Raw genomic sequence first — 64,016 nt, 5'->3', positions numbered from 1 at the left:
GAGCTTTTGCAGTTTGCTGCCACAATTTCTGTAAGTTCATATGCACAACTGTCCTAATGTATCTGGAAGACATTGTTTTCCTGTAGTCATCTACCACCTCCAGTTCTTATATTCTTTTCATAATGATCCCTGGGCCTTGGAAGGGGGGTTATAATATAGATACATCCATTTGGACTGTGCATTCTGCAGTTTCTTGGGTGCATCATTGTGTTATTAGTTTTAGATATCTCTGTTTTTTAAATATAGGCATTGAATGCTATAAATTATTTTTTGAGGACTGTCCACATTGTATTCCATACATTTTGACATATTGTGTTTACATTTTTATTCAATTCTAGGAGTTTGAAATTTATTTCTTGATTTACTTATTGACCCAATTATCGTTCAGTGGTGTATTGTTTAGTTTCCATGAGTGTGAGTACTTTCTTTAGTTGCTATCACTGTTGATATCCAACTTTCTTCCATGGTGGTCAAACAGAATGATGGATATTATTTCAATATTTCTATATTTCTTGAAGCTTGCTCTGTGTCCTAATAAGTTGTCAGTTTCGGAAAAAGTCTCTTGTGGTGCTGAGAGAATGTGTATTCTTTAGTGTTAGGATGGAATGTCCTGCATATGTCCATTAGACCCATTTGAAAATGATGCCATTTGACTACAGTGTTTCTTTACTTTTTTTCAAATGATCTGTCTATTCGTAAGAATAGGGTACTGAAATCACACACTATCAATGTGTTGTGTTTAAATTGTTTTTAGATCCAATATTACTTCTTTTATAGAATTAGGATCCCCTGTATTTTGTGTGTACATGTTTAAGACTATTCTTTCCTAGAAAGAAGTCAAAGTATCATTATTAATATATGATATGGCAGTAAACATAAGAGACCCCAAAAATTCTACCTGGGAACTCCCATAGATGTTAAACACCTTTAGTCAAGTGGTTGTATACAATATTAATTAAAAAAATCAGTAGCTCTTCTATATACAAATGATAAATGGTCTGAGAAAGAAATCAGGCAAACAACACTCTATACAATAGCTTCAAATAACATAAAATATATTGTTGTAACTATAACCAAGAAAGTGAAAGACCTGTATGACAAGAACTTCGAGTCTTTGAAGAAAGAAATTGCAGATAATATCATAATATGGAAAGATCTCCTATGCCCATGGATCAGTAGGATTAACATAGTAAAAATGGCCATCTTAACAAAAGCAATCTACCTATTCAATACAATCCTCATTAAAATCCACACATCATTCTTTACAGACCTTGAAAGAACAGTACTCTACTTTGTATGGAAAAAAATCCTGTGAAGCTAAAACATTCCTGTATAATAAAAGAATGTCTGAAGATATCACCATCCCTGATTTCAAACTGTACTATAAAGCAAGAGTAGTAAATACTGCTAATAATAACAACAAACAGGTGGATCAATGGAACTGAGTCAAAGACTCAGACATAAATCCATATACATAAGAACACCTGATTTTTGATAAAAGTAGTCAGAAATATACAAAAAAATATAGAAAAAAGCATCTTCAACAAAATGATGCTGGTTCTAGCTGGATGTCAGCACATAAAAGAATGCACATAGATCCATATCTGTGCCTCTGCACAAAACTCAAGTCCAACTAGATAAAAGACCTCAGCATAAATCCGGATACACTGAACCTGATAGAAGAGAAGGTGGGAAATAGCCATGAATGTACTGGCACAGGAGATTACTTCCTGAACAGGACACCAATGGCACAGACATTAAGATCATTGTTTAATTAATGAGACCTCATGAAACTGAAAATTTTCTGTAAGACAAAGGACACCATGAATAGGACAAAGCAGCAGCCTACAGAATGGGAAAAGATCTTCACCAAACCCACATCTGACAGAGGGATCATCTCCAAAATAAAAAAAACCCTAGACATCAAAAAAAAAAACAAATTATCCAATTAAAAATAGGGTACAGACCTAAACCTAAACCTAACAGAATTTTCAACAGAAGAATCATTGATCTCAAATGGTCAAAATATACTTAAAGAAATGTTCAAGTGAAATGCAAATCAAAATGACTCTGAGATTTTATCTTACACCTGTCAGAACATCTAAGATCAAAAACACAAATGACAGCTTATGCTGGAGAGGATGTGGAGCAAGGGGAACACTCCTCCATTATTGGTGGGAGTGAAAATTTATACAGCCACTTTGGAAGTCAGTATGGTGGTTTCTCAGAAAATTGGAAATCAATCTACCTCACAACCCAGCATTACCACTCTTGGGCATATACCTAAAGGATGCTCAAACATACCACAAGGACACTTGTTCAACTATGTTCATAGCAGCATTATTCATAATAACCAGAACCTGGAAACAACCTAGATATCCCTCATCCAAAGAATGGATAAAGAAAATGTGGTACATATACACAATGGAGTACTACTCAGTACTAAACAATGACTTCATGAAATTTGTAGACAAATGCCTAGAACTAGAAAAAAATAATCCTGAGTGAGGTAACCCAGACCCAGAAAGACAAACATGTTATGTACTCACTCGTAAGTGGATATTAGATGTAAAGCAAAGGATAACCAGGCTACAATTCACAGTCCCAGAGAAGCTAGGTAACAAACAGAACCCTAAAAGGAATGCATGCATTTTCCTGGGAATGGGAAATAGATGAGATCTCCTAGGTAAACTTGAGGCTGAGGGTGGTGGAGGGAAAGAAATGGTTGGGTGAAACATGAGAGATTGGGTTGGTTGAGTTGGGGGCAGGACTGAGAAAGAGAGTAAAGAAAGGGTACCTTGATAGAGAGGGCCATTTGGGGGTTAGGAAGAAACCTGGTGCCAGGGACACTCCCAGGAATCCACAAGGATGACCCAAGCTAAGATTAGCAATAGTGGAGAGGGTTTGTAAACTAATCTTCTCCTGTAATCATCTTGGTGACTTTCCTAATTGTCAGCAAAGAGCTGTCATCTAGTAACCGATGGAAGCAGATGCAGAGATCCTCAGTCAAGCACTGGGCAGAGTTTCAGGGAGTACAGTTGACCAGAGGGAGGAGGGCTTGTGTGAGCAAGGGGGATCATGCTGGGGAAACACACAAAGACAGCTGACCTGAGTTAATAGGAGCTCATGGACTCTGAACATCCTACCAGTGGCCATATGCTCCAAGAATAATACTTCTCTCTCCTCCATTAACCATAAATGCTAATAGCTCCTTGGTAAGGTGTGAGGCCTAGTGACTAATTACTTCACCAGTGTTAGAATTTCAGCTGGCTTGACCTTGTACAGGTAACTCCAGATGCTATGATTTCATAAGTGAAATAATATCATTTGCAGAAGAATATTTCACATAACTCAACCCATTCTATATCTTTTACATTCTTTCCACATCATCTTCCCCCATGCTTCCTGTGCCTTAGTGTAGCAGGTTGAGATACTTACTAGTTATAGAATTGAGCACTCACTTTCTTATTCTCCTCATTGTCTGTTTATGCATCTGACAACTGACTATTTTCCCTGGAAAAAAAAGATTCTCTGAGAAAAACTGAGAGAAGCCCAGGTCTATGGATGAAAACATAAGTACTTAGAGGACAATTTGACAACATGAAGGCTTACCAAAACAACAGTAGCATATTCTACTCTAGGGCCTATGATGCTGCCAGATATGGGATTTTGAATAGTATTAGTAATAGGTATAATATTCCCTCCTATGGAGGAGGCATTAAACCAGTCAAATGCAGTTAATTACCCTGTAATAGGCAGTAGGTGTGCCACTATGCATCTTTGAGTACATCTTGCCTTGCATGCCAGAATTTCAACACACTGAGTCAAAATATATATGTTGTGCAATTAATCAGATTTGCTCCTATCTTTACACTTATTTCATCATTAGGTTTTGCAAACATGTGGTTAGGTCTGATACCAAAATAAGGCAACAGCATGTAAGGTTTGAGGTAGGCTGCTTCCTTGTGGTTTGCATTTCTCAAGTCGTCCAGTAGACACATGTACAGGTCCATCCCTTTACTTTCCTCTCCCTTTACCAAATGAAAATTATTTAAAGATTTTTCCCTCTCTGTGATTACTCTAATCCCTCATAGTGGGTTTCCAATGGGTTTGCCATGAAAATTAATACATTCATTTAAATGTTTCATCTCTTCTTAATTTTTGCAAATCATTTTAAGGCTAGAAAAATTAAGAGAGGGTGATGTGTAACAGATGACTAGGATACAATTTTGCTGTGGTTAGTGAAGTTGGTTAGTAGGCTCAAGTAGTTAGTTAGTTGGCTCAAAATAATTAAACATAATTTTTTATAACTCTGTAAGTCACTCTGCACCCATTTCCTTACTACTTCTGCTCCTAGAGAAAAACATTGCTTCAACTTCTTTTAACAGACATCAACTTTGTGTGGATCTTCTCCACATATTTAGAGACATAACATATGCAGTTTTGAATCCTAGCATCCAGTGCTCAGCCCCCTTTTGAGTTCATCCATTTCATTTTGTTCCTTTTATCAGCATTTTAAAGCTCTATAACTCTTATGATGGTTAGCTACTTCATACTGACTGACAAATGTTTTTATTGAAGAAATTTTGTAGACATATGCTTTCATTTCCTTGGTATATTAGATTACAAGACATGACATTATATAATTCTTTCACTGTGTGGTTATATTTACTCCAAACAAAGCATGAGAGCGCCAGTCATTGTACATGCTCCTGACACTTGTGATATGCTGAGTCTTTTCAATTTTAAACACTCTGGTGTGTAATACTCTTTTGCTTCACATTTCCCTAGTGACTTGTGTTTGTGATTGCAAAAGACACACAGATTGTCTGAAATAGTTGTCTCATTTAGGGCTGAACATATTAAAGTCATTTATTCCCAGCATTTTGAACATCAGTGAGTATCTTCTTTTAACTATTGCCCTCTGCAAAAAGAAAATTCTATGACCAAGGCTGAGAGAAGAACTATTCTATGATTATAAACATACATCTTTCAGAGGTAGTTAGGCTACATGTCTATTAAGCAAACATCCATAGGATATTCTCCCTCAAAACCTGTCACTTCTCTAAACATAAGTTTTTTGTTTTTGTTTTTGGTTTTGGTTTTTCGAGACAGAGTTTCTCTGTGTAGCTTTGCACCTTTCCTGGATCTCGCTTTGTAGACCAGGCTGGCCTCGAACTCATAAAGATCTGCCTGCCTCTGCCTCCCGAGTGCTGGGATTAAAGGCGTGCGCCACCACCGCCTGGCTTAAACATAAGTTTTTTGATCAAGTTTACAATATCAAGTGTGTGCCTTTCTGTGGAGTGAGTCTGAAATTCCATCAGAAGGTGGTTGTTTACTCCACAGCAGTTTTAGCACTACTGTATATCTTTCATGACATGTTAGAATTGTGCCATTCAGGTTATACAGCTGGAAAAGAGACTGATGACTTTCATTATCCATGACCTGCATTGTACCTCCCCAAACTGTGAACAGTAGTCAATAGGGAAGAAGCTTCTAGATCATTTCCAGCTAGATATGACTGAGTCATGTATTCAAAATATATGGTGTCTTTAGCAATGGAACCTCACCATCTAGTTCTGGCAGGTGAACAATAGCAGTGCCATAACCTGTATTGTTTTGGAAGTTTTCAAGGGCTGCCTGGCCATCATCTCATAAATATGTATATCCTTGTCTCCACCTTCAGCATGTATGCATAATTTCTCCTGTTATTGACATCTTTATGGCTTAATGTATATATTAAAATTAATGCCCCAATACTTATATAATTAAAAAACAGAAGATCAATGAGCATTGTATTTCATCTTGTGCTGTACAACTCAATGGGTTTTGACAAATGTAAGATGATATTATGTACCATTACAGGAATGAGTGGAATATTTCTAACTATCTAATGATGCCTAGTCCTGCATCCATTCTTCACTCTCATCACAGAGCCTCAGCAAATCACTGATCTTTCAGCTACATAGTTTTGGTTTTCCCAGATTTCATTTAATATTGAAATCATGCAGTATGTAGCTTTTCTTAGACTGCCCCCTTTTATCTTAGTATTATGCATTTCAGGTCACTCTATATATTTTCATAGCTTGATGGCTCACTTATTTAAACTTATAGGTAATATTTGCATTATGGATGTTCAACAGCTTATCCATTCACTTACAAAGAACATTTTGGTTGCTTTTATGTTTGGGCAACTATGATGGAAACTGCCATTAACTCTTGTATTTTCAAATAGACTTAAATTTTCAACTCAATGTACATGTAATTAACACATGCTTGTTGGATGCTGTGATAGGACCATGTTCAGCACTTTAAGAAACATTGGGGTAGCCTTCTAAAGTAGTGTACCATTCTGCATTTGCCTGCACTGGGTGAGTGCTCCTGTGCTCCACATCCTCTCCAGAGCTGGTGTCTGCAGTGTTTGGGGTGTTAGCCTGTCTGATGGAGGATGGCAGTATCTCCTGTTTTATGATATATGTTTTCCTCTGTGTATCATAATAGCTACAGTCACAAGTATCTACAAGTGCTCTGCCAAAAAGCAACATCTGTCTGGAGATTTATTGACTTTGCTGATCTCAAAGAGTAAGACTTAGTTTCCAAGTTTTTCTCTACTGATTTCCTTATTATTGTTGTAAGGTTTTAATTAATCTTTTCTTCTGTTCAGTTTGTATTCAAGGTTCATTGATTATTTGTGAGTGTGTGTCATGTCTTATCTATTCTGTTCATCTTTTCTTTTTTTCTTGGCTTCCTGATTTTATATACTAATTTCCTATTATCAGTTTTATTGCTACTTATCTTCAGCATGTTTTACCTATTTATTTTGACCCCAACTTATCTTTTTATTTCCTGTTAGAAATTTTGTTGATTTTAGGTCTTCTTTCCTATCCCCTATGCTATAAATTTATCTAATATTTATTTTGTTACAATTCACCAAATTTAACACACTAACACACTCCTCTCCGTCTCTCTGTCTCTCTGTCTCTCTCTCTCTCTCTCTCTCTCTCTGTGTCTCTCTTTCTTCTTTCCTTCCTTCTATTGTTAAGTGAATAGATTTACTATAGTAAATTCTTTAAGGGAAGCGATTTACTATAGTGCCATGGTTAATTTTGATATTTAAAGTATTTCTCTTCGCATTTCTCCTTTAACCCTTGTCATCTTTAGTAGTTTGTACTTCAGTATCTAAGCATTTTGAGTTTTTCCTCTTCTGTTAGTAATATATTTGGTTTCTCGTAATAATTTTGCAAAATTCTCAACCATTTTTACTTCAGCGTGTCTCTTTTGTTCCTTTCTCTTTACCTCCAGTTTTTGCTCTGATTGTGTATGTTTATGGCTCTTGTAATTGAATAACATTACATATATTCTTATTTCTACATAGGTTTGTCTTTGTTTTCCATTTGGAAGTTTTCCATTGTATTCTGTTAATGAGCTTGTAGCTTCAAGTGTGTATTTTGCTTTTTCTAAATGTGTACTCAGTTTTACAGTCTTCAGTGGTGTCCTTTGTGTTTGCTGGAGTGTTTTAGTCCTGGTCATTTCTGCTCTGATCCCCATCTCTATGTATTAATATTCTATTTGTTAATTCATATTTTCTATGAGACTATTTAGCATTTTAATCACAGATATATAAAAATCTCCTTTCTGAAGTTTCCATATTATCTACTATATCTTGAACTCATTTCATTTTTTTGTGTGCCATCAATTTATCATTTTGTTAATAGAGATGGAATTAAAATGTAAGTTCACAATTAAAATCTACAATTATGACATGCAAAGAAATTAGATGAACAACTGGAACCGGTTTTTCAATCCACAAGAATAGAAATCAAGGTGTTCTGTTTAATATTTATCTGTGCCAGTGAGATAAAAGCTATTATGTGTTACTGGTGTTATAATGAATATATGTGGTCCAGCTCCCTTAAGGCCTTTCCTTATTTGAATAACAAGACGGCACAGTGTGGCTTTTAGCTGCACAAACTCCTAGCATTAGCTTATAGTGCTTAGCATTGGTAGTCAACTGGCAGTAAGAAGGTTAGAAACAACAAGCCTGGGAAGGGGAGCCATAGGGTTGGCTTAAGTAGAGGACAAAAGATAGCACTTTTCAGAACAAATGCTGAGAGTCATCTCATGAAGAACATGACTCAAAGGAGTGACACCCCCTTGCCAACAGTTCTACATACAGGAAACCTCAGGCCTTTCCACCATTTGATAAGGCTTCTTCAAGTCACAGGCTTTACTCCTGGTAGACACCTTACTAGGACAGAAACGTCCTTGGTATTGACAGGTGACTCGGAATTCTCTTCCCTTTGACATAGACCAGCTTACCAGCTCTATCAAGAAGAATGTGGGAAAGGTAAGTTTTTTTTTAAGAACTTATTCTCAAAGTTGTTATTTGCTTTTCTTGGATGAGGATCGTGTAAGTTCACCTTTAGGAGGAGAATTCAAGGATCCCCAGGTGTTTTACCCTAAACAAGAGACTGGAAAGTCTCTGTTGGCCACTTGTGGGCTGTCAGAATTGACTATGGGAGATTTGAAAGCCAAGGTTTACAGCTTTCCTCTTTCCAGTTCCTTTCCTATAGTGCCACTTCTTCCCCCTTCATTTCTCATAAAGAAAACCATTGAGTCCACTTAGTACTGCCTGCATGTGTATAGGCATGGGGCCATGTACTATAGGATCAAGAGCCTCACTGGAGTTGAACCCCTGAAGAAAAGTGACTCTCCCTACCTCAGAAGCCATCAGATGCTGAAAGCTAGCTCCTCAGCTAGGGGTAGGACTCCATGAGCCATTCTCTCATCCATGCTGGGCTTTGGGCTCCCTTGATCTTGTGTAGGTCTTGTGTACACATGAGTCACAGTCACTGAAAGTTCATGTGTGGCACAGCACTAACATGTCTGTAAATACTTTACTATAAACATCCACTACCTCTGGCTACTGCAATCTTTCTTCCTTGTCATAAGCGATGACTCTCAATCTTGAGGGGATGAGTTGTGATATAGATATCTTATTTAGTGTTGAACACTCTTTCATTGAGTTATTGTTTTCCTTGTATTCCCTTTATTTAAAGGTTATGTATTTCATGGTATCCCAAAACTTTCCTATGTTCTGATCAAATATTTTTTAAAATATCGTATTGACCTTTACTGAGTGATCCTTGACTTTATCTTCTAGTCTTAACTCTAGACTAGTTTTTGACAGGACCCATTCTGTTGTTGAAGCTTTCACAGAGGTTTTTATTTGGCATATTGAAATTTTAATTTCCATAATAATTTTTGTTTTGATTTTCTTTAGCAAATTTGTCTCTTTATTGAATTCTGTTTTTTTCATTTTGCATTGACTTCTGTGTTTCATCCACCTCTTTGTTTCATTCTCTAGGAGCATATTGATATCCCTTTTGAGTTGTATAAAAATATTTAAGATCATTTTTGAATTCTTTGTCTGGAGAACCTTCCAGGTCCTTCCCATTGGGGTACATTGCTAGGAAATTAGTAATTTGGGGGAAGGACATATCCTGGCTTTTGTTTTACTCTTTTCTATGCTGGGAATTGCACATTTGAAATAGTTTGTTAGTTGTATCTTTCTTTCAATCTTTCTTTCTGCTCAAATCAGTGTACATATGTATAGCATTTAGGAAAGTATTAAGTTGTAAGAGTGTTGAGACTTGGTTTTCATTATGGAACTTGTATTGATGGCTGTGGGTTCTATCCCTAGTTTTCTTTGAGAAATATTACTGTTGGTGCAGATAGATTATGTCAAAAAGTCATTACAACTGTGCATAACTATTGCTGGTCTTGTCCTCTGTTGCCTTCTAGTGTGCTTTTCCAAGTCTAGTTGCTCTGAGAAACTATGGTCAATTGGCAGTTAGAGGCAGATAATCCTGGGAAGCTAGTACAGTGGACAGGAGGCCTATGTGGGTCAGCAAGAGCAGGGTCTACTAAGAGCAATCGGTAGGAAGATCCCAGAGGAGTGAGCAACTTATAAGGTGAGAGGGATGTAAGATCTTGGAGGCACCAAGATCTTCAGTATGGCTACTTGGAGGTGAGACACCAAAGAAGCCAAGAAGCATGTGGGGTGTTATAGGGAGGTGCCTACCTAGTGGCTCAGGGAAGATTGCAGAGGAGAAGGATTGCCTACAGAGAGGAAAGAAACACAGCCTAGATGATGGTTGGAGAAGGGATATTACAGATGAATGGAGTGGGGGTATCAGTGGAGTAGGGAACAGTAAGGCCAGTTCAGGGAAGGGAAGTTCTGGAAATCACTGGATGTTGTTTGGGAAGGGCAGAGAGCAATGTGACAATATGGGGAAGGAAATGGGGAAGGAGTAGGACTTTCTGGTGGTTTTGAGCAACTAGTAAGGATTATTTTTTCTTTTACAAATCTAAAGGGCAATGTTGGTAGAGTTCAACTGGTCTTTGCATGCCACTAATTGTTGGACTTTCTTGTCTTCCATGTCACCCACCCCACCCTCAAGCCTTGCATATATTGTTTCATTTCAACCTCACAGAAATCCAGAAATCTGGATTTGTTGTCTTTATCATCTCTCCACTTTGGGGAGATGTGTTTACTCATTTTTAGGGTATGATCTGTCAGTGTTTTTCTGCCTCTGTTACTACAACTTTTCATATGAACAATATAACATATGAATGTCATAGTACTGACTTCAGATGACAAGTTAGAAAACCGAAATGAATTGATCAGACATTCAGATAGTTCTACTTGCCTTTAACTGTCAACTTCATATAAACTACACTCATGTGACAGGAGACCCAATGGATGAATTTCTAAGATCATATTGGCATGTGGCCATTTCTGTGGAGCTTTTATTAATTGATATAGGAGGGTCCAGCCCCCACAGTGTAAGTAAAATAAATCCTCAAATCCACAAGTTGCTTTTGCTCAGTGTTTGACCACAGCAATAGGAAAATGGCTAGAACAATTTCTATGTTCACTTTCCTGTGGAGTGATTCTTATTTCCAACTGACTTCTGCATGAGCATCTGCTGTCTGTCATCCAAAGCTCTTCATCAATGAAAAGTTAAGTATCTCCCCTCAGATAATTCTCATACTTACATCACTGAAAGTGTAAAACTTATTTACATAAAATAACCCAAGTGATGTGATATGTAGGATTATATTGTATAGCTCATAGACTACAACTTTCTATTTCATTGTAGATATTTCTGTGATATAGCAGCTTCTATTGAGTCCCATTGACAGATCACCCTTGTCTCACATTTGCATTTTACTCCTGAAGAGTCTTCATAATTCTACTCATCACATAATCCTATCCCTAAATCTATGCTCAAACTCCTCTAGGTGGTTATTACTGCCATATATTTACTGGTCATTGGAAACATGGCAGTATAAGTCCCCTATCTGAGGGGATATTCTGAATGAATAATGAACAATGGCATATCCTTCATTCTCTACATGTGGTTTCCAAATGCTAAATACATTTTAAAATGTTTACTTAACATTTCTTGTAAAATTACAACTACCCCTTGGGCTTCTAATTCATTTATTCATCAGTTAAATGTAAATCTATTAACTATTCACTATACCCCCATAGAGAGTTGGACAATAACATAGGTAACAGGAAGCAGGAAAAGCCTTGAGGTCCTCCAAAGCCTCCCTGCTTTCTGGTTGGCAACATTTGAAATGGAAACTCAGCATTTCTAGATTAATAAGTCTTGCTGTTCTTACATGAGTCTTAATAAGAAGTGACATTCTCTTCAGGACTCTTGCACTAGTTTGAATTAGAATATTTTCCATTGGCTCAGATATTTGAATTCTTGGTCTCCTTGGTGGTACTGTTGGGGAGGTTTAGGTGGTCTGGCTTTAGGATGTCTCTTGGGCAGGGGAGTCAGGAGCTCTGATCAGCTTTTGTTCCCATCTCCATGCCTACTACTGCTGCCAAAGCTCTTCCACTCATAAGTTGCCTGTGTAATTGCATTTTATCACAACAGAAAAGTAAGAAATATCCTCATTCAGGATTTTCACATGTTTTTTCCCATTTGATAGCTCCATCACAGTGACTCAGGGCAGTTATTAGTCAGGCTGGGGATTCCATACATCTATACCTGAGAGGAAACCTCAGTCCTATGACAGAAAGTTGAGTTCAGTGTTCTGTATCCTCATTCAGTTTCAGCTGTCGAGTGGCTACAGTAGAGCCTCTACTACAGTAGAGGATGTGGTTTGCATATAGCCCAAGTCAATATGAGTTGAATTTAAAATAAATTTCAAGGACTTTCAGGGTTTGATAAATTGCTTAATTTTCCTGCTTACGAATTGGGGTCAATAATCCCCACAGAGCAGTGTGGTCCTAAGAATCAGAGCCTACACTGCATTTTTCATATCTTTATTTTCTTTTCAGGACAACTAGTGTAGAGTTCTTAAGCATGAGTCCAACTGGCCCAACCTGGACAACTGATATCACAACAGTAAATAGAAGTGACTACATAACCACATCCTGTGATGCCACAAAATTTACCCTGAATTTTCTTATCATCATCATTGGCCTGGTTGGGCTGGCAGGAAATGTCACAGTGTTGTGGCTTCTGGGCTTCCACATGAGCAGGAATGCCTTCTCTGTCTACATCTTCAACCTGGCTGGTGCGGACTTTCTCTTCCTCTGCTTTAACGTTGTACATTCCATTCATGTTATCATTAGCATGTTCCGCTCCATCTTCATCTCTAGATTTTTCAATGTCCTGTTCAACTTTGCCTACCTTGCCGGTCTGAGCATGCTCAGTGCCATGAGCACGGAGCGCTGTCTGTCTGCTCTGTGGCCCATATGGTACCGCTGTCGAAGACCAAGGCACACATCAGCTGTCATGTGTGCCCTGCTCTGGGCCCTGTCTCTACTATTGAGCATCCTGCAAGGGGAGGCCTGTAGCATCTTCTTTAATGGTTTTCCTCATGGTTGGTGTGAGAAGCTAGATTCTATAATTTTTGCTTGGTTAATTGTTTTATTTGTGGTTCTCGCAGGGTCCAGCCTGGCCCTGCTGCTCAGGGTCTTCTGTGGCTCACACAGGATTCCTGTGACCAGACTCTTTGTGACCATTGCACTAACAGTGCTGATCTTTCTGCTTTTCGGTTTGTCCTATGGGATCAACTGGTTCCTCTTAGATTGGATTGAGAATTTTTATAGAGTTTTCCCTTGTAATGTTTATGAAATGTCAGCATTCTTATCCTGTGTCAACAGCTGTGCCAACCCCATCATTTACTTCCTGGTTGGCTCAATTAGGCACCTCAGGTTCCAATGTCAGACTCTGAGACTGTTTCTGCAGAGAGCCATGCAGGACACTCCTGAGGGGGAAGAAGTTGGAAAGCAGTGTTATTCAGGAAAGTCTGGAGAGCTGGAAACAATCTAGTGCAGCAGCTGGGAGCAGCTTTGATCAGACAGAAGTGGCTTTGAGAAACAACTTTGCCTTTATCAGTGTGAATTCTTTTCAAAATCTTCACTTCCTCACCTGACATTAAATCAGTTGAGTAAATAATCAGTCTTCTGGAACTTGAGTGATATGGGGCCTGCTAAACAAATTGCAATGTCTCTGGACTATTGTACTAAGGGATTCACCAATTCCTTGTTAGGTTAACCTTACACTAACTCTAGGATCCATGGCTGCTTCCACTTTTGACAAATTCCTTACCAGGAGGCTAAAGGAAAGACCTGCATTTCTTCTGTCACCAAACTTGATACTGATTAAATGACGGTTGTATTTTGTTTTGTGCCAATTTCTACTTTCACAGCCCTTGACTGGGCTGTATGTGACTATTGCACTCACAGTGCTGGTCTTCCTGTTCTATGTTATCAACTGGTTCCTCTTAGATGAGATTGTGAATGTTTACAACATTTTGCCCTGCAATGTTTATGAAATGGAAATACTTCTATCCTGTATTGACAGCTGTATCATTATAATTGAATTGAGTAGGATACACCATGTTCTTGATCTCCTTAAATTTCAGTTGTCTTTGGCGTGCTTCTGCAAATTAATAAATGTTTCCTGAATAAATCATTTGGACAATGTTCTAGTTTCTTTTTCTGTAGCTTGGTAAAACACTCTGACAAAAACCAGTTGATGAGAAGAAAGAGTTTATATGGTTTACACCTCAAGGTCACAGTCCATCACTGAGGGAGTCATGCCAGGAACTCAAGCAGGACCTGGAGTAGTAACCACATAGAATATTGCTTACTGGCTCACTCCTGGATTGGGTACTCTTCATGGTTAGCTAGTTTTTTTATACAGCTCAGGACCCTCAGTTTAGGGATAGTGCCAGTCACAGAGGACTGGGCCATCCCTCAAAAAATACCCATAACCCAATCTTATCTAAGTAATTACCTGATTTACTTCTGGGTCTTCGATTTGGTTCTATTGATCAACCTGTCTGGTTTTATGCCAATACCATGCAGTGTTTATTACCACAGCTCTGTATTACAGCTTGAAATCAGGGATGGTGATACTTCTGGAAGTTCTTTCATTGTACAGGATTGTTTTAGCTATCCTGGGTTTTTCATATGAGGTTGAGTATTGTTCTTTCAAGGTCTGTAAAGAATTGTGTTATAATTTTGATGGGAATTGCATTTAATCTGTAGATTGCTTTTGAGAAGATGGCCATTTTCACTATATTAATCCTACCAATCCATGAGCATGGGAGGTCTTCTCGTCTTCTGATATCATCTCCAATTTCTTTCTTCAAAGACTTGAAGTTTTTGCCAAATGTGTTTTACTTGCTTGGTTAGAGTTACTCAAAGATATTTTATATTGTTTGTTTATATTACCTTTGCTATTGCAAAGGCTATTGTTTCCCTGATTTCTTTCTCAGCCCATTTATTCTTGGTATATAAGAGAGATACTGATTTTTTTAGTTAACCTTGTATCCAGCCACATTGCTGAAGATGTTTATCAGCTGTAGGAATTTCCTGGTGGAATTTTTGGGGTCACTAATGTATACTATTATGTCATACTCAAATAGAAATACTTTATCATCTTTCTTTCCAATATGTATCCCCTTGATCTCCCTTTGCTCTCTTATTGCTCTAGCTAGAACTTGAAGTACTATATTGAATAGATGTGGAGAGAGTACACAGCCTTGTCTTGTCCCTGATTTTAGTGGACTTGCTTTGAGTCTCTCTCTTTGAGTTTAATTTGATGTTGACTGTTGCCTTGCTGTATATTGATTTTATTATGTTTAAGTTTGTCCTTTGTATCCCTGATCTCCCCAAGACTTTTATCATAAAGGGTTGTTGGATTTTGTCATAGGATTTTTCACCATCTAATATGATGATCACATGGTTTTTATCTTTCAGTTTGTTTATATGGTGCATTACATTGACTAATGTCCATATGTTAAACCATTCCTGCTTTTCTAGAACGAAGCTTACTTGATCATGGTGCATGATTTTTTAGATGTGTTCTTGGATTCAGTTTGTGAGTATTTTACTGAGAAATTTTGCAGCTATGTTCCTGAGGGAAACTGGTCTGTAATTCTCTTTCTTTGTTGAGTCTTTATGCTGCTTGGGTATCAGGGTAGCTGTGGCCTTATAAAGTGAATTTGGCAATGTTCCTTCTATTTCTATTTTGTGCAGTAATTTGAGGAGTATTGGTATTAGCTCTTCTTTAAAAGTCTGGTAGAGTTCTGCACTAAAAATATATGTCCCTGGGCATTTTTTTTGGTTGGGAGATGGTTAATGACTGCTTCTATTTCCTTAGTGGTTATAGCTCTCTTTTAAATGTTTATCTGGTCTTGATTAATTTTGGTATGTTATATCTCTTGCAAGAGAATTGTTCTTACAGCCAGTCCACTGTGCCTGTAAAGTAACCTTGAATCAACAGACAGAGTCAGTGATTGTCTGACATGGATTAGTCATAAATTTCTTGGATGATTTAGGATATGGTGAGAGTGGAGAAGAAATGAGGGACAAAACTAGATGAAATCAAATTCTGGGTGCACCACTCCCACCTAAAGCCAGTTCCAGACAAATAACCCATGAGGATGACAAAAGATGGACTGTATGACTCCATCCACAGGACCTGCTAAAGCTAAGACTCATACCTACCTCACTTTCCTATTTGCACTGATGGGATTGATAAATTCTAACCACACACACACATGCCAGTCCTGACATTATGGGACTGTCCCATATGACTGTAATAGCCAATGCTACTACATATGGGTTCCCCATATTCCATGTGGACCTATGTGCCCTGCTGGACTTGAAGGCTCCCCCAAGTCCCAGGGTGCTTATGGCTATGCATGTGAGTACCTTGATTATGGCTGTGAAGACCATACTTTAGAAACCAACCTGGCTATGTATTTATTCTATGCTTTCCCAGCAAGAAACCAAATTGTGGGGGGACCTGAGGACTATTATTGCTCCTCCTGGGGATGTGAGACACATGGGCCATGGGTGAAAGAAAAATATAGAGTTGGGGATCTTCTCATTAGGAGGGAAAAGCATCTATCTGGTCAATAGGTGGGCACATTAAATCCAATACAAATGACTATTTATAATGGATTGTCCACTGTCTAGGCAGAAGAATAAACATGGGGACTTTTAATGTACTTCCAGGACTGGAAAGATTGTGGGACACTGTCAACATTCAGAAATTTCTCCCATGTGTGGAGTAAATCCCAAAGCCCTTTGATCCTAACTGAGTACTGAATCCTATTCAGGATATAAGTGAGATCTTAGGCCCTACAACTATACCTGTCTAGGTCCCACAGTGAGAGAAGAAAGGTCCCAGGCTCTAGTCCCCATCCAGGCTAGCCCAAAGGACTCTGGAGTCCTCTCTAGAATATGTGCACAGTCTTTTAAGTTCTTTCTCTCTAGCCCTCAATGAGGACTGTCAGCTATGTCTTGACCCCAGACCTCCTTATAGTATATGGGAATAGGCAACATAGCAAGTATGGAGGTTGAAAAACATCACATCATGAATCTGTCCATCACACAAAATAGCCATGGTCTACTCTGCTTCTGGGAAAAGGAGGTCAAAATCACCCTTGGTAGCACAGGAGGACAAGGAACTTCCTTCTACTCTCCTGGATATCACACGGAACACTCCTGGTACCAGAGACACTGTAACAAAACCTTTAAACTGCAGCTGTGAGATACTGGAAACTCCACACTCCTCTTGGTACCACCCCAGGGCTCTTTGTTTGCTTGCTGCTCAAGGCTCACTCCTTGTATAAACCCCTTTGTTGTGTCAGAATCTGCTCAATTCTGCATCTTGATCAAGCTCCTTCCCAAGTGTATTATTATTCTCAGGAGGGGAACAGGAACATATTAATCTTTACCCCTTTCACAACATTCCTAGGGCTGCATCCATTCTAATCCCCTTGTTAGTAAGTCTAGGGATGGCAGAAATAGCTGGTGTAGTTACCATGGCCCTTCTCAAGGGAGAGCTAAATTAACTGGGCTCTGGGGAGTCAGGTTGACCAAGATTTGGCCACCCTAGAAATATTCATGGGCCACCTAACATCCTCTCTCAACTCATTGGCAGAGGTAATTCTACAGAATTGGAATGGATTGGACCTGAATCAAAGGGGACTTTGTGTAGCCCTGGGAGAACAATGCTGCTTTTATACTAATCATATGGGAATAATCAAAGAAAGCCTAAGCTTAGTCAGAAAAAGATTAGGGGAAAGAGAACAGTCCAGATTAGCTACACAGGACTGGTTTGACTCCATTTTCAACTGGTCACCATGGATTACTACCCTAATAACAGGAATGATGGGGCCTTTAGTTATAATTCTATTAATCATGCTTTGTGATCCTTGCCTGCTGAACTCTTTCTCATTTTATTCAAAAGAAAATTAATTCAGTTAAACTCCTAATTCTATAGGCCCAATATGGTCTTCTACAGGACCTGGAACCCTAACATCAATGATTTGATGATGACCCACTAGAAGAGGGTGAATGTTAGATTCTAATTAACAGTAAGAACTCCACTTTTGTTTCAGTTTGTTCTACTCTGAGCTGTTACAATTTCCTGAGAATGGCTGCAACCCCCAACTCGATATAGGTGTCAATCCCCTTCTTAAAATAAGGCCAAACCAAAAATGTTCAATCCTCTTCTGAGTGAGTGGCCCCCAAGCCACATGACCACCTGATAGGCTAAAGTTGTACCACTATGGAAAGTCCCCAACCACCTCCCCTGTATTACATTATGATTGGATGAGACTCAGGAACTGTCTTTTTGTGATTTTTTTCCCTTTAAAATTGGATGCTGTCCCTGCCTTGGGGGTGCAGTTGTCCCTCCCACCTCCTTGATATCAGTTTATCTAAATAAATCTTTTTGCTAGAACCAAGTCTTTTGAGGTGGATTATTCCCAGATTCTTTGACCTTAACATCTGTAAAGCATTTTACTAATCAGTGATTGATAGGGGAGGGCCCAGCCCTTCATGGGTGGTGCCATCCCTGGGCTTGTTTTCCTGGGTTCTATAAAAGAACAGACTGAGTAGCCATGAGGTGCAAGCCAGTAAGCAGCACCCCTCCATGGCCTCTGCATTAGCTCTTGACTCCTATTTGAGTTTTTCTCCTAACTTCCTTCAGTGATGAACAGTGACATGGAAGTATAAGCTAAATAAACTTTTCCTCTCTGAGTTGCTTTGGTCATGGTGTTTCATCATAGCAATTGTAACCATACCTAAGACTAAGATTAGAAAACAGGATACATCTTTCTTCCATATCCAAGAAACATATCTCCCCATCAAGGACAGACATCACTTTTGGCTAAACAGATGAAAAAAATCTATTTCATGTAAATGGGCCCATGAAGCAACCAAGAATAGCTATTTCAATATCTGAAAAAATAGACTTCCAACCAAATCTAATCAGTAGAAATAAGGAATAATACTATATACCCATTAAAGGAAATATCCACCAAGAGGATATTATGATTCTAACATTTATACATCAACTGCAAAGGCACCCAAGTCATAAAAGAGACAATACCATAAAATCTCATACTGACCCTAATACAATGATGTGGGTTCAATACCCCACTCTCACCAATAGAGAGATCATACAAACAAAATCTAAGCAGAATGAACCTAACAGACATCTGTAGATCATTCTATCCAAATACTGAACAGTACTGTGGTAGTTTAAATGAGAATATCCACCACAGACTCATAGATTTGAACACTTAATCTTGAGTTAGTTGAACTATTTGAAAAGGAATAGGAGGTGTGGCATTGTTGGAGGTTGTGTGTCAATGTGGTAGGCTTTGAGGTTTTAAAACTCCACACTATTCTCAGTTCTCTCTGCCTCATACATGTGTATCAGATTTAAACTGTCAGATCCTGTCCTAGCAATATGCCTGCCTGCTTGCCACCATGCTCCTTACCATTATGGTCATGGACTCACCCCCTGAAAAAGAAAGCCCCCATTTAACTCTTTATTCTTTTTTAAAGGAATTTTACATACCAACCACAGACAGATCTCCCACTCTTCCCTCATCCTGCCCCTCCAGCATTCCACCCCTCTGGACTAGAACATAGAAGAAAGGTCAAGATATATTGTTTGAACTTCCAGAGAGTTCTTGGTATGCAGTTTCTGCTGAGCTCACATACTCCTGATTCTATCACAGAGTACTATATGCAGGGGTCTGGTGTTTCCTACAAAGACAAGAGATAAGCTTCTCTCTGAAATGTTCTCCCTTCCAACACAGCCCCTGTTTCACTCAAAACATTCAGATTTGGTGATGTGGAGAGAAGACATCCTCTGACATTCATTTAAGGAAGAAGACTATGTGAAAGCAAAGTTGAGGCCCTGTCAAACAGGTTTCAGTATTTTGCTTGCTTCTTCAAAGCATTTGTATGATGCATGCGATAAACCACCAAGAAGAACATTGGTTCAAATTGGAGTCATTGAAGAGTTAACCTCAGGATGGGATGATTCACAAAGATAGGAAAAGTTAAGGGAAATTGGAAATGCATGGGGAATTTTTATGGAGTAGCATACTGAAGCAGGGTTTTACTCCTAGGCTTTAAGTGACAGGGGGTAAGAGCTGTCACTTCAAAAAAAAATGAATTTCTTTGTTAATGAGCTTGCAAGTGTGCATTGCATGCACGTGTGTGTGTGTGTGTGTGTGTGTGTGTGTGTGTGTGTGTGTGTGTGTTCTTGCATAAGTATGAGTCTGTGCATTCCATAGCAAGGTTAGGCAGGTCCTATGGTAATCCCAAACCTGAGATATTTGTCCTCACCTTCCTTCTTACTTGAAATTAGATCCCTTTAACCACTTTTCACATCAGATAAACTAGCATGAGCTTCTTGGATTCTCATGTCTCTGTCTCCTATCCTGCCACTGGAATGCTGGGATTACAGATGAGCACAGTATTTGTTCTTGCCTTATGGGGGTTCTAGGACTTCCAACACAGGTTTTCAGGCTTGCTTACCAGGAGTTAAAAACCAGTGGGCCATCTTCCCAACACATATTATAAGTTTAGGGATATTCTAAATATATCTTTTATTTCTATGCCTTGAACAAACTAAATTTCAACATAGGTATGCAAATCAGTATATTTTAATTCTGTCAGACTTCAAAATACTGTCTAATTTCAATAACTGTTATTGACCAAGTATATTAATGAATAAATAAACTGATTAGTTTGATTGTAAGTCTGTTCTCTACCTTCATTTACCAGAATTGAGCCCATCATGAAATATATTGCTTTCACCATTTTCAACCTTTGAAAGTATCACCTTCAGTTGAATTACCAGATCAATATACATCCCTGCACAATGAAGGTTTAAGAGAGACTCCTTTGTTTTTAGCTCCTTTCATGCTTCTTCCATTAGCATCCTGGTTACACCCGTTTCCATTTCCATAATTTCTCTCTCTGGTTATCTATTTCCTTATGGCAAGTATCCAAGGGACTTACTTGAATTTACTTTCAGAAAGGACCAATGCCAAAGTAGCATTTCATTTTCCTGTGATCACAGCACACATTATAAAATTATACTTTAGAATTATGCACTCTAACCAAACAGCATATTAAGGTTTCTATAGACTATTTCATAATTCATATACCCCAGCCCATAACTCCTGTGGAAGAGCCATGCTTTACAAGAGGCCACCAACATTCCCTCAGAGGCTACCCAGCCTATTCCTAACAGCCCCAAGTCATCATTTCCCAGTCCTCACTCCAGCAGATGCCCCCTGCTTTACCACAGGCAAAATCAGAAACTAGAACCCCAGATGTTACCCAGGCCACCAGAACCACAGCAGAGGCACCCCACTAGACCAGAGGACATGCCAGCTACCAGAACCACAGGTTGCTGAGGAAGACCAGAGTGGAAACAGAAACTAAGGAAACACCCATCCAACAAAAACAAACTCAGAAGCTTCCATATAAACATATAATTACCCAAAACCAAGAGACCAAATGCCAGTGTAAAAACACAACAACCAGGGTAAAATGTCACCACCAGAGCCCAACTATCCTACTACAACAAGCTCAGGATATTCTAACACTGCTGAAGCACAAGAAAATGGCCTTAGACCAATTTTTTGAAGATGATAGAGGTCCTTAAATAAGAAATGAATAAATCCCTTAATGAAACCCAGGAAAACATGAACAAAAATTTGGAAGAAATCAATACATCCCTAAAAGAAAGCCAGGAAAACACAAACAAACAATTGGAGGAACTAAATAAGTCCCTTAAAGAAAGCCAAGGGAAAAAACTCAAATACATAGATGAAGGGAATGAATAACTGTCCAAGACCTGAAAATGGAAATAAAGGCAATAAAGAAAACAAAAATGGAAGAAATCATAGAGATGAAATATCTACATAATCAAACAGGAACTACAGATTCAAGCATCGCCAACAGAATACAAGAGATGGAAGACAGAATCTCAGGAATACAAGAGAAATTGATATACCTGTCAAAAGAAATTTTAAATCTAAAATATTCCTGACACAAATCATCCAAACCTAAGAATAATAAGAGTAGAAGAAGGAGAAGAATCACAGCTCAAATACTCTAAAAATATTTTTAATACAATCATAGAAAAATTCCTAACTTTAAGAAGGACATGCCTATAAAGGTACAAGAAGCTTACAGAACACCAATAGATTGGACCGGAAAAGAAAGGCCCCCTTACCACACAATAATGAAGCATTAAACATACTGAACAAAGAAAGAATATTCCAAGCTGCAAGAGGGAAAGGCCAAGTAACATATGAAGGCAGACCTCTAAGAATGACACACTACTTCTCAATGGAGACTCTAAAAGCCAGAAGGGCCTGGACAGATGTCTTGAAGACTTTAAGAAACCGCAGATATGAGCCAAGATTAATATACTCAGCAAAGCTCTCAGTCACCACAGATGGAGAAAACAAGATAATCCATGATAAAGTCAAATTTAAACAATATCTTCTCATAAATCCAGACCTATAGAAGAGACTGGAAAGAAAACTCCAATGCAAGAAGCTTAACTACTCCCATGAAAAACAGTAAATAAATAATCTCATATCAGCAAAACCAAAAGAAGGAAATCACCCATACACACACAACCACCACCACCAATAACAACAAAATAACAGGAATTAGCAATCATTGATCATTGATAACTCTCAATATCAATGGACTAAATTGCCCAATAAACAGATACAGACTAGTAGAATTGATGTCAAAACAGGATCCATCCTTCTGCTGCATGCAAGAAACATGCCTCACCATCAAAAAGAGACATTACCTCAGAGTGAAAGGCTGGAAAAAGACTTTCCAAGGAAATGGACCTAAAAAACAAGCTGGTATAGCCAATCTAATATCTAACAAAATAGACTTCAAAACAAAATTAACCAAAAGAGACAGAGAAGGACACTTCATTCTCATCAAAGGAAAGATACACCAAGACAATCTTTCAGTAGTTAAAATCTATGCCTAAAATGAAAGAGCACCCACATTTGTCTTGTTTTTTATTAGGGATTTTTTTATTCACTTTACATATCAACTACAGATCCTTCTCTTTCTTTCTCCTGTCCCTCTGGCCTTCTCCCCCAACCCACCCACAATTCCCTCCTCCAACAAAGTGAGGCCTCCCATGGGGAGTCAGCAGAGTCTGGTACATTCAGTAGAGGCAGGTCCAAGCCCCTCCCCCTGCACCAAGGCTGTGCAAGGTGTTCAACTATAGGCAGTGGGCTCCAAAAAGCCCACTCATGTCCTAGGGTGGATCCTGTCCCCACTGCCAGAGGGCCCCTTAAGCAGATCAAACTACAAAACTGTCTCACTATTCAGAGGGCCTAGTCCAGTCCCATAGAGGCTCCATAGCTATTGGTCCACAGTTCATGAGTTCCTAATAGTTTGGTTTTGTTGTCTCTATAGGATTCCCCATGATGATCTTGTTGCTCCCTGCTCATAGAATCCCTCTTCTCTCTCTTTGACTAGTCTCCTGGAGCTCAGCCTGGTGCTTGGCTATGGATCTCTGTATCTGCTTTCATCAGTTACTAGATGAAGGCTCCATGATGATCGTTAGGGTATTCACCGATCTGATTACTGGGATAAGCCAATTCAGGCACTGTCTCCACTATTGCTAGTAGTCTAAGCTGGGGTCGTCCTTGTGGATTCCTGGGAACTTCCCTAGCACCTGGTTTCTCCCTATCCCCATGATGTCTCCCTCTATCATGGTATTTCTTTCATTGCTCTCCTACTCCATCCCTGTTCCAGCTCCACCATCTCATTCCCTTATGTTCTCACTTCCCATCCTCTAACCCTCCATTGCCCCCCTCATCCCTAGTTTACTCATGGAGATCTCATTTATTTCCCTTTCCTTGGGCGATCCATGCATCCCTGTTTAGGTGCTCATAGTTAGCTAGCTTCTTTGGAGCTGTGGGGTGCAGTCTGGTTATCCTTTGTTTTGCATCTAGTATCCACTTATGAGTGAGTACATACCATGTTTGTCCTTCTGAGTATGGGTTACCTCACTTGGGATGATATTTTCTACTTGTATCCATCTGCCTGCAAATTTCATGATGTCTTTTTTTTTTTACTGCTGAGTAGTACTCAACTGTGTACATTTTCTTTATCCATTCTTTGGTTGAGGGGCATATAGGTTGTTTTAAGGTTCTGCCTATTATGATTAATGCTGCTATGAACATAGTTGAGTGTATGTCCTTGTGGTATGATTGAGCATTCCTTGGGTATATGCCCATACTGATTTCCAAAGTGCCTGTACAAGTTTGCACTCCCACCAACAGTGGAGGAGTGCTCCCCTTGCTCTACATCCTCTCCAACATAAGCTGTCATCAGTGTTTTGCATCTTAGCCATTCTCACAGTTGTAAGATGGTATCTCAGACTTGTTTTGATTTGCATTTCTCTGATGACTAAGGATGTTGAGCAATTACCTAGATGTCTTTCAGCCATTTGAGATTCTTCTGTTGAGATTTCTCTGTTTAGCTCTGTAGCCCATTTTTTAATTGGATTGTTTGGTATTTTGATGTCTAGTTTCTTGAGTTCTTTATATATTATGGATATCAGCCCTCTGTCAGATGTGTGGTTAGTGAAATCTTTTCCCATTCTGTAGGCTGTCGTTTTGTCTTATTTACTATGTCCTTGCCTTACAGAAGCTTCCAGTTTCAGGAGGTCCCATTTATTAATTGATGCCCTCAGTGTCTGTGCTACTGTGCTATATTTAGGAAGTGGTTTCCTGGGGCACCCACATTTGTAAAGAAAACACTACTGAAGCTGAAATCACAGATCAACTCTCACACAATGATAGTGGGAGACTTCAATGCCCCAATCCCACCATTAGACAGATCATCCAGATAAAAACTAGATGGAAAAATACTGGAGCTAACAGACATTATGAGCCAAATGAACTTAAGAGTTATCTACAGAACATTTCACCAAAACACAAAAGAACATACTTTTTTCTCATCACCCCATGAAACATTCTTCAATATTGACCTCATACACTGTCACAAAGCAAGTCTTAACAGATACTAGAAAATTTGGTCTACTTAGTCCACCTCTAGAAGGATGGTTGCTATATTTCACTAAGATGAATGGCTGTATGATGGAGAGTTGGGAAAGATGGAAGAGCTGACCAGTGCATGAGCTGTGCAGAAGTGGAGACTTGACATCAGTGACAGGTGTGAAAGAGGGCTAATGACAGTAAAACATGTCATTGCCCAGTGGAGTCACAAGTGTGATGTGCACACACCTGGAGTTATGCAGGTGCAGACTTAGCCCCAAAACACACTGTCCAGCTATGGGATCATCCCAGTGATGGGCAACTATGGAGGCCTGAGATGAGGAACAGTTCACTTTCTGGATTGGACCTCCTCATAACCTTGGTCCACTATGGTCTGTGATGTCACCAAAGGCAATTGGTATCTATAGTCCATGCTGCTGCCCCAGGCCATGATGAAGCCTGAGATTCATATGTACATACACAGTCTGTGCCACTGACCAAAGCCTTGGTGATGTCCTTGGCATTTTGTGGCTTTGGGAAGCCATGTTGATATAAGTGGCCTGTGTAGCCACCCTGAGGCCATGTTGAGAACTGTGATCTATGCTGCTGCTAAAGGTTATGAGTAGGTTATTGGTCCTGATATAGCCAGGGGCCAAGTTGATGTCTGTGGCCCGTGTTACCACTAAAAGCTGTGAGGCTATCCATGGTTGGTGCCACCCCTGAAGCCATGTTGATGCCTGAGGGCCATGCTGGAGGCCAGAAGTCATGTTATTATGAATGGCCTGTGCAGCTACCTGATGCCATGTTGATGTCTCTAGCCTTTGCAGCAGCTGAGAGCCATGTGTGTGTCCATGGTCCTGATGCAGCTGAGGGCTGGGTTGATGTCTGTAGCCATTTTGCCACCTAATGCCATGTGGATGTTTGTAGTCTATGCTGTGATCTGAAGTCATGTTGATGTCCATAGGCTGTGCCACCAAGGTGGGCCATAATGATATGAGTGGCCTGTTCTGCCACCTGAGACCATGATATCCAGGTCTGGGCTGCCACCATGGACCCTGTCTGAGTCCTAGGACCTACTGCAGCCAGGGTCTTTGTTGATGTCTGTAGCCCATGCTGCCAGAGAAGGCCAAGTGGATGCCCATGGTCTGTCCTTGAATCTAGGTTGATGTCCATGGTCCAGACTGGCTCTGAGGGCCTTATCTAGGCCTGTGGTCCTACTGCAGCTGAGGTCTGTTGTGGGGCATTTACCCACCACCCCCACAGCTTCCCAGAGTTTTCTTGAGTGCGATCAGCAGGAAATATTAGATAGAAGGATTTATAGCAGATAATGTTGCGGAGATAAACAGATAGAAAATAAAGGATAGCCCCAAGAGGGCCTGGAACCTATTCCAATGGCCCCCGACTATCTCTGGCCCAGAGTTTTTATAGAGACGCCAAGGGGTGGAGCAAAAGACCTCCTCCCCCAGCACAGCCAAGTGCAGACCATCTCAGACACCTGCACTCAGGCCCGTGGTCCGTGGTCCTGATCATCCTCTATTCGGACCTGCTGGGTAAAGCCACGAGGAACCCAAGAATGGGCTCCCACAGTCTGTGTTCATTTTTCTGAGCTGTAACCAGAAACCATGTGGAAGTCCATGATTCATGCTCCCTCTCATTGTAAAGAGCAAGGAAGCTACTTTTGTTTTTTGACTGCAGACACACAGTTGATGAAGAGGAAAACAAAGAGCTTCTACAATCCCTACTCCCCAGTCCCTCCCAAGTATCAGCCTAAACAGGAAGCCATCAAAGAAAACTTTTAAAAAGTGTGATAAGCATGCTGAAGTGTAGTTGTGCACAACTGATAGCTTCTGGCAGAACTGGGGTTGGAAGGACCCACTTCTACTTAAGGAGCAGACACTGAGAGTTTGACCATGCTCCAGTACTCACAGATAACACAGATTAAACATTTTTTTTTTTAAATTTTGTTGCCTGGGAGATCACAAGGATAGAAGGATGGACATGGAATGACTGGGAAGTGAGTGTGATTGGGTTGTATGATGTGAAAATCCCAAAGAATCAATAAAAATATAATGTTGAATGAAAGGAAAAAACATCGATATAACCCCTTACATCCTATCAGAACACCATGAATTAAAACTGGATTTCAGAAATAACAGGAAATTAAAGACTTTCTAAACTTCTTTGAAAATTCATGCACACCATAACCAAACTTATGGGACAGAGTGGAAGCTAAGAGGAAAGTTCATAGCACTAAATGCCTACATAAAAAATCAGAGCAATCTCAAACTAGCATTATAACAGCACCTCTGAAAACACTGGACCAAAAGGAAGCAAGCTCAACCAAGAGAAATAGATGGCCTTTTCCAAGAAGCTAATCCTGGGAAATTTCCTCATCTCTAGCCCTACATCATTGTTCTATTGTTTTAGCCTCCTCTTTCCACCATGTTCTCCACTATAATTGTGGTCCACCCTCTAGCAGGACTGTAATTAATTCTTTCCAGTCCTGAGGGATAATTCTATTACAAGTTGACCATGAGTTTAACATCTGATTTATAAATAGAGATTGCATGTTGTATGATACTATAAATCTCCTTTAACCTAACATTTCCATTGGAGTCTATTTAGGTTATATACCCTTGAGCATTTGGCAGTTCCTGTAAGGTTACCAGGTAGATTAAAGTCTATTGTCTGATAACCTGAGGATGTTTCTCTGAAACTGTATAATTCAATCCTGAGCTAAGTTCACCCTTGAATTCTTCTGTCTGAGTCTGAATTTCTCTATAAGTCATTTTAACAGGTTTTTCTAAAGTCAATCCTGATCTAGGTTCACCTTTAAATTATTCTGTCTGGGTCTGAATTTCTCTATGATTCATTTTAACAGGTTTTTCTAAAGCTTTTATCTTGGCACTTAAATTGGCCAACCTTTTTAATGCTAAAATAAAAATGATTAAACAAATAATATTCATAATTGATGTTACATACATACCATCAACATTAATTATCCTCTCATTTAATTGTTCCACTTTCAGACTAATGTGTTATCAAACAGAGACCGTGTTCCTTCCATGGTAAAAATGTTTCTCATTTTTTTTTAATGTGGGAAAAAATTCTCTTTTAACTAATTTCTCCCTTTAAGATATCTTAATTGACTTATCAAATCTGTTGACTGCATAGAACAGTAGAAGTCCGAGGGAATTTCAAAGCAGCTACCTAGTGTGGTAGCAGTCCAAGATGGAAATCCAAAGAGAGAGAGAGAGAGAGAGAGAGAGAGAGAGAGAGAGAGAGAGAGAGAGCCTACTACCCAACTAAAAGAAAAAAAGCTAAAGAAAGTCCAGCCACATGCTCCAGCCTGAGCCATGCAACAGGGTCTGAGCCAGGAGCTCTGTAAGCCCACAAGCAGTCTGGCCACATGTAACTCTGTCCGCTTGCAGCTCCAGCAGAGCTGGGGTCTGCAAGACCACAGGCAAGTGGCTTTTTGTGAGTTCCTGCCTCACAGTTGGATGCCAAGTGTAACAGGAATCTTAAAAGTTCTTATTAATAAAACAAACCCAGGGCCAGGTATTGGGGTAAATTCTGAAAGGTCAAAGAAGCAAAATAAGCCACAACTAATCTCACCTCGACAACTCTTCATCTGATCCTGTTTCCGCGAATCTTCAGCTTGAAAGATTTTGAGTCCTCACCCGAATGGATCTCAACTGAACTGTTGCTAAAAGCCTCAAAGCTTAAAAAGCTGTAGTTCCTAGTTTTCATGCCTTATATAACTTTCTGCTTCCTGCCATCACTTCCTGGGATTAAAGGTGTGTGCCGCCATGCTTGGCTCTGTTCTCTAGTGTGGCCTTGATCACACAGAGATCCTGCCTGCTAAGTGATAGGATTAAGGGCGTGTGCTGCCTTACTTCTTGGCTGACCTCCCCCCCCATCTCTAGGCAAGCTTTATTTATTAAAGCACAAATAAAATATCACCAAAATGGTCAGACTGTTTTAGTGCAGAATTCTACCAGACTTTCAAAGAATAACTAACATCAATACTCTTCAAATCATTCCATATGATAGAAACAGAAGGAACATTGTCAAATTCATTTTATAAGGCAACACCCACTCTGATTCCCAAAACACACAAAGATTCAACAAAGAAAGATAGCTACAGACCATTTTCCCTTATGAACATATATGCGAAAATACTCAGCATAATACTGCAAACCTATTCCAAGAACATATTGTGAGACCAAAATGAGCCATCTTAAAAATAAGACCAAAATGCTTTCACCCTAAAATTAAGGCCTAAGATTTCTCCTTTTGGGAATAGGCCATTAGTTACTGAAACCAGTCAGTTCAGATTCCAGAAACCAGGAAGTGTAAAAGTACAGAGTCACAAGATAGTCACGAGGTAATGCCTGTCAGACTATGGAATGTCCTCTCCCTGGTTTCCAGGGCAACTGACCACAGAAATGCCCCCACCTGAGGGCAGCCAATGAGAAATGGTGGAGGGCAACCACTCCCCCTTAGAAGTAATTTCTAGAAGTCCCTAGAAGCGAGCCAATCAGAATTGTATCCATACTAGCACCCCTAAATGATGTAACCTTGTGACTTTTCCCTTTAAAAACTGAGCTTGCAGACAGGTGGGCACTTCCTCCAGCCTCCACTGCGTTGGATGTATTGGACAAAGTCCCTGCCTAGGCTTGTATTGCTTTTGGATATCCAGAATTAAACCTTGCTTTTGCATTCTGGCATGCTCGTCTTTGGTGGTCTCTCTGGGGGTCACGATCTGGGCACAACAATATAAAAAAAAATCCACCATGACCAAATAGGCTTCATTCCAGAGATGCAGGCTTAGTTCAATATACAAAAGTCAATAAACATAATTCACCATATAAACAAACTGAAAGAAACAAACACACACATGATTTCTCTCATTAGCTGGATAAAAGGCCTTTGACAAAATCCAAAATACATTCATGATAAAATTCTTGGAGAGATCACAGATACAATGAACATCTACAAATGTGATAAAGACAATTTGCAGCAAGCCAATAGCTAACATAAAATTAAATTTAGAGAAACTCAAAGCAATTTCACTAAAAGCAGAAACAAGACAAGGGTATTTACTCTCTCCATATCTATTCATTATAGTAATTGAAGTTCTAGCTGGAGCAATAAGATAACTGAAGGGTATCAAAGGAACACAAAATGGAAAGGAAGAAGTCAAAGTATAATTATCTGCAGGTGATATGATAGTACACATAATCAGTCCCAAATATTCTACCAGGATACTCTTACAACTGATGAACACTTTTAGTGAAGTTGCTGGATACAAAGTTAACTTTAAAAAGTCAGTTATTTCTTTAAACAAATGACAATTGGGCTAAGAAAAAAACAGGGAAATAATATCCTTCACTTTAGCCTCAAGTAATAAAATATCTTGGGGTAACTCGAACTAAGCAACTGAAAGACTTGTATGACAAAACCTTCAAGTCTTTGATTAACAAAGAAATTGAAGCAGATAACAGAAGATGAAAATATCTCCCATGCTCATGGACTTGCAGGATTAACATAGTAAAAATGGCCATCCTACCAAAAGCAATCTACAGATTCAATGCAATCTCCATCAAAATTCTAACACAATTCTTTACAGACTTTGAAAGGACAATACTCAACTTTGTGTGAAAAAACAAAAATGCAATATAAGTAAAACAATCCTGTACAATAAAAGAACATCCAGAGGTTTCACTATCCCTGATTTCTAGCTATACTACAGAGCTATAGTAATAAAAATTGCATGGTATTAGCATAAAAACAGAAAGGTTGATCAATGGAATTGAAAAAGACACAGATGTAAACACACAAACCTACAGACACCTAAGTTTTGATAAAGAAGCCAAAAATATACAATGAAAAAAAGAAAATATCTTCAACAAATGGTGCTGGTTTAACTGGACATCATCATGTAAAAGGATGCAAATTGATCCCTGTTTATCACTGTATACAATACTCAAGTCCAAGTGGATCAAAGACTTCAGCATAAAACTGATATACTGAACCTAATAGAAGAGAAAATGGAGACTAGCTTTGAACTCATTAGCACAGGAGACAACTTCCTGAATAGAACTCCAATAATGAAGGAACAAAGATAAACAATTAATAAATAGGACTTTATGAAACTGAAAAGCTTCTGCAAGGCAAAAGGATAAGACCACAGCCTACAGAGTTAGAAAAGATTTTCATAAATTCCACATCCCATAGCTGGCTAATGTCCAAAATATATAAAGAACTCAAGAAACTAGATTTCAACAAACCAAATGATCTAATTAAAAATAGAATTCAGATCTAAACAGAGAATTCTCACCAGTGAAAATCTCAAATAGCTAAGAAACACTTAAGGAAATGTTTAACGTCTTTAGCCATTAGGGAAATACAATCTAAAATGACTTTGAGGTTCTATAAGATCAAAACCACAAGTGATAGCTCATGCTGGTTAGGATTTGGATTAAGGGAAACACTCTTCCATTACTGGTAGGTGTAAAACCTAGTACATCCATGTACTATAGAAATCAATATGGTGGTTCTTCAGAAAATTGGAAATCGATCTACCTCAAGACCTAGCTACACCACTCTTGGGCATATACCCAAAGGACACTCCATTCTACAGCAAGGACACTTTCTCAGCCATGTTTGTTGCTGTTTTATTCATAAGAGCCAGAAACTGGAAACACCCTAGATGTCCTTCAACCAAAAAATGGATAAAGAAAATGTGGTATATTGGCAAAATGGTGCATTACTCAGTTGTTAAAAACAATGATATAATAAAATTTTCATGCAAATATGTGGATCCAGAAAAGATCATCATGAATTAGGTAACCCAGACTCAGAAGACCAACTCATTTATAAGTAGACATTAGCTTTTTTGTTTGTTTGTTTGTGCTCATCTTGATTTCTCCACTTTTTTTGATTTATTTAATTTTATTTTATTTTACAATACAATACAGTTCTACATTATCAGCCATGGATTCCCTTGTTATCCCCCCTCCCACCCCCTTCCCCAAGCCTACCTATCCCCCATTCCCACTTCCTTCAAGGCAAAACCTCCCCAAGGACTGAGATCAACCTGGTAGACTCAGTCCAGGCAGGTCCAGTCCCCTCCTCCCAGGCCGAGCCAAGCCACCCTGCATAAGCCCCAGGTTTCAAACAGCCAACTCATGCAATGAGCACAGGACCCAGTCCCACTGCCTGGATGCCTCCCAAACAGATCAAGCCAATCAACTGTCTCACCCATTCAGAGGGCCTGATCCAGTTGGGGACGCCTCAGCCTTTGGTTCATAGTTCATGTGTTTCCATTCATTTGGCTATTTGTCCCTGTGCTTTATCCAACCTTGGTCTCAACAATTCTTGCTCATATAAACCCTCCTCTTTCTCTCTAATTGGACTCCCGGGGCCCCACCCGGGGCCTATTCATGGATCTCTGCATCCAGTTCCCTCAGTCATTAGACAGGGTTTCTAGCATGAAAATTAGGGTGTTTGGCCATCCTATCGCCAGAGTAGGCCAGTTCTGACTGTCTCTCCACCATTGCCAGCAGTCTATTGTGGGGGTATCTTTGTGGATTTCTGTGGACCTTTTTAGCACTTTGCTTCTTCCTGTTCTCATGTGGTCTTCATTTACCATGGTTTCCTATTCTTTGTTCTCCCTCTTTGTTCTTGATCCAGCTAGGATTTCCTGCTCCCCCAAGCTCTTTTTCCCTCAACCCTTGCCCTTCATTACCCCTACTCATGTCCAGGCTGTTCATGTAGATCTCAGCCATTTCTCTGTCATTGGGTGATCCCCATGTCTTTCTTGGGGTCCTGTTTTCCAGGTAGCCTCCCTGGTGATGTGAGTAGCAGTACAGTCATCCCCTGTTCCACATCTAGTATCCTCCTATGAGTGAGTATATACCATGTTTGTCTTTCTGAGTCTGGGTTACCTCACTCAGGATGAATTTTTCAGGATCCATCCATTTGCCTGCAAACCACATGATGTCATTGTTTTTCTCTGCTGAGTAGTATTCCATTGTGTATATGTGCCACAATTTATTTATCCATTCTTCAGTTGAAGGGCATCTAGGTTGTTTCCAGGTTCTGGCTATTACAAACAATGCTGATATGAACATAGTCCGTTGATATTAAGGGATATTAATGACCAGTGATTGTTCATTCCTGTTATTTTTTGGTGGTAGTATGTGTGTACTTCTCTTCTTTGGGGTTTACTCTTGTGGTTTTATCCACTGCCTGTGTTTTCGAGAGTGTATCTGATTTTTTTAGGTTGGAATTTTTCTTCTAGTGCTTTCTATAGGGCTGGGTTTGTGGATAAGTATTGTTTAAATCTGGCTTTGTCTTGGAATGTCTTGTTCACTCTGTCTATGATGATTGAAAGTTTTGCTGGGTATATTAGTCTAGGCTGGCATCCATGGTCTTTTAGTGTCTTCTTTACATTTGTCCAGGTCCTTCTGGCTTTCAAAGTCTCCATTGAGAAATCAGCTGTTATTCTGATGGGTTTGCCTTTATAAGTTACTTGGCCTTTTTCCTTAGCTGCTCTTAATATTCTTTCTTTATTCTGTACATTGAGTTGTTTAATTATTATGTGGTGAGGGGACTTTTTGGGGGGAGTCTAGTCTGTTTGGTGTTCTATAGGCTTCTTGTATCTTCATAGCCATTTCCTTCTTTAAGTTGGGAAAGTTTTCTTCTATGATCTTGTTGAATATATTTTCTGTGCCTTTGAGTTGGTATTCTTCTCCTTCTTCTATTCCTGTTATTTGTAGGTTTGGTCTTTTTATGGTGTCCCAAATATCTTTGACATTTTGGTTCATGACTTTGTTGGCTTTAGTGTTTTCTTTGACTAATGAATCTATTTCTTTTACCGTATCTTCAGCGCCAGAGATCCTCTCTTCCATCTCTTGCATTTTGTTGGTTACACTTGCATCTGAAGTTCCTGATCATTTACTCAGATTTTCTATTTCCAGCATTCCCTCTGTTTGTGTCTTCTTCATTTTTTTCTATTTCCATTTTCAGGTCTTGGACTGTTTCCTTAATCTGTTTCATTGCTTTTTCATGATTTTCTTTCAGTGCTTTATTGTTTTCTTCCAGGAATTTATTGTTTTCTTCTGATTTATTTGTCCTTTCATCTAGTTTTTTATAGTGTTCTTCCCATTTTTTGTCTTTTCCTCTATATAAGCCTCTACCTTCTTCATGATGTTATCCATAAGGTTGTTTTCTTCTGCTTCTTCCAATTTTTGATGTTCATGTCTAGATGTTGGAGGAGGGGGTAGGTTCTGGTGATGCTGTATTGCTCTTCATTTTGTTGTATGTACTTCTGCCTTGACATCTGCCTTTCTCCTTGTGGTTCGTTCTTGGTCTTATCAGTGCACTTGGTTCAGACAGAGCTGACAGATTCAGGAAGTCTCTCTCTCTTGTCCAGATGGAAGCTCTCTTGTCCAAATGGGAACTCTGGGGCAGGATGGGTGCTCTTGTCCAGATAGGAAGTCTGGGGCAGGATGGGAGCTCTTGTCCAGGAGGGAAGTGCTGGGCAGGATGGGAGCTCTTGTCCAGGAGGGAAGTACAGCGCAGGATGGGAGCTGGGGGCCAGTCTCTAAGTCTCAGGAAGTGGCTGGGGTCTCGGGCAGATGGGCGTGGGGGCAGGGCGTGGAGATTGCAGGGTCTGCCGGGGGGTCTTGGAGAAGGGGAGCTTTCCCAGTAGGGCTAGAACAGAACCTGCCCAGTGGCCAGAACCTGGGGCCAATTTGGGCAGGTCTTCCCCGGAGTGGCTGGTGCCCAGGGATGGGGTCTAGGCTGAGCCTGGACACTCACCTTGACATTAGCTTTTAAGTAAAGGATAATCATACTACAATCCACAACCTCAGAGAGGAAAAGTAACAAGGGGAGAGACACATAAATCTCCCCTGGAAAGGGGAAATAGAATATATTTTGCTGGTATACAGGGATCTGGTGGGGATAGGAACAGGAGGGATCAGGCAGTGGTGGGAGGGATGGAGGAAGACGGTACTGGGGGAGAGATGATTGGAATTAGGGGACATTTGGAAGTGATGTAGAAACCTAGTGTAGTGGAAACTCCCTGAAATCTATGAGAGTGACCCTAGCAAAGTCTCCTAGTAATGGGGGATATGGAGCCAAACTGGCCATCTTCTAAATCCAGGCAAGGCTCCTAACAGTGGAACAGGGACACCAAAGCAGCCACAAATCTTTTAACCTGAGATATGCAGGATTAATGGAGGAGCAGAACTTGTGGAGGGGCTGTATGATGAATCTTAAATGGTCTTATTAATAAAATTAGAAGGTCTTATTAATAAAAACAAACCCAGAGCCAAGTATTGGGGTGAATGCTGGAAGATTAGAGAAACAGAACAAGCCACATCCAACCTCAGCTTGCCAATTCTTCAGCTGATCTTATTTCCTCAGACTGAAAGCCTCTGAGTCCTCATCTGAAATGGATCTCAGCTGAACTGCTGCTAAAAGCTAAAAGCTTAAAAAGGCTCTAGTTCCTGGTCCTCATGCCTTATATACCTTTCTGCTTTCTGGCAATACTTCCTGGGATTAAAGGTGTGAGTCACCATGCCTAGCTATTTCCAGTGTGGCTTTGAACTCACAGAGATCTGGATGGATCTATGCCTCCAGAATGGTAGGATTAAATGAGTGTGTGTGTGTCACCATTTTTGGCCTCTATATCTATCTAGTGGCTTTTCTGTTCTCTGACCCCAGATAAATTTTTAGGGTGCACAATATATTGGGAGACACAATACCACCACAAGTTGCCAATCCATAACTGGTCCAAATTGAGGCTTATGCCACAAGAGTGAGCTCATGCCTGACACTGTCTAGATGGCCAGGAACCATAGACAGGATAGCTCAGAGACCTAGGATAGAAGCAAATAATACTGGCAAAAGAAAGAGAGAGAGAGAGAGAGGGAGAGAGGGAGGGAGGAAGGGAGGATGGAAAGAAGAAAGGTGAAAAAAGAAAGCTTCTAGAAGCCACTCATAGTAGTGTTCATCTGAAATCCTAGCCCACGGGAGACTTACAGAAGAGAATCACCATGATTTTGAAGCTGTTGAGCAACATAGTGCACTTAAGGACAGTCTCCATAGGGATACACCTCTTAACACACACACACACACACACACACACACACACACACACACACACACGAGAGAGAGAGGGGGGGAGAGTTGCTGTGCTGGGGCCACAAAGAATAAAACAGTGAGGTTTCTATAAGAGAACTGAAAGCTCAAACAAAATTCACTCATTTAATGTCCTGGGCCCTGGGAAACTGAAGCTTGGAAGAGGACTGAGGTCACCTCCGTTCTCCATGCTATGGTGAAATAGAAGCCTTTTCTGAGAAACAATCAGTCATCAAGCTTCTGTGATGAAACATGGCAGTTTCAATGTGAAGTGTCTCACAGGCTCTGCACTTGAACACTTGGTTCCACCTGGAGTGGCAGGTGGAAAGGGTGTATCACTTTCAGCAGGTGGAGCCTTGCTGGCAGAAGAGGGTTACTGCCAGGGGTACCTCTCTTCTTGTTTATTCTCTTCTTCCAAACTGCCAGTGCAAGGTGACTAGCTAGCCTCAGACTGCTGCTGCCCCCCCCCCATGGTAGGATAGATCCCTTCAACCTCTAAGCCAGAATAAACCAGTTTGATTTCTCCATTCTCTATGACTCAAGTATGTGGTGTCTTTACCAATAGGGTTTTAGCATCACATTCACTAACCTGTAGTGCTTGGGGTATTGGAACCCATAGAAGCCCACTGATGAACAATTTCTATCATTTACAAGGAGTGTAGACCAGTTAGGATGGGAAGGGAAAGGCTGATATGTGAGGCACGATTTCCTTGTGCTTCAGTTATATACTCTTAAAATCTGAGCTGAAACTACATAATGTTGCTACCTATGATGGGAGTTGGTCCATAAAAGATGAAAGAGTAATTATTTGACAACAAATAGACCTAAAAGGATGGGATGGGAAAGGTTGATATGAGTGTAATTGGGACAAGTGCCAGGAAACATCTTAGTGGGCATCTGGATTCAAATTTCTCTAGTGTGTGACTTGTTCTCACTTACTTACTGGAAGTCAAAAGGTCTACTCAACATTTTTATAAGCCTCACCTGGCCCAGAAACACTTACTCAGCTACAGAAGGCAAATCCTAACTCAAAGAAACAGAGTATAGAACTCTGTGAAAGAATCTTCTTCAGCCTTGGTCAGTTTTCCCCCCTCTGGACCTGAAAATGGAAGAAAGGTAAGGATATGTTCCAAGAATGTTTGGAGAGTTACTGTCTTGGAGTTTTCTCTATATCCATATCATTGTGCTGCTACCACAAAATGCAACATGCAGGGTTCAAGGCTTACTCCTAGGAAGCATGAAACAAAAGCTTCTTTTTGAAGCAGAGATGGCTGGCTTAAACAGACTTTTCTCATTTTCCACAAATCATTCATATTCATGTTTGTTATTTGCTTAAGGAGGAAGGTTGTGTGAATATTTTGTTTCCCAGGGCAACACCCTGTATAATAGGCTTATTGTTGGCTCTCATAGCTGATCTGCAATGTGCATATGTTGCTTCCAAAAAGAAATAGATCCTTAGAATTTGAATATCTGAGGAATACCACAGGAATTGTTTATTTACAAAGACCACAAGACTTAGAGACAGAGGCAATTCCTGGGGAATCATGATAAAGCAAGAGAGTAAAGGAAATTGTCCATTACTTGGCTCTAATAATCAGCAAAAGAATTGGTGAGAGAGAGAGAGACAGAGACAGAGAGAGAGACAGAGACAGAGAGACAGAGAGAGACAGAGACAGGGAGAATTGTAGCTACCTTGTAAGAGGGGATAGCTAGATGCATGGATGAGCACTGCCTTTGACAATGCACAGCTGATCTGGAGAGAGATTAAAAATAAAAATCCCAAACTCTTTCTGCACTCTCCACTCTCTTTGAAATGTCACCAACTGCCTCAAATACAAAGAAACTTAGAGAAAAGATCTGCTCTAGGAGTGAGATAAGGCACTTCTGTGAGATGTCAGGACCAGAGAGAAAGATGGAAGGAAAAACTTCATCACTTGCAGATCTTCTTCCACTGTAAGATTTCCAGATTTAACTGTCATCAGATCATTTCTCCCCTCATCTCCATGAGAATAATGTTTGTCTTGCTTGTGTTTGTTTTATTCTTCTAATATTGCTTTTGTGGAGGAACCACCCATATTGACCAAAAATGACATGAGATTGAACTGAAATTTATGCAGGGAAACATTGCTTATTGGCTACAGTACTAGAGTTGCTACTCAAAAACAGAAAGGTAGAAGAATACCTTACCAAGAAAGTTATGTGTGGATTGGCAGCAGCACCAAGTAAGACACAAGAACTGCAGCATTGTTGGTCCTCTGATCTAAAAAAGGACAGTGGAACGTTGTGGTCAAGAACTCTCAGTTCCATCAACATGTCAGTGTAGGGATGACACAGAGGAGCAGGGGGGTTGTTCCAATAAAACCCTGACACAGACTTGTTTCAGTTATCCACTCATCTTTGAATCTTCAGTTTCCGGTCATGCTTTTGTCATTGGGATCAATAGAAAATGTGAACTGGGATCCATTTTAATTTAAAATAAGGTAATTAGTTAAGAGAGAAGTGAGGAATTAGACTTTCTAGGTTGTGAAGAAAAAACATGAACTTCTAATCTTCCTACCTCTACCAACTAAGCACCGGGGTTACAGGTGAACACAGCCACTGTCACTTTTATGCTGACTGTATCTGATGTCAGTTCCATTCTCAGCCCCATTCTACTTCTCTCTGACTGTTTCACAAATTTTTAGCTAGAGTTTTCATTCAACCACACTTGTGACAAACACCTTGCTTATACTGTGGGTAAGTCTCCCAGGCTTTTCCATTATTCACTTGTAATAGACACACAGTGTTGTGGTGTACAAAGGGTTTGTGAAAGGTTGATCCTGTCCAGGGTAGATGGCTTAGTTTGTAAAGTAACTGCAGTGCAAGCATAATAACATGAATTCCAGCAACCAGAATAATCCAGGCCAGGCAAGGCATGCCCATCACTCCATTGCTGGGGATGCAGAGACCAGAGAATCCCTGGGGTTTGCTGGTCTGTGGTCAAGTATGTGAGCTTCATGTTTAGTGAGAAACCTTGTCTCAAAAAGTAAGGTAGTGATCTATTTGAAGAAAAACTTGACATCAGCTTCTTCAAACACACACACACACACACACACACACACTGGACTGGTCCTGAGGCAGTACATTTGGATTGGAATTCACAACTGTAAGAGTCAGGTATAATCATTCATCCTTTTGTGCTATAATTCCATCCTCAGAAAACTAGCAAAAACAGTTATTCTTGTATCACATGCCATGCTCTATGGGGGATTCAAGGTAACAATATAGGGAAACTTTTAAAGAACTGGTGTTCAGTCCACAAATGAGCTTGTGGTGTTCCTCTAGTTGCACCTGCAAGCCCATCACTATTTATATTGCAAGTCCTGCACTTTCTCACCTTAACTTCAGACAATCTGCACAGATAAATTTTGTCATTAGAGAAAACGCCCCACCTTCTAGAAGAGACCATGGAGAAGGCTCCTGTTATGTTAGGTTTTTCTTCCTCATTGCTGCACTCCACTTAGAAGTCCTCCATTAGACATGCCCGTTTCAGGTCCCTCTTGCAGCAGCACTCAGAGCTCAGCTTCCTCTTGCTGATTAGTCATCTCAGATGTACATTCCATTGTCACGCTATGAATCTAAGTGCTCCTCAGTACACAACCAAGCAATGTTGGGTCTTTATTTCAAAGCTCCTTCAATGACCATCTTCAGGTCCTTGGGCATGCATAAGTAATTCTGAGTATAATCAGGGCTGCTTGTAATCAGTCAGAACAATTGAGAATTTATTGTATTGTCTATCCCTATATGTTCCCTATATGTTCTACCCAATCAATCATCTATAAGTATAAAGATCTGTATAAGTGTATTCATTTTAAAAGTAACAATAATATCAAGGCCTCATGGACATGAAAATATTTGTACATCATACAAACTAAATATGAGGATGTAATAGGATTTCTGTGTTCAATGTTTGATGCCATGAGATGTTTCCAGGCTTTATGTTTTTAAAGTAATCCTGTTTCTTGCTAAAGGGGAATGTGAGTAATTAGTTTTCGGTTTGGATCTTTTCTTTCTCTTGATTTATTGCTTTTATTAAGATTTTAACCACAATATTGAATAGAAGAGGGATAAAAGTATGAAAGTATCTTTTTATTTAATTTTTTTCATTTTTCCAGGGTCAATGAGCTATAATATATCTCCTTCATTGTGTTACATTATCATGTTTCTATCCTGAGTTACTTCAATTTTTTTTTTTAATCCTGAGGAGACGTTCAATTTAGTCAATAGTATTTTCTGTATAATGATTTTCTACTTTCTTCTCAAGTGCTATGACAAAACATCATGAGCAAGCAAGTTATAAAACAAAGTGTTTAATTTGGTTTATGATTTCAGAAGATTAGAGTCCATGATGGCAGAGCAAAGACATAGTAGCAGGAACAGCTGTGAGTTCACATCTTGTAAGGTGGAGGTGGTGTGCTAGGAATGTAGTGGGCTTCTGAAACCTCAAGGTCTAATCCAGGGACACATCTCCTCCAACAAGGCCACACCTAATCTTTTGCAAACAGTTCCACCAACTGGGAGCCAGGTGTTTAAACATAGGAGTCTATGGAGACCAATCACATTCAACCCACCACAACTATATTATGGGATAAAATACTTTAGAGAAAAATTTGTAGGATGTCAAAAAGGATATCTACCCCACAGTTGTTGCATGAAGTACTATGAACATGTACATTTTGATTTTCTATCTTCTATCCATTTGGAATATCATTTTCCATATTACTCTGTACATATCTTTGTCAGTGAAGTGTGTTTCTTGCAGACAGCCATCAGTTGGATATTTTGTCACACAGTCATGCATGCTATATCATTTAAGTGATGATTTAACACCATTTATATTTAAGGTAACTCCTTATTTAAGGTGCTCCTGTAATTTTAGGGTTTTCCTGGTTAACTTGAGTACTGACTCAGCACTTTTGTTCATCTTAGAAGTTTACTCAGTTATTGATTTATTGAAATATTTGAATCCTCAATCCCATTTTTTATTGTCTTCATGAAATTTATTCTCTCCTAAAGTCTCATAATTTAAGATTACTTCTTCTCTTTCTTTGTGCAGTATTCTTTTTTATTCTTTCTTATTTATAGAATGATCCCATACATGCTTGGCAACATTTTTATTATATTTTGGATGTGAATGATTTAAATATATGTCAGTTAAAGCTTCCTTGCTTGGACAAGAAGTCCAGTCACAATAGAAGCTGTAACTGATTTTGTTCTGATTTGGCTTCCTGCCACTGCCTATTGTAGATTAACTACTCATTGTGAAAGAACTTTGAGAGGTCACAGGCGTAATAAAGTCAAGTTTGATCATTCAGGTACTTATCTAATATCTCATTTCCCACTATTTTTATTGGCTGATGTCCAGATAATGTTCTGAATGAAGAGCTTGTGCTCCTAGTGGGCAATTAAGGCTCAAAAGAATGGTGCGAACTTGGTGAATTGGGCAATTTGTTGAAAAGTCCTTGGGTAGCAAATGGCTTTCTAGGTCCTCAGGGCTTTTTCTCCAAGACTGGAGCTTCTTGTAAACCTCCTCAGATACTTTAATCTTTCTTAGAATCCATGTCTTGGGTAGAATTTGGCAAGGGAGTATAATGTGAGTAAGGATAGAATACATTTCTTCAATGGGTGTTTGGTTTGGACAAAGATAAAGAAATTACCAGGCTGATGTATATCTCACAATATAGTCAAGGCCATCTTTTAACTCAGAAACATTACTGCCATAGACTCATCATACCTGGGATTATAGGAGTGAATTAAAATGCCCAATTTATCTTATTTTTCTACTGTATTCTAAATCTCATTATTTCTCAACTTCATCTTCAATATCTTTAACTATTTGTACTTCCTGATCCAGTGTGCTAAATATGTAAGATGAATTGCTAAACAGTCTTAATAAAAAACGTGAGCCAGATATTGGGAAGAAACTGAGAGATCAGAGAAGCAGAAAGAAGCCAGCCACATTCTTACCACCTGGAAATCCTCAGCCAAAGAGAGCTACTTCCTGTATACCCATGCCTATATCCTTTTTGTGCCCTGCCATCTCACTTCCTCTCTTTGCTCAGCTACATCACTTCTTCTTTCTGCCCAGCTCTATCACTTACTGTCTGTCTGTACAGACCTCCAGAACTTGATGGATGGGATTAAAGTTCTGGGATTAAAGGCATATGCCACCAAGTCTAGCCCTGTTCCCAGTGTGGCTTTGAACTCACAGAAGGCCACATGAATCTCTGCCTCCTGAATGCTAGGATTAAAGGCATGTGCTATCATTGTCTGACTGCTATGGTTAATATAGTAGCTGGCTGTTTCCTCTGCTCTCCAAGTAAACTGTATTTATTAGAGCACAAAAAAAAATAACACCACATTTCTCCTTTTTTGTCTAAAATAAAAGTTTTAACTAATATAAGAAAAACTATATACAATAAGTACAATAACTATACACAATATATATAGGCAACAATGTCTAGTCCATTTGTATTTGAAAAATTCAGTGAAAGTATTCCATTATTTTCATGAGTCCAAAATGTACCTAATTCACGTTCTATCCTAGCTTGTATTACCAAAACTATCTTTGGATGTCTTTCAAATTTATACACTTTATACTTCTTTAGTGAGTTTCTTTTCTGAAACTGTTAACAAGGAAAACTATAATTACCTAATCTTCAACTCCCTCAGAGACCCAAGAAAGAAATAATATTACCTAGTTAAACAAAAAGTGCAAACAAACAACTTCCAAAACATGTGAGTTATGACAGAAACAGCTAGCTGCCTGTACAGTCACCTGAAGTTTCTCTGCAATGTTGGGGCATCATCTTTGGCCTATAGGCTTAGAATATCTGACAGACTCATTTGTGAAGCAGGATTTTCTAAAGAGCCTTCCTACCTTGTCTTGGCAAGGATCAACAGTCCTTTATTTTGTGTCCTGCCTGTCCATTTTGGACAGCATACTGTCAGCAGTTATGAGGGCACTTTCTTGCCCAGTGGCTAAATTTTGCCACAGTGAAAGTAAACTCCATATGGAGTTTCTTCAATGCCCATCATCTTCTCTGAAGTAGATTGGTACTGCCAGGAGAAGACATATTTCATAGTCATAAAAAAGAAAAAAAAATCTGTTATTAAAACATCTTAAATGCCATATTATGTAGATCTCTCTGAAGTGTTTTAAGATGATCCGTCTATCTACAATATATATCTCTGCTTGACCTTGAAAACATACCTGATATGACTACAAGTTCAATTGTAATGACTAACTACTAACCTTCATTTCTTTATTATCCTAAATAGATGGTAATAACTTTCAAAGACTAGCAATTTACATTACATTGTTAAATAAATTGTATAGGTACAATACTTTGAACAAGATTAGAAGTATATATACAGTATTTTCTAGTAAAATCAATCTCAAATTTGTATCAATATACATATATATATATATATATATAATTTGTATACAATACACAAAAATCAAATACAATGTAAAACATTTAAAAACTAGTAGTTGCCTTTTAAAAATAAATTCAATAATGTACCTTTTTATTTTATCATATCCATATTCTCTCTTTTTTCCTTTGAGTAAATTCAATAATCTACCCTTCATCTAAATCCTTTTTTTTCTTTTTTTAAAACAAGAACTTTAAATCTAATCTCTTTTATTTAGCCTTTTTCCTAACCATTGAAAATAATAACTTGTAACCAACCATCCTAAGCAAAGACAGTTATCTAAAACCACCCACCCCATTTTTGGGGAATGTAAGTGTCACATTCTTAACGTTACTTCCTACTAGGGGTGAAGGCATCTTTAGGGGATCCTGAAAAGAAAAAAAAATTAGTTAATTGTCAAGTCCTGGGGAGATAGCTGTATCATGTGTTGTCCAGTTTCTGCATAATATGAAAATGCAGGGCTTGTCTCAAGTCCTTGCTCGAGTACTCTGTGAGGCTGGATCATGACAGCTAACCATCTCTATATTGTCCTTAGCAGTTTGTAGTCCAAAGCTGATCTTTAGGTGGTGTTTATCACCTCAGTGGTGTTATCATCATCCTGATGGAATTGTCATTATGGGGCCCCATCATCTTTTTAAACTTCATATTTGCTGTTAGGTGTGGTCATGATTCCCTATGGAAAACTAATAGAGACTCAAACTTGAAATCATGTACAGGTAGCTAGATGAAGCCTTTTTTTAAGAATTAGTTAGTACTCTATATGACCATTAATATCATGACAAAAGTTAATATATACATATATTTATATATATTTATATATACATATATATACATATATATATATATATCCTATAAATTTTGATATAAAATTCATACCTTAAGAAGAATTATAAAGAGTCAAAGTAAAACCAAAGAATTATGAGATTAGTGGCAATAGAATAGTCCCTTAATTTTGGTTTTTCTTCTGTCCCACATCAGGTGGCTCTTCTGACATGATACAGAGATGTTGAATTTTCCTCTAACAAGCATGCTTGGGATTAGAGAAGGAGAGAGCCATTTTCCAACTCCAAAGCCAGCTTTAATTTTTAATTGAACTGTGACTACATAAAGACCATTTGTGTTAAGGGTCTGTAGAGAAGAGCAGAAACAAACATTTAGAAAAACTAATGAAATTTCATAGGTGATATACCAATAGGCCAATTTACTCTTTTTTCTTGGGACATTTTTTTTCTGGATGATTTTTTTCTTTTTCTTCAGATATCTCATTTGTCCAGTTTTCTTCAGATTCCTTGACCTTCATACTCCTGAAAGACAAAAATAAAAACCCTTCCACAATCCTAGCTTTGGAGAGGTACCCTTTTGGCAAGTTATAGCTGATTAAATCGAATGCATTTATTAGTTGTATAAGTTAATTTAAATTGAATGGCCATGCTGGTTGATGAACAATCACCTCTTCTAATTAAGAGGTCTCTCTTGTTCAAATCAAATCTTTGTCAATTTTGATGGTATCCATAGCTTTTCTTCTCCTATAGAAAAAACAGAAAATAGTTTACAACATAATACATATCCTGGTTTCCATTCTGAAGTGAGCACATTCTTAAAGTATATAGGCTGATTTAATTCTGTAGTTTTTTTCTACTATCTAAAGTCTCTCTGCAGCTGTTGTTCCTTTCTCATTAGCATTAAAAACTTCAAAGTTAATAAAGAATTATGTAATACATTTCTGGGGGGTTTGTTATCCCTTTCTGTTTATTTAGCATATTCTTGAGAGTTTCATTTCATTTTTCTATGACTGTTTGGCCTGTAGGATTATGTGGTATACCTGTAATACAATATTATTACAATATAGTAAAATTGTAATAATTATTACAGTACAGTAATAAGCAAAAAGCTGTTTAATTTTACCAGAGACATATGCTGGAGCATTGTGAGTTTTAATTTGTACAGGTATACCCATGTTGGCTATAACTTCTAGCAAATGTGTGATTATAGGATAAGCCTTTTCAGAACTCAGAGCAGTTGCCCATTGAAATCTTGAATAGGCATCAATGGTGTGGTGTATATATTTCAATTTTCCAAATTCTGAAATGTGAAACACATCCATCTAGCAGATTTAATCCCTGTGAGTACCTTTTGGCTTACATCCTTCTGGTAGTACATTCTGATTGTAAAAAGAACAAATAGGACATTTCCTTACAATTTCCTTGGCTTGTTTTCAGGCTATGGAAAAATCCTTTTTTAAACCCTTACTATTGACATGATATTTTTATGAAATTCTGAGGCCTCCAGCACATTTTCTATCAATAGTTTATTGATCTCATCATTATCTTGTGCTAGAGATCCTGCTAGACCCAAATGGGATTGGATGTGAGTTATATATAAGGGATGATTCCTATTTCTGATTATATCTTGTAACTGAATAAATAATGAAGTTAATTCTGATCATCAGGGATACATTCTGAAATCTCAGTATGTAAGACCACTCTTTCAGCATTCTGAGAGTCAGTAACTATGTTGAGAGGTTTTAAAAATTCATTAATACCATCAGAATAGCATATAATTCCAATTTTTAAACTGAATTATAAGGAATTTGAACCACTTTACTTAAATTTTCTGATTTGTAACCTACCTTTCCTTGTTTGTGTGCATCTGTATAAAATGTACGAGCTCCAGATATGGGTGTTTCCCATACAATGTGAGGTAAAATCCAATCAGCTCTTTTTATAAGTACAATTCTATTGCTTTTGGGATATTTGCTGTTAATCTCTCCTAAAAAATTACTGCAGGCTCTTCGCCAAGGTCCACTTTCTGCCCATAATTTGTCAATGTCCTCCTTAGCTAAAGGTATGACCATTTCTGTTGGGTCTATTCCTGCTAATTGACAAAGTTTCAATTTTCCTTTTAAAATAAATCTGAGTTCTTTTCCATATGTTTTTATTTTTTACTCTGTTTATTTGGTAGAAATACCCATTTCAATATATTATCTTTCCTGTGCAATAGAATTCCTGTATGAGAATGCCCAGAGGGTCAAATAACCAAAATGCAATCAAGCTTTGGATCTACACAATCCATATGTCCTTCCTGTACTTTCTTTTCTAACAAGGTCAATTCTTTCTCAGCTTCAGGTGATAATTCTCTTGGACTATTTAAGTCCTTGTCACCTTCTAAGGTTTTGACCAATTTACTCAGTTCATAATTTTTTACCCCAGCAATAGTTCATAGATGGGAAATGTTTCTGAATAATCTTTGAAAGTCATTAAGAGTCTGTAATTGATATCTCCTAATTTGCACCTTTAGGGGTCTAATTTTTTTGTAGATCTATTTTATATCCTAAATAATTACTAGAATCTCCTCTTTGTATCTTTTCAGAAGCAATTTGTAATCCCCAACAAAGCAAAATTTTATTTACTTCTTCAAACATTCTTTCTAATGTATCTACATTTGAGTCAGCTAGTAAAATACCATTCATATAATGATAAATTATAGATTTAAAAATTGTTTATGCATTACTTCCAATGGCTGTTGTACCAAATATTGGCACAGGGTTAGGCTATTCAACATTCCCTGTGGGAGAACCCTCCATTGATATTTCTTAACAAGGTGAGAATTATTATAAGTGGGCACCATGAAGGCAAATCTTTTTGTTTTTTTCTTGTAAGGGTATTGAAAAGAACAATCTTTTAAATCAATAACTATAAGAGGACATCTTTATGTAACAGAGTAGGCAAAGGAATTCCAGATTGTAGACAGTCCATTGGCTGAATTATTTTGTTAATTGCTCTTAGGTCTGTTACCATTCTCCATTTACCAGATTTCTTTTTAATAACAAACACAGGAGAATTCCAAGGGCTGGTTGATTCTTCAATATGCTGAGCATTTAACTGCTCTTGTACCAGCTCTTCTAAAGCCTGCAGTTTCTCTGTTGTTAAAGGTCATTGCTGTATCCATAAGAGCTTGTCTGTTAACCATTTTAAAGGTAGAGCTGTTGGTGTCTTTGGAAGATCATCAGTTATTGTGCCCTGTTCTTGTACAATGTGGCTGGTGGGTGACCATTCTTTAGAATAATACCTTCTAATATTTCTCTCAGAAATATGTGTCAGTTTATAATTTGTTTCTGAGGTTGGAGGAATGTTAATCTGAGTATTCCATTGTTGTAATAGATCACAGCCCATAAGTTCATAACTATATTAGCCACATATGGCTTTAATTTTCCCCTCTGTCCTTCTGGTACTATACATTCAAGCTATCTTGCACTCTGTTTCACTTGAGATAATGTTCCAATCCCTAAGAGCTGAACATCTAACTCCTGAAGAGGCCAATTTGGATGCCAAGATTCTGGTACAATTATTGTTCTTTCTTCACCTGTGTCTACAAGACCTTCAATGAGAACATCATTTATTTGTATTATTAATTCTGATCTTTGTTCATTTATAGAAGTTTGTCAAAAAATTCACTTTATGGTTTCTCCTGAATTTCCTGTTTTTCTCTGCTATAGCTGTTCTATCACCCCAAGCAGTATAGTTTTTATGTGACAGGCATTTGGTTATTTAATTGCCCTGGTTAGGGGTTTCTTCTACAATAACAGGAAAGGACTGAACTGAATTTGCATGGGGGCCTGCAAGTGGCCCATCAGGGAGTTTCCCAATGGCAAAGGCAAAAGATTACCTTGTCTGTCCGTTTTTGATCTACATTCATTAGTTCAATGTTTACCTTTGCCACACCTTGTACATAATCCAGAAGGGAGGGTCATTCTGTTGCCATTGTTTCTTGAAGGAGCATTGTTTCTAGGAATGCCCTGTTTACAGTCCCTTTTTAGGTTACCTTGTTTACCACAATTAAAGCATCTGACAATATTATTTTTCTTCAAACCTGTGGAAATCACCTCTCCTATCCAAGTATCATCATGGTCATGGTATTCAATATTAATTGTACCTCTGACCCAATCCTCTAAGGGTGCTGATCTTGCCTTTAACAGCCTAATCACCCTTTTGTATGCTGCGCTGGTATTTTCAAAAGCCAGAGATTCTATTATTATTTGTCTAGCTTCTGAATTTGGTGTCATTCTATTTACTGCTGAAGACAGCCTTTGTAAGAAATCCATGAAGGTTTCTTTTAGGCCTTGTATAACTTTCATAATGACTCATTTTTTTCTTACTTCTTCAATTCTGTCCCATGCATTCAGGGCTGCCATTTGGCATAAAATTACAGTGTGGTCATCATATAAAGATTGTCTTTGTATATCAGTATAATTGCCTTATTCAAGAAGTTAATCTTGGGAAATTTCCATACCTCTAGCCCTACATCATAGTCTTAGTCTCCTCTTTTCACCAGGTTCTCCATTGTAACCGTGTGCCAGCCTCTAAGACAGATGTAACCAAGTCTTTCCAGTCCCAAGTGATAATGCTGTTACCACGAGTTTAACATCTGCTTTACAAACAGAGGATGCATAACATATAAGACTACAGCTTCTTTAAGTCTCCTTAAATCTAACATTTCCTCAGGAGTCCAGTTAGTTCATACATAGCCTTGAGCATTTGGCAGTTCCTTTAAGGTTACTGGGTGGATTAAGGTTGTTTGTTTGAAAACAGGCTGTTTCTCTGTAACCATATAATTCAATGCTGAGATAAGTTCACCTTTAATTCTTCTGTCTGGGTCTGATTATCTCTATGATCTATTTTAATAAGCTTTTCTAAAACTTTTATCTTGGTACTCAAATTAACCAATCTTTTTAATGCTAAAATAAAAATGATCAAACAAATAATTTTCATAATTGACATTATGTAAATCCCATCAACATTAATTATCCTCTCATTTAATTGTTCCATTTTCAGACTGCCCAGTGTGTTATCAAACAGAGACCAAATTCCTTCCATTGTAAAATTGTTTCCCAAATTTTAATGTGGGAAAAAGTTATCTTAAACTAATTCCTCCCCTTTAAGATATCTTAATTGACTCACCAAGTCTGCCTACTGTGTAGAACAGTAAAAGTCTGAGGGAGTTTCAAGGCAGCTTATTTTGTGTGGTAGAAATCAGAGATGGGGATCCAGAGAGAGCCCACTATCCACCAGGAGAGAAGAAGTGAAGAGACTCTGGCCCATGTGGAGTGGAGACTCTGGATGCATGTAGCTCAGGCCTGAGCTAGGGCCTGTAAGGCCACAGCCAAGTGGATTTTTTGTGAATTCATGCCACAAATGTTGGGCACCAGATGTAAAAAGAATTGCTAAATGGTCTTATTAATTAAAAAAAAACCCACAGAGCCAGATATTGGGGAGAAACTGAGAGATCAGAGAAGCAGAAAGAAGGCAGCTACATTCTTACTACTTGGAAATCCTCGGTCAAAAGGAGCTACTCCCTATATACCCAGGCCTATATCCTTTCTGTGCCCTGCCATTTTACTTCTTCCCTCTGCCCAGCTCTATCACTTCCTGTCTGTCTCTACAGACCTACAGACCTCTATGATTAACTAGAACTGGGGATAAAGGTATGTGCCACCATGCCTGCCTGCCTCTGTTCCCAGTGTGGCCTTAAACTCACAGAGATCCAGGTGAATCCGTGTCTCCCAAATGCTAGGATTAGAGGTGTGTGCTATCATTGCCTGACTTCTATGTTTAATATAGTCCCTGGCTGTTTCCTCTTATCTCCAAGTAAACTTTGTTTATTAGAGCACAAATAAAATATCACCACATAGAGATGCTTCCAAATGGATATTTCATTTGACTCCCTGAGGTTGTCCTTCCCATAATTTGTATCCTTTGCTCAAGAATCTCAGATGTGAATTTATCTACAATAGGTTATATAAATTTGTCACTTACTCTATTTACTTGTATCTTCTTTCAAGTCATTCAACATTAAAAATTTAGACTTCTGAGTTCATTGTCTGGTATTACATCATTTATATACCTTTGGATTTTTCATATTGAAGTGATATCAAACTTGGACAGAGTCATATTACTTGTTCTTTGAAAATGTTTATTTCTGGATCACAATTTGTATCCTTTTGTTAGATAACTCTTTTATGAATATCTTCCTAGGGAAAAACTTTTGCTCAGAGGGAGAAAGCAGACCTAGTCAACACAAAACACAGCCAAATGTCTAAATTTAGAAAGAAACAGAAAGCAATTGAAAGCAACAAGTACACTCTGAAAACTAGATGTGATTTTATGTATTTTTACAGATGTTGCTATGGTAATATTAAAAAAACCTGAGAAGTACAGGTAATATATGCAAAAGTATTAATAAGAAAGTAATACTTAATACTTATGGACAGGGTGTGGACAGTTGTGTGCCTAGTGGAAAAGAGAGAAGCAGCAAGACAGGAAAGAGAGAAGTATATGGGATTATATTACAAAAACGAATTGTGAGGGTAAAGAACATTAAGGAGGTACAGAAAGCACAACAATAGCCATTCATTGTTGAAGAGTTGAAGAGTGGATGCTTTGCTGCTCTTCTCAGGATTCTGTTTCAGAAGCTCAGTAGGTATGAATGGTTGTATTGTGATCCTTTTGCGTTCTCAGCTCTAGACAGACCAAGCCAGGATCAACTGAATGGTGCCAGAGCCCCACCTAACAACATTCCTGGCCTCTGTGGAAGGGCTAAAACAGGGCTAATACAGAGAACTCTGGTGGCCTGAGCTCTCACAGTGATTTCTTTGTTCAGGCTCCAAAGCAGCAAATAGAGGAATAGCCCTCATTCAATTCCCATTGTCCAGTGTGGTGATGGGAAGGGAAACATCACAGTAGATGTGCTTTCTCCAAATATCTCTGTGGACCTCAGAGGAAGAGGAGCCTATCAAAAATTTTGGACAGGGTGTTGGGTGGGGGAAAAGTAATAAGTGATCCTATGTGCCTCAGGACCTGCTTGTATTCACTTACATCTACTACTGATCTTTATAGAGGATGGGACAGCATTTACAAAGTGAGGTGGTTCCTATTTCCTTTTTCAACTCAACCTACAAATCCTTCCATGTAGATCTATATTTTTTTATCTACATAAAATCACATCTAGTTTTCAGGACCCACAATGAATTCAGAATCAAATGCCTAACCTGGGGTCTGAAATTCTTCTGAGTCATATTTACAGCTATATACTAGACATTCCTGGGTTGCAGAATGACTATGACCATCATTATTCATCTCCATAGCATAAGACATTCTTCAAAACTGCAAGAGTTTTTCATGGAGGAAATCATTAGCAGTGATATTTTCTTTATTCTTTGTGTTTTCTAGTACTCAACTTTTTTTACAAAGAAATTTTTAAAGCAGATTTATTCAGAATTTCCAATAATTGGAGACATTATTTTCCTATAATGAGTGACTAGATACACTGTATTAATTTCTATGAATTAAATGTCACCCAAAAGCTAAAAGAATGAGTTGAAATATTCAGTAATATGGATGAATTTCAAAGGTACTATTCTCAGTAAAAGAAGGCAGTCTTAAAAAGTTACATATCTATGATTCTATTTACAAGACAGTCTCAAAAATGAAATGAGTGACAGAGAAAAGATCAGTGGTTGCAAATTAGGTTGCAAAGGGGAGGTTCTTGGGGTGATGGGATAGTTCTCTATGCCCACTTGAATGATATTTATATAATGTGTGAAAATTCAAGGAAATCTTTACCAAGAAGTCATCATCTTGTGAACTGATTTTCAGAATACAATTAAAAAATATAAAGTATCATGTGTCTCAAAATATTACAAGAAAGAAAAATTTGAAGAATACTCAAAACATGGTAGAATCATTGGAAAACATTCTAATGATTCTCTCAAACTAATCAGGTGCTTTTAGTCACTAATTCACATTTTGCCAAGAAGTATAATTTTTATGCTGTTCTTTGTATCAGGATCTCTTCTCCCTCCACATTCCTTAAGTTGGGCATTCATCTCCATTACTCCTAAAGCAAAAGGAAAATCCACCAAAAATACAAGGAAAATTAAACTATTTACTTGAGGACATCAAGGAGTCATGATCTGACAAAGAAAATATTTCTGAAGGAGCTAGGATAGCCTGGCTTTTCACCACACCCAACAGCAATATCTACTACCAACATAATAATCCCTGTCTTCTTTCTTCCTCTTGCCATGTAACAATCGCTCTGCATCAGCCTGCAAATGGTCAACAAAGAATCAGACTACCTTTCAAATATATAACCTTATCTATATCTATGTAGATCATTTATATCTTCTCAAAAAAAGGGTCATATTATCTCTGTAGTAGGAAAGACCATCATTTCCTATTCCTGTATTTATCTCTTTATGGTCACATAAATCATGTATTCATGGAGACTTTGGTTTTTGGAAGACAGCGCAGTATAAAAAAAAAAAAAAAAAAAAAAAAAAAAAAAAAAAAAAAAAAAAAAATAGAAGATTTGGAGACAGCGCAGTATATGAAGAGTTTGGATGGACCTTCCTGGACTGAGTCTACCAGGTCGACCCGGTCCTCGGGGAGACCTTGATCTGGAGGAGGTGGGAATGGGGGGTGGGCTGGGGAGGGGAGGGGGGCGGGGGGAGAACAGGGGAATCTGCGGCTATTATGTTGAACTGAATGGTGTTGTAAAATAAATTTAAAAAAAAGAACTCAAAACAAATGCAGAATAAAATAAAGCTCTGCCATTCGTCTTTAGTGTGATTTCACTTACAACTTCTGTGTTTAAAAAAAATCATCTTAAGGTTTCTCTTTAGAATTTGAAGAGTTCTTCTGTGTAAACATTCCTACAGAATGACATGCAGAAGTGTCCAGTGAATGTTTCATTTTATATGTTTCCCTTTCCTACCTAGATAGATAATATAAACCTAAAACTCCAGGATCATTTGCAAATTTCTTCATAGCTTAAGTTTACCTTGGAGACACTTGGAAGTATGTGTTGAATGGAAATTTTGTTTGGGTTTGTTCATTTATATTGAGCTATTGAGCATTTCTTCTTTTTTCTTTTGTTTCTTTTTATTATTATTATTATTATTATTATTTTATTTTATAATTTAATTTAATTTTACATATCAGCCATGGATTCCCTTGTTCTCCCCCCTGCCCCCCTGCCTTCCCCCAGTCCACCCCCACTCCCATCTCCTCCAGGACAAAGACTCCCCTGGGGATTGAGTTCAACCTGGCAGATTCAGTCCAGGCAGGTCCAGTCCCCTCCTCCCAGGCCTCGCCAAGTGTGCCTGTATAAGCCCCAGGTTCCAAACAGCCAGCTTATGCACTGAGGACAGGTCCGTCCACTGTCTGGATGCCTCCCAAACAGATCAAGCTAATCAACTGTCTCACTTATCCAGAGGGCCTGATCCAGTTGGGGGCTCCTCAGCTATTGGTTCATAGTTCATGTGTTTCCTTGTTGGTTGTGGTGGCCATGCTGGTAGGATTTGCTGAAGGAGGTGGAGGCAGGAGGATCACAAGTTCGAGGCCAGCCTGGGCTCAACTTTTTTTAAAACATTTTTACAATATTTACTTCAAATTTTCAACTACCCTAGTGCATATAATTCATTTTTTCTTTATTTGCATTTCTTAATTACCCACTGTGCTCCCTGTAGAGAGCTAGACACTTGTGGCATAATGACAGACAACAGAAAAGCCTAGCTATCTTTGAGGGCCTCTCTGCTTTTTAGTTTCCAAAATGTGAAATGGAGACCAGCCCTTCGAGCCTAATAACTCTGTCTGGTCTCATAGATGTCTTAGTAACAAGCTCATTCCTTTCTTGACTCTCATTCTTTATTCCATTTTTCCCCATTGGAAGGCCTCTCTCCCAATGACTGAGGGCAGCCACTGTTCATGCTGGGGCATCTTATACTCCTCACTATAAGAGAAACCTCAGCCTCAGGACTGAAGGGAAATTGTGGTCAGAGCCCTGCCTCTTCCTGACACCACATAGGATGCTGAGCAGCTGTGCTTGAGCTATCAGCTACCCCAGTGTGGGTAGATGAATTGGTTACAGATAGCTCAAGTCAGTAAAAAATTGATTTGGAAGAAGCTTCTAGAAATTTTAGGGTTTGACAAATGACTTAATTTCTGTAAATCTGTTTCCTCCTCCTCATGAACCAGGGTCAGTTACTCCCACAGAGCAGGATGTGCCTGAAAATAGGAATGTATACAGCATTTCCTTATGTCTTGTTTTTCATTTAAGGAACACTAGTGAAGAATTGCCTAGCATGGACCTAGCCACCTTCGCCTGGAGGACTAACAACACAGGAGTGAATGAAAGTTACGACAATCCAAACTTAACCTGTAAGACCATGTCCCAAACACTGAATATTCTAACAGTCATCATTGCCCTGATTGGGCTGGTTGGAAATGCCATAGTGCTCTGGCTTCTGGGCTTCCACATGCACAGGAATGCCTTCTCTGTCTACATCCTCAACCTGGCTGGTGCTGACTTCCTCTTCCTCTGTTTTCAGACTGTATATTCCCTTAGCGATATTATTATTCATAACCACAACATCTACATTGACCTTGATAAGTATTTGAGAATTGTGTTTAATTTTGCTTACCTTTCAGGTCTGAGCATGATCAGTGCCATTAGTGCTGAGCGCTGCCTCTCTGTTGTGTGGCCCATCTGGTATCGCTGTAGACGTCCAAGACATACATCAACTGTCATGTGTGCCCTGCTCTGGGCCTTGTCCCTGCTATTGAGCCTCCTGGAAGGGAAGGCATGTGGCTTCCTTTATGATAGGTTTGATTATCGTGGTGTGAGAAACTAGATTTCATCACCTTTGCTTGGTTAATTGTTTTAGTTGTAATACTCTCAGGGTCAACCCTGACTCTGTTAGTCAGAATTTTCTGTGGCTCAAGACGGATGCCAGTGACCAGGCTGTATGTGACCATTGCCTTCACAGTGCTGGTCTTCCTGCTCTTTCGGCTTGTCCTATGGGATCTACTGGTTCCTCTTACTTTGGATCTGGTGGCCTCTTGACATTTTCCCTTGCAATTTTTATGCAATTACAACTTTCCTGTCCTGTGTTAACAGCTGTGCCAACCCATCATTTACTTCCTTGTTGGCTCCATTAGGCATTGCAGGTTCCAAAGGCAGACTCTGAAGATGCTCCTGCAGAGAGCCATGCAGGACACTCCTGAGGAGGTAGGTGAAGGGAGGGGCTCTTCAAGAGAGCTGGGTGGTGGCGCACGCCTTTAATCCCTGCACTCGGGAGGCAGAGCCAGGCGGATCTCTGTGAGTTCAAGGCCAGCCTGGGCTACCAAGTGAGCTCCAGGAAAGGCGCAAAGCTACACAGAGAAACCCTGTCTCGAAAAACCAAAAAAAAAAAAAAAAAAAAAAAAAGAAAGAGAGAGAGCCTAGAGAGCAGGAAATAGTCTGGTGCAGCAGTTGAGAGTTGCTTTGATCATACAGGAGTGGAGTTCAGAGACAACTTTGTCTTTACCCATATGGGCAATTTTGATAACAATTTCAATTGAACATGTGATATTATGTCTGTTTAAAAATAATTATTCTTGTGAAAGTTCAGTGAGACAGGGCTTGTCAATCAGGTACTTCTTGCAGAATCCCTGGTGCTGCTGCTCAAGGCCAGGGCAGCTCCCATTGTGGAGAACCCTAACCCCTTGGAGGAAGTCTTAAGGCCATGCAGGAAAGGTTAGAATTTCTTTGGTCATTGAACTTGAAAGTAATTAAATCAATGTTATATTTTGCTCAGATACTCTCTTTTTTTTAACACTTTTGTCTCAATATTAACATAATTGTATAAAATTGCTCACAATCTCAGTCTCCTTTAATTTATTAAAGCTTTAGGATATGTGTATAACCTTATAAATATCTTATACATAAATTTCTGAGTAAGCAAATATGCAATATCAAAAAAGCCTGTTAAATATGCCTTAACTGGACTGTAATTATCACCTTCAAGCTGATTATGCCCACCATTTAGGGCACTGGAAGAATGAGGTCAGATTTTATAACCAGTTACATCAACATCCATGTGTGCTTGGGGAAAGATTTTTGTTTTTGTCTTTTAGGAGAATGAAGGCTAAGGAATCTGAAGAACACTGGACAAATGAGACATCTGAAGAAAAAAGACAAATCATCTAGAAAAAAATGTCCCAAGAAAAAGAGTAAAATGGTCTATTAGTATATCATCTATAAAATTTCATAAGTCTTCTTAAATGTTTGTTTCTGCTCTTCTCTAAAAAAAATTAACCCTATTGATCTTCTTGCAGTCCCAGTTCAATTAAAATTTAAAGCTGTCTTTGGAGTTGGAGAATGGCTCTCTCCTTCTTTAAACCCAAGCATGTTGTTAAAAGAAAATGCAAACTCTCTGTATCATGCCGAAGAAAGAGCCATCTTCTGATATGGGACAGGAGAAAAACTAAATTAATTAAGGGACTATTCTATTACTACTAATCTCAATTCTTTGGTTCTATTCTGATTCTTTAAACTTTTCTTAAAATATGAATTTTATATCAAAATTTATAAGATATATATATATTAAACTTTGTTGAGATATTAATGGTCATATAGAATACTAACTAATTCTAGAAAAAAAGGCTTCAATTAGCTGCCTATACATGTCTTTGTGTTCAAGTCTCTATCAGTTTTCTGCAGGAAATCACAGCCAGGCCTAACATCAACTGAAGTCTCCAGGAAGAAGACAGGGCCCCACAACAATAATAATTCCATGTGGACAATAATAATATCACTAAGCTGACAAACATCATCTACAGATAAGCTTTGGACTACAAACTGCTCAGCAATTTTGAGATGGCTAGCTGAAGTGATCCAGTTTCAAAGACTACTTGAATAAGGACTTGAGATAAACCCTGAACTTTGACATTATACTCAAACTGGACAACAAAGGATATAGCTACCTTTCCTAGAATTTGACAATTAACCCCAAATTTTTCTTTTCAGAATAAAGATACCTTTGCCCATATCCAGCAGGAAGCAATTTTAAGAATACGACGCCCACATTCCCAAAGAGGTGCTGTGGGGCAGGTGGTTTTTGGTCTTCTAATGGGTTTTGGGTCTGGGATAATTTTCATTGTTTAGGAGGGTTGGTTACAAGTTGTTGTTAAGGGTTAGGAAAAGGGCTAAGCAAAGGAGATTAGATTTAAGGTTCTTGTTTTAAAAAAATGATACCTAGAAATGCTAGAATAGAGGGTAGATTATTGAATCTACTCAGAAAAATAAAGAGAAGATATAGATACGAAAGATAGATTATCAAATCTACTTTTAAAAAACAATTACTGGTTTTAAATACTTTACATTGGATTGGATTTTTGTATATTGTATACAAATTATATATATTGAGATTGATATTGTTAGAAAATGCTATATGTATACTTCCAATCTTGTTCAAGATATTGTACTTATATCATTCATTTAACAATGTAATGCAATTTGCTGATCCTTGAATGTTATTATTACCAACTATTAGGATATAAAGAAATGAAAGTTAGTACTTAGACATTACAATCGAACTTGTAGTCATATTAGGTATGTTTTCAAGATCGAACAGATATATTTTAGATAGACAGGTCATCTTCAATCCCTTCAGAGATCTACAGAATATGGCATTTAAAATGTTTTAATAACTTAGATTTTTTCTTTTTTGTTATGATTATGAGGCATGTTGGCTCCTGGCAGTACCAATCTACTTCAGAGAAAATATGGGCATTGAAGAAACTGCATATGGAGTTAACTTTCATTGTGGCAAAAGTTAGCCACTGGACAACAAAGTATCCTCGAATCAACTGCTGATAAACAGGACAGACAGGACATGAAACAAAGGACTACTGATTCTTGCCAAAACAAGTGTGGTTGTGGCCTTAAAAAAGACATCTTCTGATGCCTTCTTTTTTTTTAATTATCAACAGTTGATTTTATTGGGGGGAAACAGCTTTAGCAAATGTGAAAATGTTTTCTTTGTTGATTCTCCATGAGAAAAAAGATGTGTTCTTCTACAGGGGAAAAAAAAGGAAAGGAAAGGGAGGTTTAGAGAAGAGTTCTGATGGATACCATATCACAAGGTTTGTCAGCCACTGTAGTGAGGAGAACAACAAGATCTCAATGCAGTCAACTGTTGAAATGCTCAGTAACCCCAACTGATTTTCAAATTGGGAGGCAAATTACTGGCAACGAGTTCATCAAATTTAGATCTATCTTGAACTCTGGGAACATTATAGAAATCAAGAACGTCTTTGACCCTGCACATTTGGTGAAGCCTGGAGTTAGGTACTGCATGGCCCAGGTCATCAGCTAAATGTGCCAAGATTCTGAACTTCACACAACAATATGGCACCATCCCTGAAGTGGCCTTTGCAATCCAGAAAAGGTACAGTGGCCTTTTCTTCAAAGGCAGCTGAACAGGCAGTGGACTGATGACTTCTGGTGTGCATTGGAACAGTAGCTGAAACAGTTATTCTTGAAAGAGTAATTGAGCTGATAGAGTCTAACCTCTCAATGGTAGATTGGCATTTAATAGAGGGATGCACAGAAGAATGGGATGCTGAGATGAAGTCACACACACAGTCAAGAAGAATGGACAGCTGAATTCCAAAAAACCTGAACAATTTCCAGAATTTAAAATCCTGAATCATGACAGGACACTAGTAGAATTCAGGTGTTTCTGGTACATGAACTACTCTCACCAAATGTGAGGTTGAACTGTTGGCCTTGTGTACATCCTGCTTCACAAATGAGTCTGTCAGATACGCTAAGCCTATAGGCTGAAGATGATGCCCCAATGCTGTGGAGAAACCTTGGGTGACTGTCCAGGCAGCTGGGTGTTTCTGTCAACTCACATTTTTTTTGGAAGCTGCTTGCGTGCACTTCCTGTTTTTATTTTTGTTAGGTAATATTATTTCCTTCTTGGGTCTTTGAGGGAGTTGAAGATTAGATAGTTATAGTTGAAGATTAGATAGTTATAGTTGAAGATTAGATAGTTATAGTTATAGTTTTTCTTGTTAAGAATTTCAGAAAAGACGGGTAGTCGCTTTATCAGCACTCAGCAAGCAGGATCGCTGTGATTCAAGCTGGTACAAGTATCCAGAAAGCACAAAACTACGCAAGAAATGTCAAAAAAAAAAAAAAAAAAAAAAAAAAAAAAAAAAAAAAAAAAAAAAAGGTATAAGTGTATAAATTTGAAAGATGCTATAAGATAGTTCTGTTAGTAATATAAGTTAGGATAGAAAGTGAATCAGTTACATTTTGGACTTACCAAAATAGGATAGATAATGGAATTATTTTCTCTGAATTTGTCAAATGCAAATGGACTAGACATTATTTAGGTATTTATTGCTTGTATATATTGTATATAGTTATTGTACTTTTTGTATATAGTTTTTCTTATATTTGTTATAGCATTTTTCCTTTTTTCTTTTTATTAAAATAGAAATGGGGAAATATGGTGATATTTTATTTGTGCTGAAATGTGATTTTATTTGTATGTTAATAAATAAAAGTGCCTGGGGGTCAGAGCTAATAGCAAGCCATAGCAGAAGTCTGGCAGTGGTAGCTCATGCCCTTAATCCCTATCACATGCCAGGCAGATCTCTGTGTGTTCAAGGACACCACCAGCATGAAGACACACATTTTTAATATCAATACCAACCATAGAAGAACTGGAGGTCTGTATAGACAGGCAATGACAAGGAGGTTATGCGGTTGGGTTTACAACCAATGAGAAGGCAGAACAGAAAGTCAATAAAAAGACAGATACACAGGAAATAGGTCTCTTTCTGAGAGGAAGGATGGTTGCAGCAGCGAAGGGTAAGAAGGTGGTTTTAAGTCTCAGCTCTTAGCTGCTGCTCTGGCCTCTTGGGCTTTTAACTCTGCATTTGGCTCTGTGTTTCTTATTTAATAAGACTGTGACATCTATAGAAGGTGAATGTAGACTGTAATCCTGTGGTTCCCTTTCACTATGCCTTGCTTCCAAGGACGTGTTTCCCTCTTCTCTCTGTGTATTCATTTTGATCCTTCCTGTCTGGGAACCATATTTCATAACAAAAATTTCAATGGTTCCACTAGGCTTCTTTTCTCTTCCAAAGAACCTCTGTCAGATATATTATTGTTCCCAGGGGCTGATAGCATTGTCTCGGGTAGCCTTTCTTCTGCATCTCTGTTTCCTGAAACATAAGCAACTTAGGCCAGAGTTGCCACCTCTATTCATCCTTGACTGATGTGCAATGGTTCTGCCAGCTCCACTATCCTAGAGTTTCCACTGCAAGTAAGATGTTACTTTCCTTTTTTCACATAGTCACCCAGGGGCTCTTCTCAGTGACTCAAGCCATTACTACAGCTGATCTGAATGACCCCCAAATCTTACCTCTTTCAATCCATTGAAAGACTTCAGGCTTACACCCCCAAGCCTCAGGAAAAGAGAAACTTCAAGCACCAGGAAATGAGAAACTAAAAATCTAGTTCCAAGAGCAAGCTGCTCAGCCATTGTTCAATCTCCCCTGCAACCATATAACATTGTAAAAAGATTTCTGTTAAGAGATGTGCTCAACTGTGACTGGGATAGTTGCAGGTGTTCCAGGAAGGACCACTGTGACCTGTGTGTAAACTCCACTCCCGCCTTGATACCCCCTTGAGGTTTTGACGTAACTGTACCCCCTCTGTGATCACTCTGTACCCAGACCATGATCTTGTGAAACAAAATTGTATGGGAATTGTAATCTTATGGCTTTTGTGGGCTTTTCCTTTAAAAACCCCCATGTGGCTGCAGTAAGATGCGGCTCTTGCTCTTAGGAGCGGAGTTTGCCCTTCTATATAGAAGCTTAATAAATCCTCCTGCTATTGCATCAACTGGACTGGAGTCTGGGTTCTTGGGGCACCCACTTGAGACCCTAAATTTTGGGGTCCAACACCATCAAACCAGTATTACGTAGAAGTCAGTGCCAAGTTCTGACACCAGTTGGAGATGTAGCCTTGCCTTATTGGATCACAGTGTATCAGCTTCTGCATGTGGCCCCTTAAGAAGCTCCTCTATTGTCCCAGTACAGAGCTTAGGTTCTCTGTAATGACTAATCTCTCTAATAGATTGTACATACATGCTGCAGGATGTTTTATACAACCCAAAGCCATTTGCATAAGGAATGGCAAGACTCAGAGTAGGCTAAGTCCTACTTAACAAATAAGATAATACCTCACATACATGCTCATAGCCAAACTGAATAAAGATACTTATTCAATGAGACTTCTTTTCTCAAGAGATTCTATGCTGTGACAATATGACAGTTTGCTAACTAGAATATTTCACCACTTCTCAACTTGACACACAAACACTTCACTTTAAGCTACAATCTTTCAATAATTTGTCTCTGAGATCTTATTTTAACATCATCACATGAAACACAGTTCAATTTAAAAGCTCCAGTCTCAAGAATTTAAACACATTAAAAGTCTTATTAAAACTCATTAAAAATTCATCTTAAGACCCCAAAGTCTTGAGGCTGGAAAGGTGCCTCAAAGGTTAAAAGTACTGGCTGCTCTTCAAGAGGTCCTGAACTCAATTCCCAGCAACCACAGGGTAGTTCAAAACCATCTATAATGAGATCTGGTGCCCTCTTCTGGCATCCAGGCATACATGCAGACAGAATGCTGTAGGCACGATAGATAGATATAGACAGATAGATAGATAGATAGATAGATAGAGAGATAGATAGATGATAGATAGATAGATAGATAGATAGATAGATAGATAGATAGATAGATAGATAGATAGATGCCTTTTAACTGTGGGCTCCTCTAAAGTTGAAAACAAATTACATACTTCTTACTCCAAAATGAAAGAACATAATAACAGCAGAAAATCAACCCAAATATCCAGCAGTATAAATCAAAATTCTACTGCTCAATATCCACTATCCGAGGCTTGCTTACTGTGTAGTCTCTATCTCCAAAAGCTAAACAGTCACCCTTCTCCAGCTCTGCCATATACAGAACACATGATTTGTCTCAGAGTCTTGTGCTAGCTACACTCTACATTTGCTACTCTCCTTGTCAGACAGCCCATAGTCCTGATATCTCCAATTTTCTAGTTTTCACTACGATTAAGAATGTACCTTTACTAATGACCACTTCTGGACTCTCCAAAGGAATGCCCATCTGCCATATGCTACAAAGACCAAGTTCCTATCCATGACACCCTTCAATCATGCATTTTCCAAACCTTTAAAATTAGTATCACCTGGGAGACTTTTATACATTGTTAAGTTTGGCTGCCAAATTAAAATACTACAGACACTAGTATTTTTAGTTTTGCTAGAGTTTAGTAGAGTTAACAAGAGAGTCATATCCAAGTTGTAAGTGTACAAAACATGGCATTTGGAGAATAAATACACTCATGTTCTCAGAATACAATCAAGACCAAAACATTTCCATTCCTCTGAATGACTCCATGATACTCAAAGTCACATTCCTTGCCCAAGAGAAAAACCATTGTCCCCATTATACCATTATATTATTTTGCATTAATTTGGAATTAATTTAACAATAATCATATTATGTATATATTTTATTTTAATCAAGATTAATGTATGATATTGTTGTGTGGTGTTGCTATTCATGTATATGTACTATAGAGTTGATATAAGAAAACATTTGCATCTACTCAAATGTTCATGTGTATTCCTTTATTTCCTAAATCATTCTCACTCAGCACAATGTGCTTTAGGGATTTATCAATGTGATTATATTCCTTGAATCATCATTTATGATGCTGAGTACTATATAAGTAGATAGAAATGCCATGGTTTAAGTATATCATATTGAAATTGCATGTGTATTATTATTAAAGCTTTTATATGTCCTGAATAAAGAATCTAGAGTAAAATATATATGGAAATTGAGGATTAGCGCACAGTAAGAACTTTTCCTACTACTTACTATCATGGTGCTACTGCTTCACTTCCCACCAGGAATAGATGGAAAAGGCAGTCATTCAGATATGACAAAGGACTATAGTGTCTTCTTTGAATTTAAACTTTGTTAAGGAGTGTGAAGCAGTATGTTCTTTTGTTTTAATGTGGATTTTTTAATGTTTTTGGAAATTAAGTATCTGAGTAACTGACTATATATTTACTAGTTATTCATAATAGATTTTAAACTTGTCTTTGTAAGTTTTAAACTTTGTGGTTTCAGCATTGAATTACAAGTTTTTAAAATTTTAATTATGTGTATGTCTATGAGTGTCTATGTGTGTCTGTCATATCAGTGCAAGTGACCATGGGGGCAAGAGTTACCAGATCCTTCAAAATTAGTTGTGAGCCACCTGATATGAGTGTTGAGAAGAAAATTTAGGGACTCTGAAAGAGCAGTATGTTTTCTGAATTGCTGAGCTTTCTCTAGCTCATTACACATTTTTTATGTAAACTGATTATGATGGTAATGGCCAGCATAAATGCTTTCTCACATGGTCATGTGATGACCTTTGACTTTTAGCAAATAATTTACATAAATAATTGCAAATCAGAAAACAATATTTTTTTTCATGGATTCACAGAGATCATTCTGGTTGCTGGCTCCAT

General features: G+C 38.5%; 1 protein-coding gene and 1 pseudogene across 1 annotated transcript; both read left to right on the top strand.

Moving 5' to 3' along the window:
- Positions 1–8,184: 8,184 nt before the first annotated feature.
- Positions 8,185–56,551, top strand: LOC114688879 (annotated as a pseudogene).
- On the top strand, positions 12,219–13,364 carry LOC114688880 (mas-related G-protein coupled receptor member X2-like). Its single transcript, XM_028863361.2, has one exon. It carries the CDS (start codon positions 12,390–12,392, stop codon positions 13,362–13,364), a length of 975 nt encoding a protein of 324 aa, XP_028719194.1. The 5' UTR covers positions 12,219–12,389.
- Positions 56,552–64,016: the final 7,465 nt, after the last annotated feature.

This window comes from Peromyscus leucopus, unplaced genomic scaffold (genome assembly GCF_004664715.2).
Source record: "Peromyscus leucopus breed LL Stock unplaced genomic scaffold, UCI_PerLeu_2.1 scaffold_1449, whole genome shotgun sequence".
NCBI classification, from domain to species: Eukaryota; Metazoa; Chordata; class Mammalia; order Rodentia; family Cricetidae; genus Peromyscus; species Peromyscus leucopus.
The sequence above is the reverse complement of the archived record's forward strand: the minus strand, read 5'-3'. Positions and strand labels throughout refer to the sequence as shown.

Coding starts and splice junctions, on each gene's coding strand:
- LOC114688880 (XM_028863361.2), top strand. CDS start 12,390: ATGAGTCCAACTGGCCCAACCTGGACAACTGATATCACAACAGTAAAT.